This window comes from Lolium rigidum, chromosome 5 (assembly GCF_022539505.1).
Source record: "Lolium rigidum isolate FL_2022 chromosome 5, APGP_CSIRO_Lrig_0.1, whole genome shotgun sequence".
Lineage (NCBI taxonomy): Eukaryota > Viridiplantae > Streptophyta > Magnoliopsida > Poales > Poaceae > Lolium > Lolium rigidum.
Window position 1 is genome coordinate 50,093,445 of NC_061512.1, and position 65,998 is coordinate 50,159,442.

Genomic DNA, 65,998 nt, shown 5'->3' on the forward strand with positions numbered 1-65,998 from the left:
CCTCCTCCGCGTGAAGGGATGCTTCGCCCGCATCACATGGAAGCCGGGGCGGCGGCCCCGGGCATGGTGGCGGCGACCTCCTCCCTGGAGGTGGACGGCCTCGTTTGGGATCTGGGGTGGGGGATCTTGGGATCCCACACAGATCTCCGGCGGTGAAGATCCAGTCGACGACGAGTTTAGGGTGACGGGGCAGCCAGTGAAAACCGTGCTCCGCTCTCGCTAGTGAAGGTGGATGCGGTGGTGTGCGTCGAGTGGTGGTGGAAGTGCAGGCATGCGGGCAGTCTAGGTGGTCGTGGCGTGCAACGGTGGCCAGATTCGCTGGCTTGTGCTGCGATCGGTGAAGCCTTCATTTAAAAAAGTTTTGATTTCAAAGTATTAAAAATTTCCAGAAAAAAATAGCCAGACGTTAGAAAATGTTGAATTCTATCATTGCGTAAACTTTCAAAACGAAATATAGTGTATTTGACCCTCAAAAAAAATGACAAAATTCTCACAAAATAACAAACTCGGGATATCAGTGTATTGCTCAATATTGTTCACGAGTGACAAAATCTAGATTTGTTATTTTTGTGAGTCTAAAATATAGTATATTTCATTCTGAAAATTTACACATGGGTAAATTATCATATTGCCTATACCTTGGTATTCTTCGATTCTTGTGAAATGTTTTAACTTAAATTTTGCAAGGTTCAAATAAATAGCCTCCATATAGCCTGAGCTAAAAAAAATTAATTCTCAAACAAACATAACAATTTGTTTGAAGGCTAAAGTTGGGAGTTTGCCGGACTTGATGATAGTTAGTTTGTCTAAATGTGTCCACTTTGAACTTATTGCCAATGAAGTTAAACTCAAGAATTAGCCTTTCTGCAACTCATTATAGCAAGACCTGGTGGAATATGCAAAAATTCCTAGGATGTGGTGGTTTGCGCAACACAGTGTACATGATGTGGTGGAATGTGCAATTTCCTCAAACCCTTGCAATGGAACCTCCACCATATAAACACAATCCATGGTTCCATTGCCCACCACATAGTCATATTCATAGTTATGAAAGTAGTGGTTTTGATTTTTATGCAATAGTGATAACCATAATACTTTGCAAGTAATTTGATAGAAATACTCAAATGACATGAGCAAGTGATGAACTTGCTCGAACACCGCAAAGTTTTGCAGTTGGAAGGTGTGGACTGACCCTTGTCCTCTGTCTCTGAAAAATAGCATCATTGTCCGATAAGGGCAATGGTTAAAGAAGCAATTATGCATGATTCCAATTTTAGGGTTTGTTCCCCCCTTCCGATGTCGTTGTTATTTTATGTAAGGGGTTAATACTAAGAACAACTTGGAGATACCTGATTTAGGGTATATACAACCTTGAAATATTGTCAAGGTGTTTTCAAAGTCCAATTGCATTAATGGACTTATTTTCATTATTGAAAATAATATGTGTGATTTAAATTATTATTTAAATCATCAAAATAAGATTTATTCTTAATTGTCTTCAAAAATTCTGTTTGGTATTTTATTTAAATAGAGTATTTTATACTGATCCATTTTCATATTTTTAATTATTTTTTTAGAGCTTCTAAGCATTTCTTATTTAATTTCAAAGTTTCTGCATTTTTATGAATTGTGAAATGCCTAAAATACCCTTGGGCCCCACCTGTCAGGTGGCCCAACGGGTTGAGTCAAACCCGAGCCACCCCAACCGGCTCGGTCGGACTCAGACGCGCTCCTCCTCTCCCCTCTCGCGAAACCCTAACCTCTCCCGCGACGCGGTGGTCGCCCTGCGCCGTCGCCGCTTGTTTCGGCCACCTCCGGCCATCTCCGGCGGTGAGATGGGGCGCATCTGCACCGCCCCGTGACGGCGCACCAGATCATCGGCGTCGATCTGGTCCTTGCCGCCCCCTTCGCCGATCCCCATCGTTTTCGTCCGCTCGATGGTGCGGTGCTCATCGGCGCCTCTGGTGTGATGGCACCGCCGTGGCCTTCGCCGCCGTGGTGCGGGGTGCTGTGGCGCTAGACGGAGCCTGGCCTGGCCTGGCCAGGTGCCGTCGTGCTTTCGGCGCGCGCCGCCGTGGCCGCCATGGTTGCGCCAGTTGTCTGCTCGCTCCAGGTACACGCGCCACCTCTCTCTTACCCCCTGTGCTTGTTCTTCTTCCTCTTCTACGAGCTCTGGCCATGGCTTCCCTCCCCTGGAGGGGTCTGCCGTGCTGTTGCTGCTACTCTGCTGCTGCTCTGCTGGCCATGGCTGCTGTGCTTGCTTGCTATGTGCATATTGCTGGCTCTCTGCTCTCTGGCCTTGGCCATGGTCGTCATGGCCATGCCAGAGCTTGTGTTACTGCTGTGTGCAGCTCTTGCTATGCTATCGATTACTTGCTTAATTTCCCCTCTGTAGCTCTGTTCTTGTTACTTAGCTCGCCATATACTCAAGTGTGTTCATATCTTCTTGCTCATGAGCATCTTGTAATGCTCATGGCTTTCTAAATTACTACTGGTCATGTTACAGTTAAATCAATTTGCTTGCTTAGTGGCTCTGGTTGTTGTGATGGCTTAATTATATGTGTGTGCCATCCATGCCTAGTTTGATCCAGTGATACATCATGTATTTGATGTGCTTCTGGATACAGTTACAATTCATCCATGTGTTTATCTGTGAAGCAATTGTTGGTTAACTGTGGCCATTTAATTATATGTCCATGCTCTGTTGCTCAGTGATGCCCTAACATACACTGGCATGCTATAGCAAGCTTTGATGATCATGTGATCATCAGCAGCTGGTCATTGGATTGCTTTACCTGTTGCCTGTTCCTTGCTGTTACTTATCTCTGTATATGTGTGTGGCACAGATCAGTGCTGGTGCTTGCTCAAGCATCAGCTGATGCTTGCAGTGATCCTCTGGATCATGTGCATGGTTCCGGTGACTTGGTTACTTGTATAATTCATTTATCTCGTATTACCTTGCTTTGTTTGATGGATAAATGATGTGAACTGTGATACAGTGATGATCATATCAATTGATTGGCTTGGGCTAGAAGGATGCCAACAGTGGTTGGGAACCCTAGCTCCACTTTGAACCCAATCTGGGTGATGATATTTGTGCTTGGCTTGGTGGTTTGGCTGTTTTAGGGGTTGAGGTGACCATGGCAGTAATCGTATGCTGCCCTAGGGTAGCTCCCCTCTTGTTGGCTTGCTGTGGCTCACCAAATGCTTTCTGGGTAATCCATTTATTGGATTGCTAGTAGCCCTTGATGTTGAAATCAAATAGACAAGGATTTGTCTATGTCTGATGGCCTGACTAGCTGTAGGTGCTAAGTGTGTAGCTAGGCTAGCTTGTGCTTTCATCTCTTGCTGGATTTCTTCAGTTATGCATTATTTTTCATAGCTGTTGTTCCCATTAGATGATTTACTAGTGGCCTTACTACCCTTGCTTGCACCATATGGCTTAGTAGCTAGATGATGACACAATTTGGGTATCACACCCTTTTGCTTGTGTGTGATTGGTGCATATGCTTATATATGAACAAAACCATCTGGTTTGTTCATGATGATTTGTATACCTCACTCCAGCTCCTAGAATTTGATGTTGGTGTAGAGGTTTTGCTTCTGGTGATTTGTTTGGCTTGCCCTGCTCCTCCCTGTGGCTTGATGCTTCCTGGTTATTTGCTGTGGTGGTGAAGATGTGTTGAACAGCAGTGGCTGTTCAAGCTGTACTTGTGTTCTTGTGACTTACTCTATGAAGCTGCTGTCGATGGAATGATCTAGGGTTTACTGTGGCAAGTTTTATATGCTTCTGGCTTTGCTCTGTTGGTCGACATCACTACCTGGTATCTATGGTGACTCCCCCTGGCCTGATGTGTTGTTACACATGCAGCAAGCCTTGTGTGCTGCCTGTGTGTGTGTGGCTTGGGACTTGAGCTGGTGGAATGGATCAGCTCGGCAGTTTGGTCATATCCACACTATGTAATATTTGCTAACCTGCCAAGTGGCTTTGCCACTTGGCTTAATGATCTGGTTGTTGTGTGTGTGTGCAGGGATCAAGAAGATGCTCAAGATGAACTCAAGATCATCTTGATCAAAGAATTCATGAAGATCACAATGTAGTTTAGGTCATTTAAATAACTTGTAATTTTCCTTTTTCTGTTTCTATTTATTCAATTCTTGTAATGTGTTGTAATTCCATAATTCAATTCTGAATATTGTAAAGACAATGTATTATGTGTGTAATTATCAATAAAGCTCAAGTTTTCCTTATTGAGCTTAATGTAATTATTGTATTACTTATATTCTTGCTTAATGATAATTGTTTGTTAAATTATCTCAAATTTGAATTATGTGATGATCATTTGATGTTTGAATTTGAATTTCAAATTCAAATTTGGTTTGAATTCATTCAAACAACTTAACTTGTAATTCAATCATGCAACTTATGATTTCAATGCAATTCCACTTCTCTCTTCTCAAAACCCTAATTTAGACAAGTAGGAACAAGTTCATCGCACTCTCGAAACCCTAACCCTGTAGGATGTCGAGAGAGAAACCTGTCCCCCTTCGATGCAGTTTTGTTTTAAAAGCGCGAAATTTCCCCGGAATTTACAATGCAATGCACATCCCTTTCTAAAATCTACCCCTAGACCGTCTCTAAACCTGGGACATTACAACCTGGTACAGCGTCCAGTCTCCATCCTTCGCCCGCGGCGGCACGCCTATAACTACCCTACCAGCCCGCAGCTCGCATTTGCGGCTACACGACCACCAGAACACAAGGGGTACGATCGCGAGGGGTGGTAGGAGGGCCGACGCCAGGGCGAGCTGCAGCATAGGAAAAGAGTCAAGCTACAGCGATCGAGATCCTGTCAGAGTTGCACAATGCTGATTTTTCTTTGCCCTATTCCTTTTCGTAAAACGAAGGCACTGATAAGCTGTGATAATATTATCTGTAATGAGTATCCTAGTAACAAAGGTGAATTTCTCCTTAGATACTATTTTTGTTAGAATGACCTTCAGTATGCTCGCCATCACATTTGATGCAATCTTATACTCCCCTTCGTTCTAAGAAAATCTGGTCAACTTTTTCTAGAGACGAATATATATATAACTAAAATATATCAATACATGCTCGTATCTAGGTAAAGTTCAGTAGTTTTTTTAAAGGACCCCTGATGTAGTATATAAGAGTATCTTCACTCGTCCCCTCAAAGAGCCAAAAAAAACCAAAATGGGAATGCCGGAGAGAGAAAACCTCCCTAGTCGCGCCCTGATACGTCTCCAACGTATCGATAATTTCTTGTGTTCCATGCCACATTATTGATGTTATCTACATGTTTTATGCACACTTTATGTCATATTCGTGCATTTTCTGGAACTAACCTATTAACAAGATGCCGAAGTGCCGGTTCTCGTTTTCTCGCTGTTTTTGGTTTCGAAATCCTAGTAACGAAATATTCTCGGAATCGGACGAAATCAACGCCAAAGTTCCTATTTTCATCGGAAGCATCCAGAACACCCGGGAAGGACCGGAGGGGGCCACGGGGCCACCAAACCCTAGGCCGGCGCGGCCGGAGAGGGGCCGCGCCGCCCTATGGTGTGGCCCCCCGTCGGCCCTCTCGCGCCGCCTCTTCGCCTATATAAAGCCCCCGGATCGGAAAACCCGAGACCAATTGACGAAACCCACGAAACCTGCGCGAGCCGCCGCCATCGCGAAGCCAAGATCCGGGGGACAGGATCTCCGTTCCGGCACCTCGCCGGAGCGGGGAAGTGCCCCGGAAGGCTTCTCCATCGACACCGCTGCCATCTCCACCGCCATCTTCATCACCGCTCGCTGCTCCCATGAGGAGGGAGTAGTTCTCCATCGAGGCTCGGGGCCGTACCGGTAGCTATGTGGTTCATCTCTCTCCTATGTAGTTCAATACAATAATCTCATGAGCTGCCTTACATGATTGAGATTCATATGATGATGCTTGTAATCTAGATGTCATTATGCTAGTCAAGTGGGTTTTACTTATGTGATCTCCGGAGACTCCTCGTCCCACGTGTGTAAAGGTGACAGTGTGTGCACCGTGTGGGTCTCTTAGGCTAGATTTCACAGAATACTTACTCATTGAATGGTATAGTGAGGTGCTTATTTATATCTCTTTAAGATTGCAAGCATGTTGTATCACAATTTATCCATGTGCTACTCTAGTGATTTGTTATTAAAGTAGTTTATTCCTCCTGCATGTGTGCAAAGGTGACAGTGCGTGCACCGTGTTAGTACTTGGTTTATGCTATGATCATGATCTCTTGTAGATTATGGAGTTAACTATTGCTATGATAATATTGATGTAATCTATTCCTTCTACATATGCATGAAGGTGACAGTGTGCATGCTATGCTAGTACTTGGTTTAGTAGCGTTGATCTATCTTACACTAAAGGTTACTTAAACATGAGCATTATTGTGGAGCTTGTTAACTCCGGCATTGAGGGTTCGTGTAATCCTACGCAATGTGTTCATCATCCAACAAAAGTGTAGAGTATGCATTTATCTCGTTCGTTATGTGATCAATGTTGAGAGTGTCCACTAGTGAAAGTCTATTCCCTAGGCCTTGTTCCTAAATACTGCTGAGTTACTACTGCTTGTTTACTACCGCTACGTTACTACTGCTGAGTTACTACCGCTTGTTTACTCGTTTTATCGCGTTACTACCGCCGCAATACCACCACCATCAACTACACGCCAAGCACTTTTCTCGGCACCGTTGCTACTGCTCATACTTATTTATACCACCTGTATTTCACTATCTCTTCGCCGAACTAGTGCACCTATTAGGTGTGTTGGGGACACAAGAGACTTCTTGCTTTGTGGTTGCAGTGGTTGCATGAGAGGGATATCTTTGACCTCTTCCTCCCCGAGTTCGATAAACCTTGGGTATCCACTTAAGGGAAACTTGCTCGCTGTTCTACAAACCTCTCGCTCTTGGAGGCCCAACACCGTCTACAGTGAAAGGAGGGGAACGTAGACATCAAGCACTTTTCTGGCGCCGTTGCCGGGGAGGAAAGGTAAAAGGCACTCATACACCGGTCTCAGGTAAAGTATTTTTCTGGCGCCGTTGTGTGTGTGCTCAAAGCTATTTCCTTTAGATCCTGCAATTGCATCTTGTTGTTTCTTGTTTACACTAGTTTGGCATAATGTACAAGAGTGAGCTTCTTATTCTATTTCCTGATTTAAAACATGGATTGTTTGATGCGAAAATTAAAAGACCTATGAAATCTTCTTTGCATGCTGGTAGTAATATTAGTATGAACGCTTTGAACACCATAGTTGACAATAATATAGAAAGTTCTAAGCTTGGGGAAGCTGGTTTTCATGATATTTTTAGTCCCCCAAGCATTGAGGAGAAAATTTTCTTTGATGATACTTTGCCTCCTATTTATGATGATTATAATGATAGTGGTCTTTTGGTGCCACCTACTATGGAGAGTGAATTTGATTATGATTACAATATGCCTCCTACACTTGATGAGAATAATAATGATAGCTACTTTGTTGAATTTGCTCCCACTACAACTAATAAAATTGATTATGCTTATGTGGAGAGTAATAATTTTATGCATGAGACTCATGATAAGAATGCTTTATGTGATAGTTATATTGTTGAGTTTGCTCATGATGCTACTGAAAGTTATTATGAGAGAGGAAAATATGGTTGTAGAAATTTTCATGTTACTAAAATGCCTCTCTATGTGCTGAAATTTTTGAAGCTACACTTGTTTTATCTTCCTATGCTTGTTACTTTGCTCTTCATGAACTTGTTTATTTACAAGATTCCTATGCATAGGAAGCATGTTAGACTTAAATGTGTTTTGAATTTTCCTCTTGATGCTCTCTTTTGCTTCAAATACTATTTCTTGCGAGTGCATCATTAAAACTCGCTGAGCCCATCTTAATGGCTAAAAAGAAAGAACTTCTTGGGAGATAACCCATGTGTTATTTTGCTACAGTACTTTGTTTTATATTTGTGTCTTGGAAGTTGTTTACTACTGTAGCAACCTCTCCTTATCTTAGTTTTGAGTTTTGTTGTGCCAAGTTAAGCCGTTGATAGAAAAGTAAGTACTAGATTTGGATTACTGCGCAGTTCCAGATTTCTTTGCTGTCACGAATCTGAGCCCACTGCCCTGCAGGAAGCTCAGAGCATGATCCTCAGATATGTACGCAACTTTCATTCAATTTGAGCATTTTCGTTTGAGCAGGTCTGGTGGCCTAATAAAATCCATCTTTACGGACTGTTCTGTTTTGACAGATTCTGCCTTTTATTTCGCATTGCCTCTTTTGCTATGTTGGATGAATTTTTTTGATCCATTAATGTCCAAGTAGCTTTATGCAATGTCCAGAAGTGTTAAGAATGATTGTGTCACCTCTGAACATGTGAATTTTTATTGTCCACTAACCCTCTAACGAGTTGTTTCGAGTTTGGTGTGGAGGAAGTTTTCAAGGGTCAAGAGAGGAGGATGATATACTATGATCAAGAAGAGTGAAAGCTCTAAGCTTGGGGATGCACCCGGTGGTTCATCCCTGCATATATCAAGAAGACTCAAGCGTATAAGCTTGGGGATGCCCAAGGCATCCCCTTCTTCATCGACAACATTATCAGGTTCCTCCCCTGAAACTATATTTTTATTCCATCACATCTTATGTGCTTTTTCTTGGAGCGTCTGTTTGTTTGCTTTTGTTTTTGTTTGTGTTTGAATAAATTGGATTACATCATGCTTGTGTGGGAGAGAGACATGCTCCGCTGGTTCATATGAACACATGTGTTCTTAGCTCATAATATTCATGGCGAAGTTTCCTCTTCGTTAAATTGTTATATGGTTGGAATTGGAAAATGATACATGTAGTAATTGCTATAATGTCTTGGGTAATGTGATACTTGGCAATTGTTGTGCTCATGTTTAAGCTCTTGCATCATATGCTTTGCACCCATTAATGAAGAAATACATAGAGCATGCTAAAATTTGGTTTGCATAATTGGTTTCTCTAAGGTCTAGATAATTTCTAGTATTGAGTTTGAACAACAAGGAAGACGGTGTAGAGTTTTATAATGTTTTCAATATGTCTTTTATGTGAGTTTTGCTGCACCGGTTCATCCTTGTGTTTGTTTCAAATAGCCTTGCTAGCCTAAACCTTGTATCGAGAGGGAATACTTCTCATGCATCCAAAATACTTGAGCCAACCACTATGCCATTTGTGTCCACCATACCTACCTACTACATGGTATTTTCCAGCCATTCCAAAGTAAATTGCTTGAGTGCTACCTTTAAAATTCCATCATTCACCTTTGCAATATATAGCTCATGGGACAAATAGCTTAAAAACTATTGTGGTATTGAATATGTAATTATGCACTTTATCTCTTATTAAGTTGCTTGTTGTGCGATAACCATGTTTATCGGGGAACGCCATCAACTCATTGTTGAATTTCATGTGAGTTGCTATGCATGTTCGTCTTGTCTGAAGTAAGGGCGATCTATGCTGAGTTGAATGGTTTGAGCATGCATATTGTGAGAGAAGAACATTGGGCCGCTAACTAAAGCCATGTTCCATGGTGGAAGTTTCAGTTTTGGACAAACATCCTCAAATCTCTAATGAGAAAAGAATTAATTGTTGTTGAATGCTTAAAGCATTAAAAGAGGAGTCCATTATCTCGTTGTCTATGTTGTCCCGGTATGGATGTCTAAGTTGAGAATAATCAAAAGCGAGAAATCCAAATGCGAGCTTTCTCCTTAGACCTTTGTACAAGGCGGCATAGAGGTACCCCTTTGTGATACTTGGTTAAAGCATATGTATTGCGGTGATAATCCGGGTAGTCCAAGCTAATTAGGACAAGGTGCGGGCACTATTAGTACACTATGCATGAGGCTTGCAACTTATAAGATATAATTTACATGATGCATATGCTTTATTACTACCGTTGACAAAATTGTTTCATGTTTTCAAAATCAAAGCTCTAGCACAAATATAGCAATCGATGCTTTTCCTCTATGAGGACCATTCTTTTACTTTCAATGTTGAGTCAGTTCACCTATTTCTCTCCACCTCAAGAAGCAAACACTTGTGTGAACTGTGCATTGATTCCTACATATTCGCTTATTGCACTTATTATATTACTCTATGTTGACAATATCCATGAGATATACATGTTACAAGTTGAAAGCAACCGCTGAAACTTAATCTTCTTTTGTGTTGCTTCAATACCTTTACTTTGAATTATTGCTTTATGAGTTAACTCTTATGCAAGACTTATTGATGCTTGTCTTGAAGTGCTATTCATGAAAAGTCTTTGCTATATGATTCAGTTGTTTACTCATGTCATTACCATTGTTTTGATCGCTGCATTCTCTACATATGCTTGTACAAATAGTATGATCAAGTTTATGATGGCATGTCACTCCGTAAATTATCTTTGTTATCGTTTTACCTCGCTCGGGACGAGCAGAACTAAGCTTGGGGATGCCGATACGTCTCCAACGTATCGATAATTTCTTGTGTTCCATGCCACATTATTGATGTTATCTACATGTTTTATGCACACTTTATGTCATATTCGTGCATTTTCCGGAACTAACCTATTAACAAGATGCCGAAGTGCCGCTCTCGTTTTCTGCTGTTTTTGGTTTCGGAAATCCTAGTAACGAAATATTCTCGGAATCGGACGAAATCAACGCCAAAGTTCCTATTTTCATCGGAAGCATCCGGAACACCGGGAAGGACCGGAGGGGGGCCACAGGGCCACCAAACCCTAGGCCGGCGCGGCCGAGGGGGGCCGCGCCGCCCTATGGTGTGGCCCCCCGTCGGCCCTCCCGCGCCGCCTCTTCGCCTATATAAAGCCCCCGGATCGAAAACCCGAGACCAATTGACGAAACCCACGTAAACCCGCCGAGCCGCCGCCATCGCGAAGCCAAGATCCGGGGACAGGATCTCTGTTCCGGCACCCGCCGGAGCGGGGAAGTGCCCCGGAAGGCTTCTCCATCGACACCGCTGCCATCTCCACCGCCATCTTCATCACCGCTGCTGCTCCCATGAGGAGGGAGTAGTTCTCCATCGAGGCTCGGGGCTGTACCGGTAGCTATGTGGTTCATCTCTCTCCTATGTAGTTCAATACAATAATCTCATGAGCTGCCTTACATGATTGAGATTCATATGATGATGCTTGTAATCTAGATGTCATTATGCTAGTCAAGTGGGTTTTACTTATGTGATCTCCGGAGACTCCTCGTCCCACGTGTGTAAAGGTGACAAGTGTGTGCACCGTGTGGGTCTCTTAGGCTAGATTTCACGTAATACTTACTCATTGAATGGTATAGTGAGGTGCTTATTTATATCTCTTTAAGATTGCAGCATGTTGTATCACAATTTATCCATGTGCTACTCTAGTGATTTGTTATTAAAGTAGTTTATTCCTCCCTGCATGTGTGCAAAGGTGACAGTGCGTGCACCGTGTTAGTACTTGGTTTATGCTATGATCATGATCTCTTGTAGATTATGGAGTTAACTATTGCTATGATAATATTGATGTAATCTATTCCTCCTACATATGCATGAAGGTGACAGTGTACATGCTATGCTAGTACTTGGTTTAGTAGCGTTGATCTATCTTACACTAAAGGTTACTTAAACATGAGCATTATTGTGGAGCTTGTTAACTCCGGCATTGAGGGTTCGTGTAATCCTACGCAATGTGTTCATCATCCAACAAAAGTGTAGAGTATGCATTTATCTGTTCCGTTATGTGATCAATGTTGAGAGTGTCCACTAGTGAAAGTCTATTCCCTAGGCCTTGTTCCTAAATACCGCTGAGTTACTACCGCTTGTTTACTACTCGCTGCGTTACTACCGCTCGAGTTACTACCGCTTGTTTCTTGTTTTACTCGCGTTACTACTGCCGCAATACCACCACCATCAACTACACGCCAAGCACTTTTCTCGGCACCGTTGCTACCGCTCATACTTATTTATACCACCCGTATTTCACTATCTCTTCGCCGAACTAGTGCACCTATTAGGTGTGTTGGGGACACAAGAGACTTCTTGCTTTGTGGTTGCGGGGTTGCATGAGAGGGATATCTTTGACCTCTTCCTCCCTGAGTTCGATAAACCTTGGGTATCCACTTAAGGGAAACTTGCTGCTGTTCTACAAACCTCTGCTCTTGGAGGCCCAACACTGTCTACAGGAAAGGAGGGGGAACGTAGACATCACGCCCCCTATAAACATATTTTGCGCCGGCTCAAACTTTTCTTTATCTGGCGCCCCCAGGGCAACTCATCCTATAGGAGGCAACCGGGGGCGCCCAATGAAAACATGCCACTAAAAAACAAAATGAAGGTTATGACTAGGTCCATACTCCTCCTATAATGAAATAATTGCCGATGTCCCCTCATATGAGCAAACGCCGGATCTAATACGGGGGCTTCGAGCGGAGATACTCTAAAAGTGTGTTAAATGATTTGACCAAGCAGACCGACGAAGCGAGAACTTTTCCTCCCATCTCTCTCAGCCGCCGCCTCAACCCTAGCCGCCTCTAGTTCATCCTCCTCCATAGATTGGTTCCCCCTCCTCCGGCCGGCTTCGCCGGCATCGAGAGGAGTGGGGAACCCGATCTATGCGTGGAGTTTCGAATAAAAGTATTGTTTTTATTAGATTATGTTAGGATTTTGGTAGCCACCTTCTTGTTGGTTTCCCCTCAATGAAGATGACATCGTCTGCAATAAGTGATCTTCGGCCTTTCGTTCGGCGACGAGATCTTCTTCCCGGCGTCAATGGTGGTGTTGAACAATCACAATTTTCTAGGTATGGGTCTTCGGATCTTGCTTCGCCAGATCGATTTTGGATCTTTTGTCGTTGTTGCCGCGAGGAGGATTATCCTTGCAGTTTTTGTCCCGGCTGCTACTTCCTCGACAATGGTGATTCGTACTCTCGGCTCTCCATCGACGACGACAAATCTAGTCGGTTATTATTCCCTGATATACTGGTGTTGGTACTCTTGCCGATGTTGTATGACTGCTTTAATGGTTGTGTGCGTGCACACAGTCTAGGCATTGCGGCTAAAATTTTTATGGGAGAACTTTCGTCAGTATCTACAGGTCTATGGTTCGTTATCTATCTTTGGATGCCTTCAGAAGAGTACAAGATTATGTTCTGGAAGAAGAAAGAAATTGAAGACCTCGAAGATTTGTTACTATCTTTTAGACTTTATTTTGTAATCGTTGGAGTCAGTTCATGTATCTCTACCATGTACTATTTGTTACTATGAATATATGTGATATTGATTGTCAAAAAAAAAAGTGTGTTAAATGATCGGTGAAACTGCCCAAGTTCCAGAGGACTCGCCACGTTGGAAGACCAGCAGTTTAAATCAATCAACAATCATGCCTGCAGGCCGCCTTATTTTTTTCTTTATGAGAATTCTCCACCCGTTTATTCTTTAATGATCATCATAATTTTGACGAACACTTGGGGGTGGAGATTTTGCATGCCGTTTTACATCTTCGTAAAGGCTTCAGATCGTTTTAGAGCATCTCCAGTCGCGTCCCCCAAATGAGGTTTGGGGGACCGCGGACAAGAAATGGAGCAAAAAATTGTCCAGTCGCGTCCCCCAAAGCTAATTAGCGCCCCATTTTGTGTCCGGCGTCCCGGTAGAGACTCTATGCATAGAGTCTCTACCGGGACGCCGGACACAAAACAATGTCCACATGCATGCATGCGCCCCTAGTCCCCACATCGCTAGTCTCTTTCCCCACACTTTCTCTCACCTACTTTTCCCACATGGGGTGGTCCCCTCTATTAAAATGCATGCATCCGGACGCTGTTTGAGGGACGCGGCTGGGAAGGGCCTCTTTTTTGTGCAGATTTTTGGTCTCTTTTTGTCCGGCGCGGTCCCAGACGTGCCCCAAATCATTTATGCCGGACGCTTTTTGAGGGACGCGACTGGAGATGCTCTTACCCCTTTAGGCCTTGTTTGGTACTAGAGTTTTAGTAGGGATTAGTGGGGATAATCCGCTTCAAATTTTAAATCCCCACTTATCGTCAATACATGTTTGGTGCTAGAGTATGAGTGAGTTTAATACCCACTTTTTTCTAAATTTTAGTGTAATTTTTTTAATCCCAATACTCTATCCCTACCTAGTGGATTGGGGATGTGGTTTTGTGGGAATTGGGTGAGAGCAGAGATTCACCCAATAATTATTCCCACTAAAATACTACCAAACAAACAAAGCCTTATGGGTCGTAATGGAATAGGCGCCCCTGGTCTGCTCCGAGCTTCACGAGCTACAGCCGCCGTCTGATGGAGGAACGTGTCATCATCCCTGCCGCACGAACGCTCCGTCTCCGAAGCCTTCTTCCTTCACTTCTTCTCCTGGCTGTCCCCCAGTTCAACACTCCCGTGGCCGGCGACTCCATTTCCTCACACGCGCGCCAAGCCGCGATGAACCTGGTACAGCGTCCAGTCTACGTCCTTCCGCCGCGGCGGCCCAATCCCCTAGCTCGCATTTGCGGCTACACGACCACCAGACCACAAGGGGTACGATCGCGGGAGCGGGGCAGGAGGGCCGGCGCCGGAGCGAGCTGCGGCGTAGGAAGGCAGGGAAGCTGCAGCGATCGAGATACGCAGTTCCACCGCATTTCTCCGGTGGGAGCTCCTCGCGAGGTGGGTTTCCGGCCGCAGTTCTGTGTCGGTAGTTTCGGTTCCTGCTCCACGTTGCCCGCCGGTGGTGAATCTCTCGGGTTTCAGCGAGTAATTCCGTCGGACGGCGCCTCTGGTTTCTGAATTCGGGTGGTTTGGTGCTTGTGCTCTTCAGTTGATCGTCTGTGATTGCTTCGATTCCGTCCTAATAACGTGTTTCCTGCAATCTCGTTGCAGCGATCAGGCCCTAGCGGTTCCTGAGCAGTCCAACCGCGCCCACACTGCCCCGATCTCTTCTCGCGCGGGTCGGCGAGACAGGAATTCGAGCCTCGAGGTAAAAATCCCATGCCATTTCGCAAGTTTCTGATGTAATTGCCGCGAGTTCTGCTCTTTCCCTGCACTATCTGATCAAATGCCGCCTATGTGTTTGTGCAAATGCTCCAACGGAGCAATAATTTGTCAGCTGAGTCTGTGTTTGCTCAATCTAGCGCCTCACTGTGTGCTTAGCCGTCCCGCGACCTTGCATTGATGCATATATGTTAAACCCTGTTAAGGTGCGAGGATTTTACAGGTTGCTGCAGCTTTGCCCTTACTAGCGCATGTAATTGTTGCTGATGTAATTGCCCTGAGCTCTTCCATTCAATGTACTGTCTGGTAAAATGCCGCCTCTATGTACTATGTGCAAATGCTCCAAGGGGCAAGAGCTTGTGAGCTGAGTTTGTGCTTGCTGAAAATAGTGTATCAGCCTTTTCTTAATTGTCCCGTGAATTTGCAACGATTCGGTCCTGTTAAATCCAGTGAAGGTGTGAGAATTCTCAAGTTGTTGCTGCTTGCCATTCCTAGCCCATGGCGCTGTCTTCCCTCAACTTTTCGGTTATGTTCGATTGTTTCACACTTCTTAAAATAACCTAGCTATGATGCTGCTTAATCTGTTATGGGAGACTTCAGTTTCAGCAGTAGATTTTGATTCGAAACAGTCTTGTTTTCTGGGTTGCCGAGGAATGGCAGAGGCAAGTTTATTGCTTCCTTATGCTTCTGTGGTGGAGTAGTTCTTTAGTTTGTTTCAGTTACATGCGATATGTGAACCTATTACTGTAGTGCAGATGGTATAATGTTTTCTAATGCATTTTTATGTCGCTCCAAATAATGTGTTCACATAATGATGGGAAATGATTTTCGAGTAAGCACATCCAGGCTAAATTTTTCTTCAGTTTGCTTGTTGCTTTTACCCGGAAAGCTAAGTAAATAGAATGCATCAATGGAGTAGCATTACAGAATTTAGTGACTTATTGTTCAGCTCATCTTTATTTGTTCTGACCTGGTGCAACTTTGTAATGGTGTAGACATGGCACCGCAAGGAAGAACTCGGAAGCATGTGTGCAAAAAGTGCAATCAGAGCTTCTCTTCAGGGAGAGCTCTTGGGGGCCACATGTCACGCCACTCGCACGTAGTTGAGCAGCCAGAGAAGACGCCAAGCCCTCCTGCCAATGTTGTCGACGTGCATGTCTTACTGCTGAGTCCAAGTGATGTGGAGACTTTGCCGCCCTCCTCGGGAACTGAATGTCCATCGTGCTCAAAGGTGTTTTCTTCCTGCAATTCTCTGAGGGAGCGCATGAGGGAGCACAGTCAGAAGAAGTTGCTGAGCAAGCCTGTTGAAGAAGCAGCTGGACTGATGGAAGCTCTGGCCATTGTTGATGGTGGCTACAATGTCATGTTATCTCCTTCGGTGAAGCGCAAGCGGTCAAAGAGAGGGCCACCAGTGCTCAATTTTGGTGAGATGGATGCTGCTGCCACTCTCATGCTTCTTTCAGAGAGTTCCAAGAAGAATCCAGCTTATGAAGCTTGCTGTGCAGAAGATATGGACAGTTTGCTCCCCAATGTGTCAAAGGATATGAACCTGAATGCTTTCGATCATCTACTGATTCGATCTGCTGAGTTCAAGAAACCAAAAGGTCACAAGTGTTCAGCTTATGATGATTGCTATGGGCAATGTGAGAAGGGTGATAACTTGAAGCCCAATGTTCCCAAGGACAGCAGTCCGATCCCCAATGTTCCCAAGAATTCAGCTTACAAGGATTGCTATGGACGATATGACAATGAAAACATTTTTTTCCACAATGTTTCTAAGATGGAGAGCAACGTGATCCACAATGTTTCTGACAAGGACAACACTTTGTTCCCCAATGTTCTCAAGGACAACACTTTGATCCTCAATATTCCCGAGAATTTAGCTTATGATGATTGCTATGGACAGTATGAGAAGGACAACATTTTGTTCCCCAGTGATCCCAAGAAGGACAGCAATGTGAACTGCACTGTTCGTGAGAAGGAAAACACTTTGATCCCCAGTGTTCCCAAGGAGGTAGAGTTGATTGTGCTTGATCATGTGCTGGCTGGAGATTCTGAGCTGAGGAAGCCAAGAACCGATTCAGTTGAGATGAAGTGTGGTGATCTTTCAGCTGCAATGAAGGTCAAGAGATACCAGTGCAATACCTGTAGGAAGTCATTTGGGTCAGGGCAGGCGTTGGGGGGCCACATGAGGTGTCACCATCCTAATTGCAATCATCGCCGTCAAGGGTTTGCTGATCGTCCTGAGTCTGTTGTGATGGATGAGCAGAAACAGAAGACCGAATTGGACTCCAAGTTGCTTGATGTCAGACTTCCAGCTCTCACTGACAGACACTATATTTTCTCGGGCTTGCAATTTGAACCTGAGCCGTGGCCTGTGGCAAGCAGGGTTCACTGAGCCGATGCCGGTGCTCACTGTTGTCTGAATTGCCACAGTTACTTCAGTTATGTATATAGTCTACTAGTCTAGTAGTAACAACTCCAGTTGGTATGCTTGTAGAGATAGTCACGGGCATTGTAACGATACTTCTCTTTCTGGCAAATTTTCATGGACAGAGAAGGCCACGGCTTTCACATGGGACTGCTTGGTTCTGAACAGTAAAAGCAACTTTGCTCAGCTAAATGGTGCGACTGAGGTTGTGTCATTCTAGCACTAACTAATGACTTGAGTTGCCTACCAAATTTAGTTTCTCTTTACAATTTTGTGTTTCTGTAAATGTTCATATCTTGAAATGAGTTCATCACTGCTCTTTTTCGAAAATGGTTCGTCACTGCTCTATTTGTCACCATTGTGGCTTTGTCATTTTATGCACCATTTAATTGATTTCTGTGATCAACTTGTTTAAATCGGGCATTCTCCTATGCTACCATGGTTGAAAATCTGAAATGTTGCTGCATTTCTTTATCTCCCTGTTTTCGGTGGTTCCTTGCTGAAACTTTGCCATGTGTGCAGCTCATCTAAACTTCGGTGATGCTGTTACCTCTAATTTTCTTCAGGTCATGGACAACAAAATGCATGCCTGCAGTTTCAGTCCGAGGGTGATGATGGACTGACTGTTAAATGTTGGCAAACAGGCAGATGTTCTGCTTCAGGTTTGTCATTTGGCACCAATCTGTTTCCTCGTTTGCAATCATGATGGTTTTATCAGGAAATGGTGTAGGTAATCAAGTTATGAAATAGGTTTCTCGGTATTTGTGTAGGAATTTCCCCATGGGGCGCCTAGCTCATTTGCAGAAGTTGAATATCTCAGTCTCCATTTGTACTCGGGGGTGCCTAGCGCGCCCGCATGCTAGAATGGACACTTTCCTTACGAGAGTAGACAAACTGCGTACATTTTCTGTATGGAAGATAGCAAAGTACAATTACAAGAGGCTCCCTACCTGCAAAGCTGGGAGTTTAAACATCCGATCACATAGGGTTCTAATTAGACACTAATCTATCAAATCCCTATTGTTCAACCTCAATTGATTGACTTCCTGGAGAATAAGATGGCCATGTCTCATGACATCACATTGCTTCTGAATTATTACGAAACACCAAAGTGTTTCACTGTTTCCATTAACTCCAGCAGATTAGCATCACCACGTAATCAAATTCCTTCCACTTTTTTCGCCAGGTTTCGTCTCTCGCTACTCCACCACTGGGGTGTGCAAAAATGACACCGTGGGAAATCGTTCAAACCGGCTAGTGACAGCTGGTTCATTTTCCTTCACAAACCTAAATCTCTTTTCAGTGTAGTACAAAATTTTGAACTAAGATGAAACCGGATAAATCGTGAAACCGTTTTTTTCCACCCTTTTATCCACCAGCTAGCTAGCTGATCAGCATTAGAGGGATTGAAATGTCGATGTTCAGATCAGAGAAACATCTGAACCAAACTTGCCTGGAGTAAACACATTGCATCAAGATGTGCTCAGCATTGTCCTTTTTGAAGACACAAATAGCATTCTGCACTTTGTGATTTCAGCCTCTACGAACTCTAAAATCTGAAGTCGAAAGCGTGTGTTGCAGAGCTAGCCAGGTAAAAGTTCACGATTGCGGATTCCAGAGGAAATCTAACCGATTTCGCCGAATATTGGCCAGACGAAGAAACATGCCAGATAAACACATCTTGGTCTTCCTGAATACGTTGGACACTCAACACCGGATCCCAGAGGCAGAGCACGTGCTACACAATACCCAGAGTAGACGGACCTCTCTAAATATGCAACCTTGCACATTGCTGTTAGTGAAATGCATACAATCATGAAATCAAATCTCTGGTTGATGTACTGGACCGATGATGTTCAGAAACATGCTCTCTTCGTTGAAGCTTCAACGGCTACAGGTTAAGCTCTTCAAGCAGAGGCACATGCGCTACTACACCCCAGTGTAGAGTCGCAGACACACCTCTCTAAACACATCTTGGTCTCAACACTGCATCCAAATCGTGGCGTACTGCACCACAGTGTAGACATACCTCTCTAAATGTGCAATCTCGCACATTGCTGTTAGTGAAATGCTTACAATCATTTAATGTAGTGGACAGATGATGTTCAGATGGACGCTCTCTTCGTTGAAGCATCATCTGCTACAGTTTAAGCTCTTCAAGCAGAGCCACATCTGCTAGAGCTGGCTGCACATGTTATGCTAGAAATGTAGAATAAATAGAATTCACAAGCCAAATTTCGTGACAGATTACCAATAGTTAATCAGTAGAATTAGAAGCTAGGATTGATCCACTAATTAAAGATCCAGGCCATTGGTCAATCAGACAGAATTTTTACCGGTTCCTCAACTGCACATAGAATTCAGATGCAATACCCAACAGCCATCAATCAAGATTAAAAGGGAAAACGACCAGATTGCCCACGGAAGCAGTGGAGCCGCCTACAAAATGCACAATGCTGGAACCTGTTCTTAATACATAACTGTTTAGGATGAAGACACAATGCTTCGAGTAAGCATTTGGTGCACATGGCCACCAGTGCTCTCAGTTTTTTAAAAAATAAAAAATTTATATATCCGTGTTTCAAAAAATCATCACATTTATTCTATGAATACATATATATGTTCCGAATACTCGTGAGAAGTTTTGGTCGAAATTGCATTGTATTTTGAGTTACAGGAAAAAAAACAAATTTATGGCTACGTATTGAGATGTATATTTGTCAGAAATTTGTCTTTTTTATATAGCTCAAAATATAACATATTTTTCTCCGAAATTTCTACTGTACCTTCGGAATGTTTATATGTATGTAGATATTTAATTTCAATTTTTTTGGAATACAAATAATATGACTTTATAAGCACCAGGAAGCACTGCGCTACATGCATGCTAAAAGACACTTTTCGCAATGCTTCCTGCTGTCCAAGTTAAAGCTGTTCTCATATCTCCAAGACATGTCAGCCCGGTTGGGGAAAAAATCTCTAAATGTGCAATCTTGCACATTGCTACTGGTGACTTGTTATTGATTGTGAAATAAAATCTCTAGATGTCGAAAAATAAATACTTCCTACCGTGAAAAAACTAGTAGCGAGACGCTGAGGCAGCGACAATTTACGCAGGTATCATCGATTCATGGTCGCAACTAGTACTACTGGAAAGGTAGATTTTTCTAAGGTCGATGAGCTGCTTAGATTTATTTTGAGCACTCCATTAAAACTAGTCATGACTCATGACGGTCTGCCCTACAGAAACAACTTATAAAACTCAGCAATTAAATCCAAACTCCAAATCAAACCAATTGGAGATTTTCTTAGGTCCACGAACCACTTGGATTTATTTTGAGCATTCCCTTAAACCTACTAGCCACGACGGTGTACCCTACACCAATAATTATCAGAACTCTCGTCGCATGAACCTGATGGAGACATACGTACCCCCTCCAATAATAATAAGCTTGGTTAACAAAAATAACGCGGGAAATGTCCTCATCTGGGTTAGCATCGCCCCGACCCCGGCCGCCCGGGCTACCTTTGCCCGGAGACCTTTCTCGTCATTTCACTAAGAGCATGTCTAACAGCGCCCTTATAACCCGTCCATCCCGTAAAATTCCGGCGAGATACGGGGCAGGCGCGGTTTGCGCCGTCTAGCAGGCCCCGTATTCGGGCCGCCCCGTTTCGGCGGAATACGGAGCTCAGGAAATCGGACCCGCCGCCCCCTACTTATACTGGGCGCAGGTGCGAGTGAGGGGTTAACCCCTCACTCGCAACCCTAGCTCCGCCGTGCGCCGCCGCCTCCTCCATTCTTCTCCGGCGAGAAATTACTCGCTCCCCCGCGCCGCATTCCACCCGATCTTCGCCATGGATTCCCGCCGCCGCAGTACCGCGTCGCCGGCGAGCGGATCGAAGCGATCCCGCTCGCCGGACAACGTGGAGGATGCCCGGCGGCTTCAATGCAAAGGTCCGCCGCCGGGAGCCGCCGCGCGGCCTACAAGTACGACGGCGGCGCGTTCGTGCCGGATTCGCTCCGTGACTTCACGCGGGGCGGCCACTGGTACCACGAGGACCCGCCGCTCAAACCGATGAGCGGCCCCAAGTTCGAGGCGTGGCGCGCCGAGTGGGAGCGCCAACGCCGGGTGGCCGAGGCATGGAGGGCGACCATCGGGAGCACCAGCGGCGGAGGTGCTCCGCTCGCCGGCGAGGAGCGAGGAGGAAGACGAGGACCGGGATCCCGCCTTCTTGAAGGCGATTGAAGAGTCCCTCAAGGACGCCGACGAGAGGAAGAGGACGGAGGAGGAAGATAGGGCGGCGGCCATCGCCGCCGTGAAGGAGGCGGAGGCGCGGGAGGCGGAGGCGGAGGCCATCGGGTTCATCACGGACCTCTCCGACTAGAAGTCGCGATCCATGATCGCGCATTTTGTACGTAGGTATGTCGATTCCTATGTATGATCGACAAACTATGAATGAACTAGTTTCCGGGGTTTTAAATTTACAAATATACGGGATCAAATACGGGATCTGCTAGACGGAACGGTGTATGATCACGCATCTTTTTATACGTGGCGAAAAACGGCGATATACGTGCAGAAATATAAGCGAGCTCTGCTAGTATACGCTCTAACTCTATTCAATTCCCATCCCGCACCCTCCGGTTCACACACGATCCAAAGTCCAAACCAAACCTCCCATCACTGTCAGCGCCCGGGTTATGCATCTGTCCCGAACCCGGCCGCGGGTAGGGTTTCCTAGCTGTACCCGGAGAATGCCTTCCTTCCTCTCTCCCCTCCTCAGCTTATATAAAGTCCACTGCGCTGGCTCGATTCCTATACCCGCCGCCACACACAATCCAGGCTTACCAGCACCGTCCTCCCCCAACATCTTCTCCAGCCGAACCTTCAAGCCCCGATCACTCTATGGGATCCCTGACCGGTTCGATGGAAAATTGCGTCCAGGCTTACCCTGCCCTGAATACTGTCCCTTCCGCCGCCGACCATGTGAAGATGATAGAGCACCTCGACCAAATAAGGGCGGGGCCGGTGGTAGAACCGGACATCACTAAGCTGCACCCATCGGATCTCCGCGGGTGCTTCCCCTTATCGAGCAAGTACCTGCCAGGGACGAGGGCGAAGGAATGGGAGACACTGCATGGGCCGTGGAAGGTCAAAACAGGCTCGTTCTCCGTCGTGCTGGGCGGGTACGACAGGTTGTTCCTGGGGGCGAAGAGGACCATGGAGTTCTACCAAAATGGTACTGCTACGGATTGGGTCATGGATCAATACTTCGGGATGTTAGACTTGATGGCTGGCCTTTTGCTGCAGGTAAGCATATGTGCCATGTCAATTTCGGTTATCTGATTATTCAACTGTTTTATTTGCTGTTTTGTGGAGGAATTTAGGAACTCTTTAGTATCGGTTATATAACCTAGCTTTGATTGTAGGACGATGTGACGCTTTGCCATGTATACCAGCAGAAACGCAAAGGTAAAGACCTCTTGTCTTCCTAATCTGAATGAATTATACAAAGTTTCAGTATATATTAGAGTAACGCACTGGCCAGTTTACCCTTCGGATGCTGCTGCCTCCGCAGGGCCGCTCACTGAAAGAAAGTATTCAGCTCGCATGGAAAACCTCGGGGGTAATTTTGTGATTGAAGGGTATGACGTGGGTATGTTTTGAGTTCCTTTCATAATACTACTAACACTGTATTATTTTTCTGAAACAATGGTTTGAAAATTAAGTTTCTCTTAAATTATGTTGGTGTCTATCTCTCTGTCCTTCTCTAGCTGAACTTTCTTCATTGAGTTGAATATTGAAATACGTGTCATTTTCTCCCTCGTCATTAGATGCATTGCTAGACTGTCTTCCGCCATCCTTTCATGAGAACAGGACAAACCAGAATCACCAAGCGGCAAACAATCAGCAGGCTGCTGTACTACCGAAGCCAAAGCGCAAATCAGATGTTTGGAATGATTTCACCGAGATATACGTGAAAGATCTTGATGGCAATCTCAAACAAGAGTACGCGATGTGCAACTCCTGCCACATGCTGCTAATAGCTCCTTCAAGTAACGGCACAAACACCCTATGGAAACACACTGGATCTTGCCGATGCAAACGCCAAACCCAGTAGCAACCAACACTGGATTGTGTGTTGTGCAATGCTATACTAGGCTAGAGTAGATGTGCAGGGAGGGGAACTCTCCCTGTTTTAAATATGAAAACAGGACGAGGTTTTCCCCCAGAAAACACAAGACGTACGCATCTCGACGCGTCCGAGTCCCGCAGTAGACGCGGACGCATCTAGATACGGAATATTTGATTTGGGGGTTTTTACTCGTTCGAAAAAAATTGTACTCGTATTTTCTTTTTATGAATTTGTTTGTTGAATGAAATCACTTAATCAGAGTTTGGAACCAGAGCAGCTTGCGCTGCTGATAGATTCAAGATACTTTGATTCTCATCGTCGATCTATAGTCCAAACATGGCAGAAAAGGCGTTCTCAGTGAGTCAACATGTGGTTGGTAGAACTTCCCATGAGAACCTACACATATGTGTCCACTACACAGGCATGATGACGCATAATAAGCACAAGAAATAGGCTCAGATTGCAAAGGGAGAAGGACAGCACTTCTACTCCGGTGCTCCCCCCCCCCCCCGGAAAAATAATGGGCATGTCAAACACAACAACGATGGAGATCTCCTATACATGTCCGTCAAACACAACAACGGTGGAGATCTTTCTATACATGTCCGTAAGTGGGGGCACGATCGTAATTTCGGTGTAGGTCCACCGTCCGACATTCATGTACATGTCTATATGGCCCGCGTTGTGTTGTACCTCGTTATTGTACAACGTGGGGCGGTACTTAGATGGATGAAATCGTTAACTCGTCACATGACCTCTTTTTTTCTTCTTACATGAGGTACACATACCGTATCAATACATACGGGTATACATGAGCTGGATATGAGTTTTGGCGGACCAAAAACATGAAAAAAAAAAGCCAACTATGACCCTTCAACTTTGTCTAGGGGGGAGCACCAGAGCAGGGCTCAGAAGACAGAAAATGCTCCTTACAAGCAGAGGATAAAATCAGAATCATTATTTCGTTTTGACTTTGGTAAAGTATGTATACGAACTGTTAAATATATCTCTTCTATTTGTAAGTATTTGATTCCTATCAAAGCTAGCCAATTAGTGCTTCGTGGGTTCACAAGGTTGTTGTCAAATTGGACATGCCTCATTTAGTATTTCCTGGGGCGTTTAAAGAATATGGACGATTTGGACTCATGCGCACTCGGTCATACAACTTAGCTTTTTTTTTTAAGGAAAGGCAAAATATTTGATTGAACAAAAGCCTACTCTCCCGCAATGAAGTGACCCAAGTATTTAGCGCCTGCGACGACCCAAGTCCTAGCTTCCGATTTGATTCGCCCGAAGATGATGGTGGGTATGGTGCTCATGTGCTTGAAGGTTCTAGCATTTCGTTCATTTGAAATCTCCCATGAAACCAACATGAGAAGGGTGGCCATGGCTTTCCTCCTCCCGCCATGAGCAAAAGAGATTGAGGTCCACCAAAGCTCGACGTTGTTCAAACCGTCCCACAAAGAGGGGTCAAAGTCTTGGACGTGGAGCCAATTTTGGACCATGTTCCAAATGAAAATGGAGAAGCGACACTTGAAGAGAAGGTGTGAGACCGTCTTATCATGACACCAACAAAGGGGGCAAACTCTTCCATTAATTGGGCCAATCCTCAAAGCGGTCCGTCATCCACACGCGGTTTTGGATGATAGGTCATGCGAAGAGCTTGTATTTGGGAGGGGCCCAAACCTTCGAAACAATGGAGTCCATGCAACAACGAATAGTCCTGGAGAATTGTGCATTGTAGGATGAAGAACAAGAGTAGATCCAGTTGTCGGTAAGCTTCCAAATGATGGAGTCTGGAACATCGCTGAGGAAGGTTAGCCGTGATGTAAAAGACCAAAGTTTGACGAACTCATTGGTATGATGGACCGAGAGGCCCGCCGAAGTATCAAGGTGAAGGACCCAAGATGTAACATCCCAACTTTTGTAAGTCTGTCCAACTTTTGTAACCCTGTTGTATTAGAGTTTAGATTTGCAAATATCAGGGGGGAACAAAAACTTTTTAAGTTTTGCCAGGGTTGACATGTTTTTGATTCAAATGCTTGTCTTACTTTGTTTGTTGAGTGATGTTTGCTACTGCTAAGTGAAGAACCTCAACCCACATCTTCTAGTCTAAAGAAAAAAACAACTAAGCTAGCTATATGGTCACTTGTGTATTACCTTAACCTCCCCTCTTTCAAAAATATTTGAACCTTTTGACAAAAATCACAAAACCTTTTTTCTTTTGTCCTATGACTCAAAATCTTAATTCAAAAGATCTTGCCAAAACCCTTTTCTTTTAACATTGGCTATGGTCACCTCAAAATCATAGTATCACAAAAAGGGTTTCTAACAATTATTTTGTTTTGACACGAAGTATTTGACAAATGGCTTACCCTTACTTTGTGTGACTTTAAAATTTAATAAAAGTCTTTAATTTATATGTAGTTTTGGTTTCCTAAAGGGAAATGGGATGATCAATATTCTATTTCAACTATGGATCATTATACCCTTCTAAAACCCTCTCTCATTTAAAATACTTCAAGTAAGCCTATTTATCTATTTTAAATCAAATAAAGGCCATAGACACCAAACTAAATTTTAAGGCTATTTGATATGTGATCAAATATCTGAGGCATTGTCATTATCCACCAATACATCTCAAATATATGTGGCATTGTCAAATACCTATGGATCATTATACATCTCAATGATTCCTATTTTGACCTCACTAGTCCACCTATACATGATCTGATTAGATGATCATTTGTCCAACGAATGAATAATCTCCAAATGCATCTTTATCTCTCCAGAGTCATCCAAATCGACCCAAGAATCATTTTTGGCCAACCATCACTAGCATCACCCTTTGGCCTTGGTAGACATACATGCCACTGTCTCCTTTATCTTTTGTGTGGAATAAACGAAGAGGCCAAGCATTCCCTTGCATCACCCACCCTAGAACTAAATAAAATAGTTCCCTCTTAAATTTAGAACCCTAATAATTCTTTCTCTCTATCTCTCACTAAAACCTTCTCTTTGGTTTTAGCTAAATAATATCAAAACTCAACTACCTGAAACCTTGAGAATGAGATCCATCTATTATCTCATCCCTTTTCTCGCAAAAAACATATCCCTATAAAATTGCTCCCACTTATAAGGTTTTCTCTATCTACTTAGTGTTGGAATGGTGAATATATCATTTCATGCGCATCTAAAAAAATTCCTTTAAAAATGGAAAACTATGTGATGATCATACGAGAGAAAATATCATAGCTAGCCAAAATATTTTGATTAAATTCAAGATCTTCCAAAATAACATCACTACTCCCTATCATCTAGTCTTAAGAATTCATTTTTATGTTGAATTAAAACCTTTCCAAAGTGGTTCTAGGACATGAAAACCTTGCTCCACACCTAGACCATCATCATGCACCAGCTAGCACCCTTCTATCTTTCTATTTTTTTTCTAAAATTTCCCTTGGATTTCACTAGTAGAATACCTAGTATTAGAGATGGCCCCTAGAGCCGGTTTAACCAAAGCATAATAAAAGCCGGTTCAGGACACACATCCTCAGACGGCCAAAATTCCGGTTCCATCTAAACTAAATTTGGAGCCGACGTTACATTTAAGCCGTTACTAAACCTAGGGCCGGGCCGAAATAACATCCGCCTCCATACATGCCTTAAACTGCCAAGAGCAAAAGCCATCTCCAGTAGTTCAGCTTGTAGAGACGGCTAACGATTATCGCCCGCCTTAGGACAACTATAGGTTGTTAGTAGTTCTGGTCCGCTCCATATGACAGTGTATTGGAGCCTGTCACATTTATTAACCGGCTGAGGCGTTTTCCCGATGTTCGTTCTTATATTAAGGTAGTAGTCTGATCAGTGTCGATAGATCGAGCTTTGCCGGACTGAAAGGTCACATTTTAATTTTTTACATTCTATTTCAGCTGCAAACATACATAACATATATATTTCACCCAAAATGTAACATACAAGTTGGGATGCACACAATTCCCTTATTTATTTATTTTTTCTGGTCTACAACAAACTATAACACAACTACTACTTCCCGCATCTAAAATATCCAGACATAGCACTTATAATCGCGAGTAGGATAACAATAGAACCTAAGGAAAATGGTAGAATTTTCTCCATCAGAAGAGCGTATCTTTGTATCTTATTCATCTTCAACCTAGTTGCTTGCACATTGATGTTGTGTCCATTGGCGATATCGACCAACTGCAACTCCATATGTATGTTCTCTTCTATACCTCTCTTCAGTTTCTCATCAACCATATCCATTGCTTTCTCCATCTCCCGGATTGTTGAATTAGCTAACTCTAGCTTCTTTTCAACCTTCTTTCTTTCTTCATCAGATTTCCTCTTCCCGTCCCTTCTCAAGTTTAATTTTGCTAGAATAACTAGCTTCCCTTCGAGACAGTGCTGATATTGGGCACATCCTTCTAGAATACCACGTTCACAGACTGATTCTTCCTAGGTAATTTTCAAAAGAAATTCAATCGGAATTGAAGGTTATAATACCTCATCCGACGAGGAGTAGCTCATGACAACGTCAAGGAGCCCGCCATCTTCATTCGTAATAACCATGGTGTCATGACGGCGGTGCTGATTTGAGGGCGGCACGCGGCGATTTCAGCGGAGGCAATGTGATGCGGCGTGCAACCTCGCGGTGGGGGATCTTATACAGGAAGCGAGAGTCAGTCAGCGACGGGGTCAGGCGGCGGCTGTTCGGGAGGATGGTTACTTTAGATCTGAGCTGATGTGGTGTCCGTCCCCTATGGCTTTGCCCATAAATAAAGAGCATTCAGACCCTCACCATATTTTCATTCTTCGTATTTAATTTAATTTGCATCTTTTTACTTATGTAAATGTGATGTAGATGCATATAAATTTGCTATTCTTTTACATCTCAATATTGGTGTGTCTTATTTCATAGATGGACAGTGGGTGGATGTACCACGAGAACCGTATGACCAATGTGTACCTTTAAGGTGTGACCGAGTTTTTGAAAGCAGCTGAAGATAATGTGGTTCATACAAAGGACCCGTGGGTACCTTGCATGTGTAATGACTGCGAAAACAACAAGAGTTTTACAAACATTACACAAATCCAAACTCAATTGATCAATGGGGGATTCATGGCCGGGTATAAATGTTGGATCCAACATGGGTAACAAGAAAGTGCAGATGATGATGATTATGAAGAGCAGATCAGTGGAGGGATGCAAACACGAACGATGTTCAGACTACCACCATACTTCCCTCAACTCATGGCGATAGTCAAACAAATGATGACGTGAGCATCCCAACACATGAACCAGATGATGTGACTCAGATGCTGCGGGATTTTGGAGATAACTATAAGGATCATAATATTTACAACAAATATCTTTGTATGATAGAAGACTCAGAAAAACCAATGTACCGAGGGTGTAAAGCGCACAACACAAAGTTGGGTACTGTTCTTGAACTGTTGCAGATGAAGGAAAAGTTTGGATGGTCAGATAAGAGTGTAACAGTTTTGTTGACATTCTTACATGACTTTCTTCCGGACGGAAATCACATGCCAGTGAGTACGTACAAAGCTAAGTGGATTGTGTGTCCATTCGGAATGGAAGTTCAGAGAATACATGCATGCAAAAAAAATGATTGTATATTGTGCCGTGGTGATGCGTTCATCAATTTGCGTGAATGCCCGGAGTGCAAATTTCCTAGGTTCAAGGTTTGGAAGGATGAGGATATGGCCGTTGATAGTGATGATGAAATGGATACTGATCAGGCGAGCCAGGTGCAGAAAAAACCCGGATAGAAGAACATCCCAATGAAAGTTTGTTGGTACCTGGCTATTATTTCTCGTTTGAAACTCTTATATGCAAACCCCGATACATCAAAACTAATGCGTTGGCACGCAGCGGAGCATTGTATTTTTGGACAACATGCTAAGACACCATGCTTTGATAGGATGAATTCTTCGGAAATGATCCTAGGAATGTAAAGTTTGCACTCATCAGGGATGGAATGAATCCCTTCGGCAACATGAGTACCACCCACAACACCTAGCCCATGCATGAATCTCAGCATTTACAACCTTCCTCCAAGGTTGTGCATGAAGCGGAAGTATATCATGCTAAATATACTCATCGAGGGCCCGAGATAACCTGGTAATGACATTTTGATGTGTACCTTGCCCCTTTGGTAGAAGATTTGAAACTTCTTTGGATTGAAGGGGTTAAATTATTTGATGCGCATTTGAAGAAAGTTTACCCTCAGATGAATGTTGGTATTAACCATCAATGATTATCCTTCTTATGGGAACACCTCTAGGCCCTAAAAGGGAACAATGTGTGTGTTCATTGCCTAGACAACACATCATATCGTTATTTGGGCGAGTGTAAGAAAACAATGTACATGCGGCATCAGAGGTTTTTGCCAAGGAATCACCGATATCGTAAGTTGAAGGAAAAGTTTGACAACACCATTGAGAAAGATTTGGCACGTCCAAATTTAAATGGCACCTAGATCTATGCTTAGCTTAAGGACTTCAAAGTTGTGCATGGAAAATGACAGTTTAAACGCGTGGGTAGAGGACAAGGCCATGGCAAGAAGAAAGACAAAAACAAAGAAACCGATGAAGTAAACACTCCCAAGAAAAAACCGTTTGGAAGAGTAGATCGATACTTTGGGACTTACCTTACTAGCAGTATCTCGAGGTTCGGCATTCCATCGATGTAATGCATGTTGAGAAGAATGTGTGCGAAATCATAAAGGGGACATTGTTGAACTTGAAGGACAAAACAAAAGATAATGCAAATTCATGGCTTGAAGCTATGAAAATAAGAGGGATAAAACCACCTAGGGAAGGTGAAGCTCGAGGAAGACTCCACCCAATTTGAGTTATGTCTGCGACAAAAAGGAGGCAAAAGGGATGTGTAAGTCTCTCTATTTGATGCATTTTCTGACGGGTTATTCCACAAACATGCAACAAATTATTTCAAATAAAGAAAACAAACTGACGGGCTTGAAGTCTCACGACTGCCATGTTTTGATGACACAGACGCTCTCTATCGCAATCATGAATATCTTGATACCACATGTTCGACAGACTCTAAGAAAGTTGTGTGAATTTTTAACATAATTTCTAGGAAGGTGATTGATCCTAATATGCTTGATGAGCTACAAACAAGTGTGGTGGAGACTCTATGAAATTTAGAGATGATACACGCTCCATAATTCTTTGATATAATGGTTCATCTCATTGTTCACCTTGTGCACGAGAAAAGGATGCGCGGTCCCGTATTTCTGCGAAGCATGTACCCATTTGGACGCTTCATGGGAATTCTTAAGAACTATGTGACTAATCGAGCACGTCCACATGGAAGCATCATTGATGGCTATATTACCGAAGAGGTGGTTGAGTTCCGCGTTGATTACATGCATGACATGTCCTGACCCAATAAGCATACCTAGGTCTGTCCACGAGGGGAAACTTTTTTTGTTTCGGAAGAGCTGGAAAGATCAAGATCACTCCAACTGCCACTGAATATTGTCAGGCACATTTCACTGTGTTGAAGCACATGAAGGAACTCACTCCATACATGGAAGAACATATTCATATTTTAAAAGAAACACATCCAAATCGACATTCCATCAATAAGCTCCACAGTTTGTTGTTTAACACATGGTTCACTAAGCGCGACTACGTGATGTTGAAACGAAATATATCCATCTTGATGTTCTAGCGAGAGGCCCAACATGTGAGGTCAGACAATTTCAAGTGTACAAAATCAATGGGTACACATTTGCTATGAGGGAAAAAACTAGCACAACAATAACACAAAATATTGGTGTTTGCTTAGAGGCATTTGAAGCAAATGACGAAAAACAACTCTACTACGGATACATATAAGAGATTTGGGAGCTAGAATATGTGGATTTTAGATATCCATTGTTCCGTTGTCGTTGGGTTAGTAAATATCAAGTGAATCCAGATGACAGTGGACACACTACCGTTAACCTCGATCGTGTTGCTTACAAGGACGATCCATTCTTACTAGCTAAACTTGTTCATCAAGTGTATTACATCATCGACCCAAAGAATAAGAAAAGATACGTTGTTATGCCGTCAAAACAAAGTATCATCGGTGTGGACGGTTAATGGGTCCAAATATGATGCATATTTAAGCATACAAAACAATCATATTGTTACTCATCCCATGCCCCATGCATCTAGCTACAACTATGCCTATTATGCATGATTAGAAGTTCTTATTTATTTTCATATGATATTGGCTCAATTAGTAGTTTTAGTAGGATTTTATTACTTTTCTTTATCTTTGACATGTGCATAGGTGTTATGGATAATTATGAAAAAGGAAGGCAAAAGGGACCAGACTTAGCCATATGAGATGTGAGAAAAGTGATATTTTCCACCATCTTATATTTAAAATATAAGGCCATGGTGTTGTATCCCTCGTCTATACGAGTCCAATAAGCCGAAGAACATTTCAATCGGAGTCCGGAGTCCGTATGAAGAAATGGCGAAAAATACGAAAAGTGCCACATTTTAATCATTTGTTTTTGCAAAACCATGGCAAAGCAATGAACATCAATAATAAAGTGCCTCATACTCCCTTGGATTGGATTTAATCAACATGAGTGGTGGCAACGCCATCGACTATGTACATACTAGTGTGGGTCAATTAAATATAGTCGAAGGCAATACAAAGTAGCACATATAATAAAAATAGATGAATCCATAATACCAAATAAAATGCACAACTAATATTCTTGCACACACGAGAATGTACTATATATAGGACTATCCCTTCCACTAAAATGCACCACATTTTAATCACTAGGTTATGCAAATCAGTGGAAAAGCAATGAAAATCAATAATTAACATAATCCTTCATATGAACAAAGAACATAACGTACTTCACTTCTAAGAGTTAGATCTAAAGTACCCTGAAAAATGCACAACCAATGGTATTATGAATTCCACTAGGGTGTTTTAGACCAACCCTTGAAACAAAAGGTCCAGAGTTGAATGATTGACACACTAAAATTGGGGGCCTATAGGAAGAGAGCACAAACGAATCAATGAGATGATCCAACATTTACCAAGAAGCATGCAGCACGAATGAGCTTGTACACAACACTAGGCAAATACTGACCATAGAAAGAAAGTAAACAACAAGCCTCGTCAGGAACGGAGCCAGGAATGTTACTTGGAGGGGGGTAAAAGAACAAAACTTTTCTTGGAGGGGGCCAGATAGGAAAATATTCAAAAATTTAGGGAGCAATTCACATTTATTTTGTGGACCTTTCAGCAAATTTTCCAGCATAGGGGGGACATGGCCCCAGCTGGCAGCCCCCTAGCTCCGTCCCTGAGCCTCATACAACCTTCACACAATACACTCAAAAGATGATCGCTTAGCAACATGTATCATGCACAACTAATTGCATGCCTGCATAACACTTACTAAATGGAGTCCCTATGATTAAATTGTGGAACATATTAACCATTGGCAGTGGTAAAATAACAATGTACATGGTGTGCTAGTGCCTAGTAATAGCAATTAGTGTGAGAAAACCAGTCATAGTTGAGATGCATTACAAGCAACCAATTGGGATTTTCCACTCACGCATCAAGAAGTCTAGTCATCGATCTAACAACGAACCTAACCATGAATAATACCATGGCCACAAATCTGCAGTGTGCAATATGACTAATCTGACCACAATCCTACTAGTCCATAGATCAAACATACTAATACATGGATTGAAACCCTAAGACAATGGTTACCGTTACATGTATACAATGCATGTCATACAGGTCTACGTTCGCAAAAGCTTGGTAATAGTGGGAGTTGGGCTTCCTACCATTGATGAGTTCAACGAAGATCTTCCTCAAATAGGAGAATATTAAGCTCTTACTCATGGACAATCGCGGTCGAGGTCGAGGCAATAGTCAGGTCGCCATCCGAATCTTCCATCGAGCACTCCGTCATTGCATTGTGGTGTTGCAATGGATCTGCCGATGAACTATCGATGAGATGGGAGAGGAGAGTGAGTCGAGGGGCAATGAGCAGATTTATGACATGTGCGGTTAAAGGGACACAGTGTCACCCGCTCCTTCCCCACGTGTGCAACCGAGTCATTGATTTGCGCTCTTGAGAGCCTCACTCCATAAAAACTGCCGATTCAACACTCCCAGTGGGTCTGGCTCTGAGTTGCTTTAAGCAGCGCACTAGCCTAGCCCGAAGGCGTATGTGGGCATCCAATCATCCCGATTTTGGGCCCATTGGCCACATCCCACCGGCAGCCGCCCTCCATAGGCCCAAAGAACCAGGCAATAGCCTCGACACCGTCGATGATGGGAGCGTCGACTTCCATTGGAGCCGCGGCTGCCCATCCACGATCATTTTGGGGCTTCTTCGATTCATGCACGCGTGCCGTCTAGGACGACAACAACACTCTCGTCGTGAGGACAGGAAAGGATAAGAGGACCCACCGAACGTCGTCCGTTCCTCAGAGGTTTGCCCGTTAGCCCTCCTCCGGCAGTAGGTAGTTGGAGGAGATGAGAGTCGGTGCGACGATGAATACGGTTTTCCTGGGCTGCCCCCATGAGCAATGCGGGGGCATAATGTTTGACCTCTTGACGATCAACCATATTGGAAATGTGAGCAATCAAAGGCCGTTCATTCCTCCTATAATTTACGACATCTAGCGAATACTTCCTACGTCTACAAATAAGTGTATTTTTAGATTTATTCATAAGTCAAATTTTTAGATGTTTGATCAAACCCATAGTAAATTGTAGCAATATTTATGATATGGAATTAATATATTATGAAAATCCATTTCAAGATACATCTAATGATACTAATTTTGTGTCATACGTATTGCTCAATTTTTTCTATAACTTGGTCAACCTTCGGAATGGTTAACCTATGAAAAAAAATCTAGAAGTGCACCTACGGATGGACTATCTGGATTTTCAATACATTTTTTTCCCTGGATGAGAGTACCTATATATCGCCCTCCAGTAAAATACATGTTTTTGCTGAGGAAAGCAAAATACATTGGCAAGCAAATAGTTGCATGCACTGATCAACCCGCCAAGCTCGAGTCCTAGACTGTCATCTGTGACTGTAAAAGATTGAGTAAAAAATTACACCGGTTACTTTGGCTGATAACTTTGTTAATTATATTCCCTCAAAAAGTTTGATAATTTTATAGCCGGGTTGCCCAACCCCGACATGCAGCGGACGATCGGTCCGGGACTTTGGCTGATAACTTGCCGGGTTGCCCGACCCCGATCGATCGTGGCATGACTCTACAGGCGGGTTACGGCAGTGGATGATCGGGCCGGGCTGGCCGTGCCCGGATAAATTGCTCCTCCCGCTACTTGTAAATCCTTGCTATATAAAGTAATACAATGCATCGAACTAATGCAGTACTTAAACTAACAAAGAGCAACACACAGTCGATCGATCAATCTCCAGTTCTCCATCATTCCATCGAAGCACACACACCACGCCCTCCCAGCAAGAAGGGTTCTTTTGTGGTACCCTCAAATGAATAATAGCCATTAATTTCCGTCCATCCAATGGTCCAAATAATTTCATACCACAGTCTAAAACTTGAGAGGTATGTTACATACCTCTAGGAATTTTCGCACCTCAGTAAAAAAAATGTTGACGGGCCCGGCCCAATAGACAGGCCCAGCCCAGTAGACTGGTCCAGCCCCATGATGGGCCGACCACAGCGGATGGTGATTCCTCTTTCTTCCCCGACGTTGCTGCCAGAGATTGCTCCGCCGCCGCTACTCTCTACATTCCCCAACTCCGGCATCACCGCCCCAGATGGAGAGGAACATGACGTTGCGCAGCGACTCCTCGGCCGCCCTCCTCCGCCTCTCCTTCTCGGCCGCCTTCCTCACCATCGCCGTGGAGGATCTCGCCCTCCCCGTCCCCACCCCTGACTCCACCGTCTGCGCCGCGGTCGGCGTTCTGGTTGTCCCCGCCATGGTCGAGGGCGACTGCTGCTGCGCCCTTTCTTTGACGAACCTGGCAGTGGCGGCGCCCTCCCGCACAGCCTGCGCCGCCCGGCGCGCCCACCCATCTGATGTACTACCTACCCCCGTCCGCCGCCCCCTTCACCAATATGTATCGGCGGCGGCGTTGGTACCCAGTTTCTCCAAAATCCTGTGATTGGCACGTCGTCTCAACCATCCATGATACGCTCCATGGCAAAGGCTCTGGCATCTGGAATGGATACTTTCTTCCCAAGCAGAATTGAAGCTCAATGTGCAGAATATTGGCACACACCACTCATCAGCAGTAAGTCCAGTTTTGCCTTTGTGATTTTGCAAATCATCCTCAGTAGCCACACCAAATATTTTAATTTTTATTGCTAATGCAGGGGTTGGGTTCAGTTCTTAGATTATGCTCGGAAGATGATCTTGCTCCATGCCATGGTGTATGTGGTTTCACCAGGCGTTTGGTTGAAGTAGGCACATATGTTAAAGTAATCAAGTGGACTGATTTGAACCCCTCATACTGGTATGACTTTATTTGATTTTCAGTCTCTGGTCTTATTACATATTTACATAGGGTTACTGATTACTAATATAAAGTGCGAGATGATATTTTAAATGTGGTTTTGCACACTTACAATTGTGGCAGTGGGCATTCTAAGACCTTGCATTTATATCATATTTGGATTTGTTAATTGCAGTAAGATTGCCTGATAAGTACAAAAACATTCATCTCCATAAGTTCAGGTCCTAGAGACCTAGATAAGAGTAGAAGATAATGAATTAATCATTTCCATTATCTTGCCTAACATTATGTTCCATGAATTTCATTTTTTTATAGCCACAATACTAAGCTCAAATGATTGATCCGACTGTTTGAATGTTTATACTTATTCATGAGGGCAATCACAATATAATTTTAGAATTTAGTACTGTATGCCTATAACCTATAACTTATTGGAAATATTTGGCTATTTATTTCAGTTTCATCAACCAAAGTCATTGATATTTTTTTCTCTGCTAGGAGTCATGATTTAAGATTTTAGATTAAATTCGCATCCATGTAAATTTTATTTATATTCCGCAGGGCATTACAAATTACATGAAGCGGAATACAGAACTGTTGTAGATGATATACTGAAGAAAGCTCTTGTCACCTTCTGCCACCGAAGCCAGCTGAATCGCACGAGTGTTGCAGGTGATCAGGAGCACAAGATAGCGCTGTGTGTGCAATGTACACAATGTGGCTGCCAATTCAAATGAGAGCCTGAGAAGGGTAGCAAACAGTCCCAGCTACCATTTCTTCTTGCCAAGTTCGAAGGACCATAATGAATCTAGGGAATCAGATTCTCTGATTGAGAGACAGCAACTATCATATCCACCCAGGATGGAGCCTCGAGGAGTCCTTGGCCAAAATATGTTTGACGTTTGTGTTCCGAAAAATGTTGAAGGATGGGACATCAAGCCAACAGTGTCTCCGAATCGATGTCCAACATTGTAGAACGTTGTTCAACGTCCGTTCAATCCCATCAAGTACCTTCGTCGTTCAAGACTATAGTTTGTTTGGAGCAAATGAGAATTTTGTGTACATAATGGAGGCCAACTCAAATATTGCCCTCAGTAAAAATAACAAAGTCTCACAGGATGATAAAATCTAGATTGTAGTGTACTGTTCGCCAATGCTGAAATCAAGATTTGTTCTTTTTGCTGAGCCAAAAATATGACAGTCTCCCAATTCTGAGTTGCGGATCCAAAACAAATTGTTGCTGGCAGGATGAAGTGTTGCCCTTTTTATCTACACACTCGATCTTCGTTCTGCCCAATTACAGTGAGTGCAAAACACAAGCTCTCGGCCGGTCAGAAAAGTCGTAACACAACAAGTAGCTCTGTACATACACAAATAGCTTTGTACAAACAGCTCTGTACATACCGAAGACAACAAGTGAATAACTTTTACAGCATGTGCCTTTATACCATCCGAATCAACAGCAGCAAAAGAAAATCCTTGCGATATCCGATCCTTGCTCTAGATGATTTCTCACTGTAAAGCCGCCTGAACCGAGTCTGTGTGCATGGCAAATATTTTACCTCCTTTCTAATGCTGAACCCTTTGACCTTATCATACTCATTATAGAACTCATATCTTTCGTCCTCACTTCTCAAGATCTTGCTAACCACAAGGAGATACTCTTCATGCTCCTCCTCGCCAGCGCCTTGACCTTCTATGTCTGAAAACCGCAATCATACAAATAATATGCATGTTACTATTCAAGTAAATCATGTCTTACAATAAACACATTTATAATAAACTTAATCAACATCACAAATGTACCACTTTAATGCTAGTTTCAAACATTTCTTTTAAGGAAAAAGCATTTGGAAATTGCGCAGAAATAGAAAAGGCAGCCTCATTCAAGCATAGCTGTCTTGATTTTATCGACAAGCCGAACGCTTTACGGAACATAGAAGAGGCAGCCTCATTCAACCAACACACGTTGTTTTGTAAATTTAGTGGTTGTAGTCAGACCAATATACATTAGGTTTGCACCTAAAAGTCTGAGTTACAATATTCAGCTCATCCAATCTGAATCACCATTGGTTTGAGGGCTACATCTTTTAACCGTCACATGTTCTTCCTAGCATTGCATCACTTGGCTTTGGGTTCAATTTATGGATTATGGTTGAAGAGTATTTTGATTTATGATTGATGCTTTCTTTGATATATGGGACTGTAATTATCAATATCATACTGCTGTTATGGCGTACACATTCTTTTTGATTATACATCATCTTTGTTGACCACAATGGATTAATTTCGAATTTTAAGAATATAATCCTTATGCAAAATTGTCAATGGGGATCCAAGCAACGTATCTATTCTCCTCCAAGGGCAGGTTCTCTGTACCTCTCTCAGATTAGTTTTGACCAGTTTGTTTGAAGCATCAACTTTTATCCTACAAGCATGTTTAGCCACTGCTTCTCCATTAGCAGATTGGGCTTTGTTCATTATGAACTATCGACAAAATGATTAATCAGAAGCAGACCACGGTATTTACATAATAAACAATCAAACCAGCAGTACTTTCTATTAGAGCCAACTGTCAGGATATTGTACCTGACTGTACGTGTTCCATCATATATTAACACAAGAGTTACATGTATTATGACTAGATGCAGACAAATATGTTTGAGTTCAGAAACCAACTTCTGATTACTATTGCGCCGCATCCTTTCTTTTTATCACGTCATTTAGATGACTGGAGTTCACACGACTTAGTTTTGCACAAGGTTGTACTCCGTACTAAAATTCAGTAATAAAATGAGGTATGTTCCTTTTACAGGGTCTGTACTAGCAGAACCTACCTGGCGGCGAGATTGGCAGTGGCGTCTCTCGATGCTGCAGCGGCGTCGACCTGGTGGCGGCGTCGCTCGGCGGTGATGCAGGACCAGGCCGATCTGGTGCCGGCGGTACCCCGCGATGCAGGACGGGACGGGGCCGACCTGGTGGCGCCGTTGCTCGCCGGCGCAGGACCGTGCCGATCCTGTGGCAGCGGCGGTCGCCCTCAATGCAGGAGAATGTTGTCGATGGTGGCGGCGACGTTTGAGATGAAGACCGTCGCGTGCTCGGCTTGGAGATGATGGCGGCGGCGTTTGAAACGACGACCGTCGCCTGCTCGGCTTCAGATGGTGGCGGCGGCGTTTGAGACGACGCGCGTCGCGTTATTGGGCCGGGCTGAATACTACTACTCCGTATTAATTTTTTTCTTTCCATAATCTAAGTTTTATGGGCTGCCGGGCCTAATCTAAATCGCTTAATTCTGACCGTTGTTTAAGTCATACCTCTACTCTTTCCAGGAGTGGTAAAAGGTACCGTAAAAGAAACTAAGCTTTAGCTAGCTCCAATGGAATGCCAACCCGGTTTGATGCAATTCCAGCTTGAAGGTTACCCCGCCGGCCAGGAGATTGACCCGTCCACGGCCACCGACGCAGAGTTCATAGTCTGCCTCGGCGCGAAGCAGCAACGCTACGAATCGCAGAATGCGGCGCTGGGGATCCAGACGTCGGAGGTGAACACCCACCTGGCGTCGCTGCACCCGTCGGAGCTTCCCCCATGCTTCGTCGCGGCCGGGACGCAGTGGGCCATGCCGAGGAAGCAGGAGGAACGGCAGACACCGCACGGGGCCTGGAAGCAGAAGAAAGAAGGCGGGTACTGTTGACTGCCAAAACCCACCGGCGGGCAGCGGCCTTGTCAACACTGTAGAGCCGGGAAGAGCCTAGAGCTGCGGCTGGCTGAGACCCCTCCGAGCGACGGCCCGCAATGCTCTTCTGGTCACACGCGGCGTTGCAAAGTGCAAGGGCGTGCCACCCGACCTATACCTGGTCGGGAAGGTGATGAGGATGCCTCGCTTAGTTTCCTGCAGGGCATACATGTAAACGTTAAATACGAGCCTCGATCGGCTCTCGGGTAATCTCGTGAATCGGCTCAAAGAGCCGATCCACCCATGATCCGTACGGGGTGCACGAATACTTGGTGGTCCCGCTTGATCAAGATGAAGCTAATGAGATCTACGACGATTTAGGGTTTTCACCGCATAATCGGATCATCCTACTCCAGAGTTGGGCCTTGCGGCCACGCACGGTGCTCGTAAGCCGATCCTAAACAAGGCCAAAAAACCAACATGAAGTTGATCCTAGGAACATCCCGTTTAGGACTTGCGAACGCCACCCTACGTGCCACTCGGATCCTCCCCCTTTGTAAGGCCTAACTATTGCGGATATTAAACTAATCCTTGTAGAACAAGGAGCAATCGTAACGGATCAGATCTACTAAATAATGATCAAGCGGGTGCCGCCCCCACACCCGAGATAGGCGTGAGGGCGGCTAGATATGCAAGGGTTGCACTACGTAAGCATGCTTAAACGAAGAACAATGCTAACCTTAACACATCTAATGATAACTACGTTGCTCGCCATCAAAAACGCTTCAGTACGAGCAACGCATGAACAACGTGGGGCTTGTGCTGCCTAGATCGCAAGATGCGATCTAGGCAGCATGTCGCTTACTCCGATAGAAACCCTCGAGACGAAGGAGTTGGCGATGCGCCGAGATTGGTTTGTTTTGGGGTTGAACGTGAGTTGTTGTTTATTCCATAAACCCTAGGTACATATTTATAGTCCAGCTGGACTCTCTAATGCGGTCGTGCACCAAACCGTGCACGAATAAGATTCTATCTCTAAACTAAGATACGATCTAATATGTTACAGATACACGGGCAATTAAGCCCAACTTGGTATAAAAGGCCGATCCACATACTTCTTCTATATATATTTCTTCACACCCATCTTCGATCGCGGCCCACCTCTGACTTGGTCAAATTCTGGTGATAACAGGTACACCGCCGTACGTGGAGTCGGCACACCGGGCAGTATTTGTTTCATCGGGGTGAAGAGGACCCTGGAGTTCCAGCTGCACAACGGCGCCAAGACGGGCTGGATCATGGTCCAGTACTACAAACTCGTGCAAGGAATGGATAATTTGGCCATCGATGTAAGTGGATTTTATTAAACCATGCATGCATCCTTTTTTTTTGTACTAGCAAGAGAAGATTCCTCATCATGCATCCCTGTCTTGTAAATTAGGACATATATACATATGTAACGCGTACTTTTGGTTCTCGGGTGCTACACATCCCATACACCCTAAACATTGTAGTAATTTAAAAAAGCTAAAAAAAAAGAATCTTCCTGAAAACCAAGGATGATCAAGTTTGTACTCGTAAAAAAATGTTTGGAAAAGAAATGATTCTCATGGTCTTCAGGGCAAAAAACAAAACAAAATTATGACAAATATACAATGATTAGTACCTAGTTATGGGACGTATCGAGTTTTTTTTTACCCACGGTATAATGAGAGTAATTTTCTAGAGAAATATTTTTATACAAGTACAATATCTGATCATCTTTGATTTTAAAAAAAAGTTCAAGTATGGAGGTGTGTAGCACCCGAGAGCTCCTATGCATTTCAAATACATATACCCGTATAAACTTAACAAGTAATTTAACAACCAAAATTTCAATCAAGCGGAGAATGATGCAATTACTGTGTAGTCCCACTAGGAATAACAATACGTATATATGCATCTGTAGAGCTTGGAGGCTTATTGAATAAGTATGATAATAACGACCTGGAAATGGTAAAAGTACAGGAATTGCATGCCATTGTATTTTGGCTCTTACTAGAGTTAGAGACACATTAATTTGTAGATATATTGAGTTGTTGAGTCATACTAGAATTGGGATTCCTTCATAAGTTTTTTGGTTGAACCAGAATACAAAAACATGTTTATACTAGTAGAATAGATACACATTTCATTTGTAATTTTTTGGTTGAACCATGATAAAAAAAAACATGTTTATACTAGAAATCATAGAAACAAATACTAAATGAAACCAGTCATAGGAACAAATTAAATGCAAGTTCGACCTTTTGACTAGTTAGAAGTAATGAGTTTGGGCTTTGTAACCACTAGAAACTCAGCATTTCGAACCACTAGAATATATTAGATGTGGTAAGAAGTGGTGAGTTTTATAAGTTGCATACAAAATGTGCGATTAAAGCTTCGTATGGTTCTCGATTATACGAACAAACCAGTCAAGCTCCGTAGAGAAAATATGTACAATCCTCCGAATCGTAAGTGGAAGGCATTGAATCAATGAACCTCCAACCATGATGTGCATCCGTGCAGTTGTGTGTATGCATAGAAAAGTTATACTATTTCAACTGCGTAACTCAGTTAAGAAACTCAACATAATATTTATGTGCATACTTAAATGGTCACTACTTTTTGTTCGGGTAGGGCCGCGGTTGAATTGGTCGTTGTTGCTTACTCCTGCTTGTTCCTTAATTTGCATGTTTGTCTGCAGGAAGAACTGATTTTCTGCAAGGTTTTCCAACTGAAAGATGAGGGTAAGGTCACTTCCTCTTTCTTGTGAATCTGAACAAAAATTCTAGCCTTGTAACAAATGGAGTTTCTTGACCCAAATCTAAGTATCTAACTGTTCGTTCCGATGGTACCTGCGTATGTACACAGGCCAGCTCCGTTACCAGACGCCTCTCCATCCGGCCACAAGTTCATCCACTCAAACAATCATAGGGCAGGTGCAAGAATACTCGGACTCATTTTTCCAAGCTGTCGATAACATGTTGATTACTTTCAACCCTGGAGACCATCCCATATGTAAGTTGGAGATCTCTGAACTCTGAAGATATAGTGCTTCATAGAAATCATTTTCTCAGTGGTGGAGACATTATTAAATATTTTTAGCTAGGATCCAACTACATATATAACGAAAACTGCGTTTCCCTCTTTTCAGATTGTGATCTGCAGTTATCCGCTATCCGTGGGGATCAGTTGAACGCCACTCCGCTCGGCGAGTGCAGCAACGAGGAGGCACTGCCACCACCAGGCGCAGGACGGCAACCGACGCGAAGCAGGTCAGCAGTTTGGAATCACTTCACCAAGATGAACAAGAAAAATAATCCTCGAGACGTGTATGCCGCTTGCCCGCGGTGCGACGGGATGCTGAAAGCTCATAGCAAGGACGATGGCACAACCCACCTGTGGAGGCACTACAGGATGCACCAGCGTGCAGCAGCCACACATTAGCATATAGGCAAATAAACTTTCTAGTTGGCCGTGTGTTGCCTTGGATTGTTGGTTGACGTCGTTGCTTGTTGCTGCCTGCCTTTGACCTTGGGTTCTACGTTCTATTTCTTTTCATTTTAATAACTAGGACAATACCCGTGCTTCGCTACGGAGCAAACATGAGATACTGGGTCATCGCCAACCCAATGCCATCGTTAGTTCCTCCTGGCCTATTATGTCATTTTCGTGCGAAGATTTCATTCGAGTGATAAACAACTTGTGACTTATGTTTTGTGGCACACTAATACCTCAATCTCCCTCTCTCTTGCCTGCATGGATGTTGTCGTTCCTAATTCGCGCCTAGATGTTGTCGTTCCTAATTCGCACCTATAACGAACACAAAAACAAAATCAAGCTTTACATGATAGTCAGAAAAATGGTGGTTTGTCAAAACCGGTAGTATAGTGTATTGAGGATATCATTTTTTCCTGTTTCACAATTGTCAGCAGCTTAACTTAGCATCTTCAGTTCTGACATTAAAGTGATTTGTCTAGTTGCATGCACCTCCACTAATGTTCAGTATTATCAAGTTATAAATCTTCAGCCTGACTTGCCAATCTTGATTATATAAAGTAAAAGAACTTTTTTGCAAGATTTGGGTGGACACTTCTTATTAAGTTAGGAGTGCACCTCTTCAGCTAGTACAAGTGCTACTTAAGTTTATCTGTTTGCATCAGATTCAATTTGAGAACTTCCTCTATAATTTGCTAGCAACATGTTCCAAAAATATCTAGTGGGTTATGTTGTGAAACTGCAAAAGAGCTTGTGAAATCCCCACATATACCGAGCACGGATGTTTGTGGATTCCCGGGTGGCACGTGGTGGACTGCCAGGCGGCACGTCTCAATTAAGATTATATTTCACATGTACAGACAAGCTTAGTTTCATTTAACCAAAGAAACATGAAAATGAAAAATCATTATAAAATCTTGTATGCATATCAACAAATAGGTTGTGTGCACGATACAAACCATTTTCTATATTTTGTAAAATTATCTGCTTGGACAGTAGACATCACATATTTTTTTCTGCCACAAAACCAAACCAATATTCGGAGCAGAGATAGATCTAGAAAGCCAGTCGCGAGATTAAAAAAAATAAAAGGAGACTTGCCGGCCCAGTACCTAGGCTGCCAGCGGATGACAGCACCCACAATCCCTATCTTATTAATTCTCCCAGGCTCGCCCACTCGGTTCATCCCCATCCTCAGAGACGCAGCGCATCACGAAGCCCCAATCCGTCGCCACACAACCTCCGCGTCTCGTTCCGCCTTCGAACTCTTCCCCTCTCACGCGGCGCATCGTCGTCCTCTTGCCTTCCAGCGCAGCCCAAAGCAACTGCTCCCGCCGGGATCTCCGGACCGGAACCCATCCAATCTTCTTCCACCTGTAGCCCTCCTCCTTTCTCAAATTAGTCTGATCCTTAGCTTCCTCATGCCACCAGCGTGCGATTCCTCGTTTAATCCGCTCCCGCATGTCACCAGTGTGACAATTCTTCTTTTATGGCGTCCCCATATTTGCTGCTCATTGTTCTTCCAATTCGGCTCAGATTAACCCAAAAAAATTAGGCATATAAACTGGTTGGAGTCAATATGAGCTACCGAGGTGGGACTATTCCAAGGCTCATCAATCCGTCCTTTCTATTTCCCGATGTATACACACTGGCCAAAATAAAAAGAATCTTCATCTGCGGCCTGGCCAATCTAGCGGCCCATAACGAGAGGGCTAGCGGAGATGCTGAAAAGAAAGGTTTGATCGGTTGAGGAAGAACCTCTTTCTTCTCTCGTTCAGTTCTCTCCCCGTTCGTCCCAGACCCGCCTCTCTTCCGGCTGGCGTCGGCCGTCTAGACCACATCCGCCTCTGAGGCTTGGCCCTGCTTGGTCTCGTCAGCGGGCAGCCAGGCACCGCGCCTGCTCACGTGCGTCGGTTCCTAGGAAGGCATGATTGGAAGCAAAACGACGGGAAAAAAATATGAGTGAACCGGTACGAACGGGTACAATGGCATTGTGCGCTATATGTGGTTTGGTGGGAGGGTAAAATGGTCCAGAAAAAGTTGGACGAAAATTTTGGCAGAAACCTTAGCTCCTTTATTATTAGGTATAGATTCGACGCTCTGCGCATCCTTCGTATGTCTGGATTGGCTCTCGATATTTAGTTGTTACAAAAACCGGCATACCGCATGTATTTGCTATCATCTTGATGTTAGTATATTTCCTTTCATCGAAAGATTCATAGTGGTGTGCATGCTCATTAATTACTGGTTCTTTTTGTTGCTCAATATACGTAAGGGGAGGCTTGTGGTAGCTGGTTGTGCTTTCTTGGGGTTCACATTCTTTTCGAAAAGTCCACCGATCTATTGATAATTATTTGTAGCAGTCCAAAAAACCTAGAAAGTAAATTAAGATTACAAATAGGTCCATCGACCACCTAGCGACGACTACTCACACCAGCGCAAGCCGAAGGCGCACCGCCGTCCTCACCCTCCATCACCGGAATTAGGCAAAGCTTGTCGTAGTAGCTTGTTGTAGTAGACAAACAGGTAGTCGTCGAGCTAAGGCCCCAACGGACCAGCGCACCAGAGCGGCAACCATCACCAAAGATGAAACTCGTAGGTCGAAAGAGGAAGACCTCAAACTACACCAACGAACACGAAAATCGACTGGATCCCACGAGATCCATTTGTAGTCATGAACGACTTTCAGGCATATCAGGAACGATCGATTGTGAACAAAACCATTTGCAATGGGGGAACAACTTAGAGACATATAAGGGGACAACCCCAAAGTTTGTGCGGAGCAAAACTATTGTAATGTGGAACAACTTAGAGTGATATAAGAAACCACCACAAAGTTTGTGGTGGAAAAATCCATTTATAGCGGGGAACAACTTAGATAAATATAAGGAACAACACCAAAGGTCGTGCGGAACAAAAGCATTTGTAATGGGGAACACCTTAAAGAGATTTAAGGAACAACCCAAAGTTCGTGGGGAACAAATCATATAAGGAACAACCCCAAAGGTCGTGCAGAACAAAAGCATTTGTAACGGGGAACAACTTATGGACATATAAGGAACAACTCCAAAGGTTATGGTGAACAAAATCCAGGGGAAACACTTATAGACATATAAGGAACAACCCAAAGGTTGTGCGGAACAAAAACATTTGTAATGGGAAACAACTTAGAGATATAAGGAACATCCCCAAAGGTTGTGGGGAACAATCCATCTATAACAGGGGGAGAACTTAGAGAAATATAAGGAACAACTCCAAAGGTCATGCAAAAAAAGCATCTATGATGGGAAAGAACTTAGAGAGATATAAGAAATAACCTCAAAGGTTGTCAGGAACAAATCCATTTATAACAGGGGAACAACTTCTAGACATATAAGGAACAACCCCAAAGGTTGCGGGGAACAAATCCATTTATAATGGGGAAAATCAGAGAGAAATAAGGAACAACCCCAATGGTTGTGGGGAACAAAACTATTTGTAAACCACCTAGAGACATATAAGGATCAACCACAAAGTTTATGTGGAACCAAACCATTTGTAATGGGTCAACTTAGAGGCATACATGAAACAACCCCAAAGGTTGTGTGGAACAAAACCATTTGTAATGAGGAACACTGAGCATGCGAGAAAGAACTTAATTGGTTGAGTGGAACAAACCTATTTGTTGTGAGGAGAAAGCAGGCGCCATATGAGGAACAACCACAAAGGTTGAAGGGAAGAAATCCATGTGCAGTGAGAAACAACTTTAAAGGCATGTGAGGAACAACCCATTAGCTTGAGGGGAACAAAACCATTTGTAATGTGGAACAACTTGGAGCATATGAGGAACAACCCCATGTATTTTGAGGAACAAAAACATTTATAATAACAACTTGAGTCATATAATGGAACAATCCCGTATGGTGTGGGGAACAAATCATTTTACAAGGAGGAACAACACTATAAGTTTAGGAGAATAAAACAATTAGTAATGCGGAAGAACCTGAAGACATATGCGAAGCAAGACCGTAGGTTGTAGAGACAAAACCATTTATAGTGCGGAACAACTTGAAGAGATATGAGAAGAAGCCCATGGGTTGTATAAAGAAACATAAGAAACAAAAATAAAGGAAAAAATGGAATAATAAAAGGAAATATGAAAAAATATCTTTACTTTTTTTTGCGAAAATTCCACTGATCTATTAATAATCATCAATAGCAGTACAAACAGACTCAAAAGTAATAAAAATTACAAGTAGGTCTTTCGACCACCTAGCGACGACTACAAACACTGACGCGAGCCGAAGGCGCGGCGCTGTCCTCGCTCCTCCATCTCCGGAGCCGGGCAAAGCTTGTCGTAGTAGAGCTTGTTATAGTAGACAAACGCGAAGTCTTCGTGCTAAGGTCCCAAAGGACCAGTGCACCAGAGCAACAATCATCGCCAAAGATGACAACTGTAGATCGGAAGAGACTAACCTGAAACCACACCAACGAACACGAAAACCAATCGGATCCCGCGAGATCCGTCGGGCACATGACTCCACGCGCCCTCCGTCGATGCTAGACGCACCACCAGAGCGAGGAAGACCTTATTCTGACATCAAGATGGAACCGCCACCTCACCATCCTGAAGAAGACACTGAAAATAACCTAACAAAGAACGAAAACCCTCCCGCCGGCGAGAGACCGTGGTCCGCCACACCTCCAAGACCCTAAGGCCACCGGAGGCGGAGCAGACGAGTAGCCTCGCCAGCGAGGGGATGGAACCCTAGATGGGTTTTTTCAGCCGCCTCTCGATCGCTTCTCCTGGGAGTCCCGCACGTACCGTGATCCAACCAAAAGTAGCTAGCTAAAAAAACATATCTTTACTTAAGAAGTACAAAAAAATTATTAAAAGCAACAATAACAACTTGCAAGTGAGAAAGGAAAAACACAAAAAGAAGAAAGAAGAAATAAAATTAAAAAATAAAAAGCTATAAAGAGTAAAGAATACAGATTTGTTACTTAAAATGTAAGAAAAATAGAAAAATAGAAATATAACAACTTATGCGAAAAAGTGAAAGGGAAAAAGGTCAACCAAGGAAACCACGGATAGAGAAAAAGGGAACGAGATTCAAAAATGCACATGCCGGCCGACCGGAAATACACGTATGACATATGACATATAGTAGGTATGTATGCATAGCAGCGCGTACAAGTAGAAAGTGCAACTCAAAGAATTTTTATAAGTAATTAAAATTTAGAAAATCTGAGTTGACTGAGACATAGCAAAATCGAAATATAAAAAACAGGAAGGAACAACGACCAGCCATCGCAGCGATAATGGGCCAAGCCCATCGACCAAGTCCTTTAGAGAAACGATGCGTCGTTTCCTTACATCAGGTACCCATCTCACCCTAAAAAAATGGGTACCCATCTCGCCGCTTCTCCCTCCGCCGCCGCCTTTGTCCAACCAATTATCGCTGGTTACTTCACACACCCTGCTGCAGCTTGCGGTGTTCATCCGAAGGCTTCAAGCTTCTCTTCCCGCACCCTGTTTCCTTTGTAAGTGTGGTTGACTTCTTTGACGGTATCGCAAGACTTGGAATTTGATTTTGTAGCTTCAGCCTTCAAGTATGGCCTTTTGTTGTTCCTGTTGAGAGTAATTCTGATATTTTGGTCTCAGCAACACCAATACTACTCCTTTCCCTTGATGGTCAGGTGATATTTTACTAGTGGCTGGGTTAATTTGGCGAGGGCGATGTATCGTCAGTTTGTGAACCTGATAATGCACGATCAGCGCAGCACACTGTATTCGATGCGCCGCCTACGCATCTTTCCCCATCTTTTCGACAAATCACAGCCGGCAGACGCACACGAGAAAAAGAAGGGATGTTTATCAACTATCTCAAGGTGCAATCGTCTGCTCAGGCCAGGCATCAACTTCGCGCTGCCGCCCAACCTAGCTGGCATAACGCCCATGCATTTCTTCTCTCTGCTGAGAGGGCAGGGAGAGGGATGTGTCATGTTCATCGGCCCTTTCGGCCTAACCACGGTCTACGACGTCGCATTGAAGTCTGTCATCGCCATGCCCCAAGCAAACTTCTCCAAGCCAAGCGACTCCATCGCCCTGCCCATGACCCGTCGCGACGGACACTACCAGCTCTATATCATGGCCAGAGAAGAGAGCGGTGGCTCGTTCGAAGTCTTCAACTACTGCAGGGCGGGGGCTCCAACAGTTGGGGTCAGACGGTGGTGGTCCTGGGGTCCTCTGCCGCCCCCACCGCAGGTTAAATCTTACAGGTGTCCTTCTGCAGCGGCCGTGGTTGACGAGACGACAATATGCATGTCGTCCGATGATGGTGGCGCCTACGCCTTCGACACGGTGAAGTGCGAGTGGAGGCGGGCTGGCGGCTGGGCGCTGCCCTTCCATGGCGTGGCGGAGTATATACCCGAGCTCGGCCTCTGGTTTGGCCTCGAGGACGAGGACACCGGCGGCAACCGTCTGTGTGCTTTTGACCTCACCTCGCCTTGGCCGCCGGTGGTGCAGCACGCCTGGGATTATCTTGACGATGCTCTGCTAGACGACTTGCTGCCTCAGAATCAGCACCTAGTGAACCTGGGCTCAGGCAGGTTCTGCATCGCTACCACCTTCCACAACCGCAAGGATGTCAAGCACACGACCATCACATACGGCTTTTCTTCGGACGAGGAGCAGGTGGATATTGAGTACGGTGAGGTTACTCTGCTAACAGGCGTTGAAGTTGTGCGTCGCGGCAGCGGTGAGCTTGAGATGGTCAAGCACAAGTCCCAGCTCTATGACGTTCAAGGCATGACCGTCCATTCCGTGCTCTGACTGAAATTATCATGGTTATGCTATGCATGGTGCTAAATATAAAGTTACTCCTTTCTACTACTCCGGATAATCGGATATGAAGATTGAATAATATGTTTCTCCCCGACGTGCATCTTCTTAGATTATTGTGCTGATTACTCCATTAATTCTGTAGATCCGTTTGTACACAACCAGAGGAACATAAAGGAACCATATAAATCTACTGAGTTGTTTACTCCCGTTTATTTATCCATTAATATTGCCGTCCAAATTACTCCATTAATTCAGGTTAATTTATCCATTAATATTGCCGTCCAAATTACTCCATTAATTAATGGGGCAGCGCTAGGCATCGGAACCCGATGGATCGCTTCCCATCGGACCAGGCTGTGGCCACACGATCAAATAGATGACGGCCATACGATGTTGAAGCTGTCCAGATTATATATGAACCAGTGCCGCGCGTGATTGCCTCCGTTAATCGAGTGCTAGATTGCATGCTTCCACAGAACGTGGGCCAGATTGCATGTTCTATGGAACAGATCACGGGATATCAGCTAATTGTGAATTAAAATTTGTTTCCTACTAAATACTTCCAAAAATGTTTCCAGATTTTTAGGCGACTAATTCATCTGATTAACTGTGTTTCCGACCAGCTCAATCTGTTTCCTTATTTGGTTTGTTACGGAACAATTTTTGTTTCAATTATTATTTGATATTTCACAGTAAAAATAACTTTTCTTAAACAGCAATGGGAGCGTGCTTCTAGTAATTCGTTTTGAACAAAAGGAATTTGGATGCATTTTTCTTGATGGCAGAAGCTTTGACCTTGATAGATGGAAGCATCATTTTTCTTTATTCTCCATTCGTGTGCAATGGCATCATGGCGACATGTTTTTGGACCAAGAAAGCACACATCTAGACAAATGGAAGCATCTTTTTTGTGGCGCTAGAGACATATTGTTCGCATCATGGGACATTCTTTCTGTGACAAATACAAATATTTATTTATACATGGTAATATTTTGATCTACCAATACGACTTTAGATGCCACCAAGCAAATTTTAGTCTCATGAAAATATTTGCTTCACAAGAGAAATCTGTGGAAGCACACCATGAAGCATGAAGCAATGAACAAATTAGTTTGATTTAAACAAAAAATTACAACTCTTGTGTTGACAAAATTAAACACTATTACAACAAGTTTTTCACTTCTCCTTAACCAGCATTATTGACCGTTGTATGGGTTAATCATGGACGATCTCCCATGCGCTCCAAGCTCCTCAATAAGTCATTTGTGTCCCAGCAGCGGCGTGTCGGCAGTATAGCAACATCACTAACTATACAATTAGAATCAGGTTAGGCAAAATTATGTGTATATAATAGAAGCATCAGTTAATAACACGAAGCACACATAAGGAATGTTGAAGCACCAGTAAAAAACTGTGCGTCAAGCCAACACACATGGTTGAAGCACATACTCGTACCCGTTGAAGCAAAATTATTGTACTATAAGAGCATCACACAATGGCACTAGTTGAAGAAAATATCAAGTAGGAAAACTTGGCTGGAGTAAAGCAACGATTTGATGCCATCAGAGCATATATAACTTGCACTAGCACTAGAGAAAATTTAGTTTTTCCAAATTGGTATAACAAGGAAGCATGAAATGAGGGCTATCTCGACAGAACAATTCTTTAGTGGAAGCATAGAAAACTTGAAATCGGAAATTAAGCAGTTCTTTACTATCAGAAAATGGGCGCATCATGTGTGATGTACAAACCACTCAACAAAATTAAAGGGGGTTTTGTGAGCTTACACACTAAAACGAGGTAGAAAAATATATGATATCAGAATAAATGGTAATCTAATGGTCGCAAAAACGTGCTTCAAGTATCAATGGTTTGGAATTTACAAATCTAAACTATAAAATTGACAAGAAATTAGATGGATAAAACCTACGCCAATGGAGGAATAGAGGCGCTACCACACATGTTGCCATCACTGCATAGAATGGTCCGTGCAAGCTGGGACTTAGGCTGCAGCAACCTGCCTGGAGTGCCCATCCCTCGCTGGTGAACGGCGCCGTCTACACCTGCGTCATTAACGACACTGCGAGATGCATGGTACTGGTGCTGATGGAGAGCAGCAGCACGCCCTGCTGGAGGAGGCGCATCAAAGAACGGCGGGGAAGCATGTTTGCCGTGGAAGCAGCCTCCGGCCTCGATTCTTCAGCCAGACTGTAGCCTGGTCAACCCGGCTAAGCCTTCGCTGCCGACCTAGGGCGCCGGACGGCGGCGTCCATGGATACCCGAGATGGGGAGCAGCGGGATGGGGAGCAGGGCGAGATGGGGAGCAGCGGGATGGGGAGAAGGGCGAGGACGACGAGGAACAAGGCGAGGACGACGGGATGGGGAGCAGCGGGATGGGGGTCTGGGCGAGGACGACGGCCGACTGGGCGGCGTTAGCGCTGAACTGGGCCTGGGCGTGGTAAGGGAAGCAATAACTGCCGCTAATTTACTCTCCAAAAACGTTACTCCCTCCGTTCCTTTCTATAGTGCCTATAGATTTTTGGCATTTGTTTCACAATATAAGGCTGTAGCTTGGCTTTTTTTCAATTACCCCCTCCACCGGTCAACTCCCACACGACATGCATGAAAAAAAAGTCCATACAAAACAGGAAACAATTAATTGAGATTCCTAATGCATGGCCCCAAGGATTGCTTAGATTTAGGAAGCAATGTTTTTCTTTCCTTAATTAAACTTGGCTGCACATATATGGAGAGTCAACCAGAGATATTTGTGGGATTTGTTATGGTAAGTTAGAAAGTTATCGATTTCCCTAATTTTAGTCTGATCTCAAATCGTTCAGCTAGGGGGTCTTGTGTAAAAAATACTCATGCGCTAATTTCCGTGCCAAAAATCTATAGGCACTATAAAAAGGAACGGAGGGAGTATTATTTTTCGGAAGGCTAGGAGTAAAAAAGGAAGGGGAGCCGCACGATCGGAAGCTAAATCGACGTCTCCGGAGAGGTCCGACGAAAGAGTTGCCATCGGACTCCGTTATATAGTATTTACCTTAATTCAGCCATGGCTCAGAGTCTGATATAATATGCCGCTTGCAATGAGTATCAAAGGGTGACCTTGATCCTTCTAGGTTGCAGTGATTGATTCATTGATGGTGGAGTTTTGTAGGACGATGATCTGTTTCCCCATGAGTCGCGCTGATTGATGCGCCGCTCAGCTCTAACCTCTCACAACCTCGCCACGCCACTTGCTGGCCTTCACCACCATGGCGCTTTCGGGGGTGCTCGTTGTGCTTGCTCTAGCCACTGGTGCTGCTCATCTGACAGTCTCACGATGCTACCTAGTCTCACCCTCAATATTGCTTAACTGCCTCCTCCTCTTGATAGGGTGCAAGTGCGTGACTCCGCTTGTATCGGACCCCATCGTCGAGGAGCGCCACCACTCGCCGCCAACGAGTAATGAGGACTACCATAAGCGCTAGGCAATGAGGACGGCGCGGATGAGTGCGGGGCGACTGACCAGATTCATACGGATACATATTCCTACTAAATACGATGCATAACGATCCTAATGAGCTATATGAGTTTCATTAAGGCTAAACTCTCACTTAATAATTATTTAATGACCACCATGCCCTCTAATATGAACGGGTATGGAGCGATTTGGACCATCGGTGTGTTCAAGTTTGAGGGAGAGGGTGCACTGAAGCAAAAGTGCCTGATGTAACCCAATGTTACACTACCTTCTGAACTTCAATATTTTCTGTCCTAATATTAAGTTACCTTTTTTTCGATAAGGGGAGAGACCCCAGCCTCTGCTTCAATTGATGCATACGGCCTTTTTATTAAACTCATTTAAAAGGCCTGAGTTACAATCTTAAACCAATTCATGGATCACATAAAGTTTCCGCATGGATCAGCCATCTAAAAATAAAGAGTAGAACAAGCCGCCACAAGATCTTCATGTGAGCCGCCTTTCAGTACGCCAACCGCACCGGTTGTATATATCCCGTGCTACCGTCGCCAAGCGGTTGCACCCAATATCCATGTCCAGGCGCGCATCATCCGGCTGGAGATAAGACCACATATGGATCCAATGGGTAACTAGTGGAATAACCTGCAAAAATGATGGGAATTTTTTTTTGTTAAAGATAAAATCGTTGCGGACATTCCATATTGCCCAAAGTAAAGCGCACACACCAACTCTAATGTGGCCTTTGTTTTTCTTAGTTACACCATTTAACCAATTTCCAAACAGATTAGTCACATTAGCAGGAGGTGGAATATTGAAGGTCGTGTAAACAATACGCCAAAGGATCTTTGCAAACGGACAAGTAAAAAATAAATGCTGAATTGTCTCATCTTGATCACAAAAACAACATTTAGAACACCCCTGCCAATTACGCTTCTTGAGATTATCTTTTGTGAGAATGACCCTCTTGAGAAAGAACCACATAAAAATTTTGATTTTCAGTGGAACCTTGATTTTCCAAATATACTTCTTGAAATCACCAACAGGGCCATCAAGCAAATCAAGGTACATAGATTTTACCGAAAACTGACCTGACGCTGTAAGATTCCAATGAAAAACATCATCATTTTCTGAGATTTGAACTCCCATCAGACGAACAACAAGATGGACCCATCTATCCCACCTATTACCCGAGAGCGCTCGCCTAAAACCAATATTTATGGGGGTCGAATTACAAACATGAGCTACCGTAACATTAGTCTGATTGACTATGCGATACAAAGACGGATATTGCTCGCAAAGAGGTCTATCCCCGAGCCAAACGTCTTCCCAAAATCTAGTTTTCTGACCATTCCCTACCTCCATCGACCCTCTCATAAAGAAATCATCTTTCACACCCATTAACCCTTTCCAGAACGGTGAGTCTGATGGTTTCGCAGCTACTTGAGATAAGGTTTTGTCTTTTAGATACTTATTTTGTAGCAATTCTTGCCAAACACCTTGCTCATTTATAAGTTTAAAAAGCCATTTGCTAAGGAGGCTCTTGTTCTTTAACTCGAGCACCTCCACGCCCAATCCCCCTGGTCCTTTGGCCTACATATAATCTCCCATTTTGTTAATCGATATTTTCTCTTGTGTCCATCACTTTGCAAAAAAAACGGGATCGAAAGAAGTCTAATCTTTTCCTAACCCCAACCGGAATCTCAAGAAAAGACAACATGAACATCGGTAGACTCGTGAGGACAGAATATTAAGTTACATGATGTACTCATCTGGTCCGGTTTAATCAACGCAGACATAATACATACATAAGTTGTTCTCTATTCACACTCCGCGTCAATTTTACCCGACCGGAGGGAATAGTTCTCAGTCAGACTATCAACTTTCACCGTGTGTATTGTACATTTGTGCTTGAATTCGGGGTCACCAAAATAAATGTAATGCTTATGGTATGACCACAAAATATACACACGTATGTCCCATGCAAAAGGAATGGGGTATTTTCTGAAAAATGATTCATGTACAAACAGTAGAGACAAGATGCAGATGATGTTCAAAGAAGAAGGGTCCAGGGCTAGACTTTTTTATTAACTGCCCTAACTTGTCCCCCATATATATATACCAGCTAGTTCCTCGTAGCTCATGATTTAATTTCGTTCAAATCTACGCTCACATTGTGTTTGATTTGGACTAACGCAACGTGGCAATGTGGCATACGATCCAACACAAATATTACAGCATCTTGTAAAGAAAACTCGTACTGCAAGATCTCATGGAGAAATGGAAGTCTCTCGCGCACGAGATATCCCGTGTACGGGCCCATGTTTTCTCTCATTTTTCTTTATCTCACCCGCACTATTACATTGTGTTCTAGAATTTAAAATATATCTAGATTTCGAAATAGAAATTTAATTTCTAAACCGTTTCAATATTTGAGTTTCTAATGAAGGGAGCTTCAAAATGAGACCAATATTGAAAATATTTTGATAATTTTTGAAAACTGACTTGTGAAAAATGATAAAACTTAGTAAAACTTGATGATATTTCCTCTGAAACAATTCGTTTCACTCTGTTTCAAACTTGGTTTATCAGATTTAGAAAATATTTGGTAGTTGTCTAAGAGTCCAATTTGGATACACAATTTTATGTATCAATTTTATTGGGTTTCATTCTGTAACATGGTGATTTAATGTGTTCCATAATTTAAATTTTGAATTTTGTCAAAATAAAATCATTTTAGGCTTGTTCAAAAGATATCATCGAAAGGAATACATGTATTTAAATAGATTGTTACGCGAATATATGTTCCGGTAAATATGGTTCTTTCAAATTTTGCACTAGAAATTAAATCTTTGTATAAATAAATAAATAAGAGAGAGGGTATTAGTGTGGGGTAGACACTTGCACTAGTAGGAAAAGCCTCATCAGTGGCGCACGAAAAAGTGATTCTGTGGCGCATGAGCGGTGCGCCACAGAAACTTTGCCACAAAAATAAGGTTTCTATGGCGCACATGCCCATGCGCCACAGAATTAAGGTTTCTGTGGCGCACACGGGTCAGCTGCGCCACAGAAATAGGTGCGCCACTGAATTCTATTTCGGTGCGCCACAGAACAATGTACAAGTATACTCGATTTTGTGCTCCCTGGTGTATTATACAGATTTTATACAAGTTTTGTACACAATATACTAGTATAATATAGACAGATAGACAGATATAATATGGACACATATAACATAGCAACATTATACATCATCATCACAGTACTTAGAGCCCGATCGAGATACATATATAGTGGCAAGTGTCAAATGTTTTGCATACAACTCTTAATTCATACAAAATTCACAATTTCGAGATACAAAGTAGTCTTCATCCGGTTCCTCCTTTGCTCCCTCCTCTCTACCCACCAGGCTCGCTTGCATCGGGGTCTTCATCCGGTTCCTACTATGATTAAAATGGAAGAAAGTGAGACCAACAAGTCCGATGCACAAGAGAAATGGAATAAATGCCTCATACATTGTTGGTCAACACAAATATTAACATTCAGGGATTGCGTAAGTGAGACCAAGTCTGATGCACAAGAGATTGATATTTGTGCTATCTTACCAGGCTCACTTACGCCACCCCAGAGTGTATCGGTGACCAAACATTTTAATCATCGGCATTTTGAAAATACCAAAGCAAATGGAATGACAAAATGGAATAAGTGCCTCATACATTGTTGGTCAACACAAATATTAGCATTCCGGGATGGCGTAAGTGAGACCAAGTCCGATGCACAAGAGATTGATATTTGTGCTATCTTACCAGGCTCACTTACGTCACCCCAGAGTGTACGGTGACCAAACATTTTAATCATCGGCATTTTGAAAATACCAAAGCAAATGGAATGACAAAATGGAATAAGTGCCTCATACATTGTTGGTCAACACAAATACTATGGTCGAAACCATAGTTGCAGTATACGCCGCAGTATACTTTGCAGAAGGGCCCCCTTTCCCCGGCCGCCGTTCCGTGAACGGGTCCTTGACGAGACAACAACGCTGATCTGCCTCTCCGGCGCAGAACCACGCCAGTCCCAGCCGCCTCCCTTGTGGCCGCGTCTCCTGCGCTCTTCTCCATGGCCGGACCACGATTGGACTCACCGGGGGAATAATGATAATCGCGATCACCACTATCGCCAGACTCCACAGGTTCACAGCAGCAGCAGATGCCACTTTTCTTCCCTTGCCGTCCATTGAACGAGTCCTTGATGCAAAGACTGTGCCGGCCTGCCCAGCATTATGCCGACCCGTGTTGCCGCGCTTCAGGCCGTGTGTCTCGCGCCCTGCACTGTTCGCCTTTTTGCCCGGTGTCATCGGTTTCCTTATTCCAACGATCAGTCTATTGGTTCACCGGGCAAAAAGGCGAACAGTGCAGGGCGCGAGACACACGGCCTGAAGCGCGGCAAAACGGGTCGGCATAATGCTGGGCAGGCCGGCACAGTCTTTGCATCAAGGACTCGTTCAATGGACGGCAAGGGAAGAAAAGTGGCATCTGCTGCAAACTGCTATGCACCTGTGGAGTCTGGCGATAGTGGTGATCGCGATTATCATTATTCCCCCGGTGAGTCCAATCGTGGTCCGGCCATGGAGAAGAGCGCAGGAGACGCGACCACAAGGGAGGCGGCTGGGACTGGCGTGGTTCTGCGCCGGAGAGGCAGATCAGCGTTGTTGTCTCGTCAAGGACCCGTTCACGGAACGGCGGCCGGGGAAAGGGGGCCCTTCTGCAAAGTATACTGCGGCGTATAGGTGACCAAACATTCTAATCATCGGCACTAAAATGGAAAAAAGAGCCAAGTGGTATCTCAACTAGATATCATATGCCTCATACTTTGTTGGTCGAAAGAAATATTAACATTCAGGGATGGGGACAGCGAGGCCAGGTAGGATGCACAAGAGATTGATATTTGTGCCATCGCACCAGGCTCACTGGCCCCACCCCAGAGTGTACAAGTGACCAAAATTTAATCATCGGCACTAAAATGGAAGAAAGGCCGATGCAATTAAGAAGTAGCTAGTATGAACTAAATGGAATGCCTCATACTTTGTTGGTCGAAACAAATATTAACATCCAGGGATGGAGTAAGTGAGGCCAGGTAGGATGCACAAGATATTGATATTTGTGCCATCACACCAGGCTCACTTGCTCCACCCCCGAGTGTACGAGTGATCGACCAACCATCTAATCATCGGCAAGTACAAAAACACCACCAAACCAGCAACCATGGTGACATAAGTCAAGATGCTCAAACACACATAGCATGCATGGAGCAGATGCTCCAAAGGGATTATTCATCACTTGGTATATAGACCAAGTGATGCTGGCAAAAGAGAGGCCAATCAAGAACCAGTAAATCCAGTAAATGATAGATATGCCTAAACAAGTGATGCGTGCAATTAACACACGTCCGTTGGGAACCCCAAGAGAAGGTGTGATGCAGACAGTAGCAAGTTTTCCCTCAGAAAAAAACCAAGGTTTATCGAACCAGGAGGAGCCAAGAAGCACGTTGAAGGTTGATTTTCGGCGAAGTGTAGTGCGGCGCAACACCAGGGATTCCGGCGCCAACGTGGAACCTGCACAACACAACCAAAGTACTTTGCCCCAACGTAACAGTGAGATTGTCAATCTCACCGGCTTGCTGTGAACAAAGGATTAACCGTATTGTGTGGAAGATGATTGTTTGTGAAGAACAGTAAAGAACAAGTATTGCGATGAGATTGTATTTCAGATGTAAAGAATAGACCGGGGTCCACAGTTCACTAGCGGTGTCTCTCCCATAAGATAAATAGCATGTTGGGTGAACAAATTACAGTTGGGCAATTGACAAATAAAGAAGGCATAACAATGCACATACATATATCATGATGAGTGATACGTCTCCGACGTATCGATAATTTCTTATGTTCTATGCCATATTATTGATGATACCTACATGTTTTATGCACACTTTATGTTATATTCGTGCATTTTCTGGAACTAACCTATTAACAAGATGCCGAAGTGCCAGTTCCTGTTTTCTGCTGTTTTTGGTTTCAGAAATCCTAGTAACGAAATATTCTCGGAATTGGACGAAACGAAGACCCAGGGGCCTATTTTTCCACGGAGCTTCCAGAAGACCGAAGAACATACGAAGTGGGGCCACGAGGTGGCGACACCACAAGGTGGCGCGGCCTAGGGGGCCCGCGCCGCCCTATGGTGTGGCCCCTCGTCGGGCCCCGACTCGCCCTTCCGCCTACTTAAAGCCTCCGCCGCGAAACCCCGAGGCGAAAAACCACGATACGGAAAACCTTACTAAGACGCCGCCGCCGCCGATCCCATCTCGGGGATTCTGGAGATATCCTCCGGCACCCCTGCCGGAGAGGGGATTCATCTCCCGGAGGACTCTACACCGCCATGGTCGCCTCCGAAGTGATGAGTGAGTAGTTCACCCCTGGACTATGGGTCCATAGCAGTAGCTAGATGGTTGTCTTCTCCTCATTGTGCTTCATTGTTGGATCTTGTGAGCTGCCATCAAGATCATCTATCTGTAATACTCTATGTTGTGTTTGTCGGGATCCGATGGATAGAGAATACCATGTCATGTTAATTATCAAGTTATTACATATGTGTTGTTTATGATCTTGCATGCTCTCCGTTACTAGTAGAGGCTCGGCCAAGTTTTTGCTTTTAACTCCAAGAGGGAGTATTTATGCTCGATAGTGGGTTCATGCCCGCATTGATACCTGGGACAGGTGACGTAAAGTTCTAAGGTTGTGTTGTGTTGTTGCCACTAGGGATAAAACATTGGCGCTATGTCCGAGGATGTAGTTGTTGATTACATTACGCACCATACTTAATGCAATTGTCTCGTTGTTTTGCAACTTAATACCGGAGGGGTTCGGACGATGACCCGAAGGTGGACTTTTTAGGCATAGATGCAGTTGGATGGCGGTCTATGTACTTTGTCGTAATGCCCAATTAAATCTCACTATACTTATCATGTCATGTATGTGCATTGTTATGCCCTCTCTATTTGTCAATTGCCCGACCGTAATTTGTTCACCCAACATGCTTTTATCTTATGGGAGAGACACCTCTAGTGAACTCGTGGACCCCGGTCCATTCTTTAATACCGAAATACAAATCTGCTGCAATACTTGTTTTACTATTTTCTCTCGCAAACAATCATCTTCCACACAATACGGTTAATCCTTTGTTACAGCAAGCCGGTGAGATTGACAACCTCACCGTTTCGTTGGGGAAAAGTACTTTGGTTGTGTTGTGCAGGTTCCACGTTGGCGCCGGAATCTCTGGTGTTGCGCCGCACTACATCCCGCCGCCATCAACCTTCAACGTGCTTCTTGGCTCCTCCTGGTTCGATAAACCTTGGTTTCTTTCTAAGGGAAAACTTGCTGCTGTGCGCATCATACCTTCCTCTTGGGGTTGCCCAACGAACGTGTGAAATACACGCCATCAAGCTCTTTTTCTCGGCGCCGTTGCCGGGGAGATCAAGACACGCCGCAAGGGGAGTCTCCACTTCTCAATCTCTTTACTTTGTTTTTGTCTTGCTTTATTTTATTTACTACTTTGTTTGCTGCACTTATATCAAAACACAAAAAAAATTAGTTGCTAGTTTTACTTTATTTATTGTCTTGTTTGCTATATCAAAAACACAAAAAAATTAGTTTACTTGCATTTACTTTATCTAGTTTGCTTTATTTACTATTGCTAAAATGGCCAACCCTGAAAATACTAAGTTGTGTGACTTCACAAGCACAAATAATAATGATTTCTTATGCACACCTATTGCTCCACCTGCTACTACAGCAGAATTCTTTGAAATTAAACCTGCTTTACTTAATCTTGTTATGCGAGAGCAATTTTCTGGTGTTAGTTCCGATGATGCTGCTGCCCATCTCAATAATTTTGTTGAACTATGTGAAATGCAAAAGTATAAAGATGTAGATGGTGACATTATAAAATTAAAATTGTTTCCTTTCTCATTAAGAGGAAGAGCTAAAGATTGGTTGCTATCTCTCGCCTAAGAATAGTATTGATTCCTGGACTAAATGCAAGGATGCTTTTATTGGTAGATATTATCCCCTGCTAAAATTATATCTTTGAGGAGTAGCATAATGAATTTTAAACAATTGGATAATGAACATGTTGCTCAAGCTTGGGAAAGAATTAAATCTCTAGTTAAAAATTGCCCAACCCATGGACTCGACTACTTGGATGATCATCCAAACCTTCTATGCGAGACTAAATTTTTCTTCGCGGAATTTATTGGATTCAGCTGCTGGAGGTACCTTTATGTCCATCACTCTTGGTGAAGCAACAAAGCTCCTTGATAATATGATGATTAATTACTCTGAATGGCACACGGAAAGAGCTCCACAAGGTAAGAAGGTAAATTCCGTTGAAGAATCCTCTTCCTTGAATGATAAGGTTGATGCTATTATGTCTATGCTTGCGAATGATAGGACTAATGTTGATCCTAATAATGTTCCATTAGCTTCATTGGTTGCCCAAGAAGAACATGTTGATGTAAACTTCATTAAAAATAATAATTTCAACAACAATGCTTATCGGAACAATTCTAGTAATAACTATAGGCCATATCCTTATAATAATGGTAACGGTTATGCTAATTCTTATGGGAATTCTTACAACAATAATAGGAATACACCCCCTGGACTTGAAGCCATGCTTAAAGAATTTATTAGTACACAAACTGCCTTTAACAAATCTGTTGAGGAAAAGCTCAATAAAATTGATATTCTTGTTTCTAGAGTTGATAGTCTTGCCTCCGATGTTGATCTTTTGAAATCGAAAGTTATGCCTAATAGGGATATTGAAAATAAAATTGTTACTACAGCAAATGCCATCCAAGTTAGAATTAATGAGAATGTAAGATTAATGGCTGAACTGCGTGCTAGGTGGGATAGAGCAGAAAATAAAAAACTAGCTAAAAAGGAAAATGTAGTTAAAGTTTGGACTATTACCACCACTAGCAATGCTAATTCTTCACATGTTGCTGCACCTCCTACTATCAATAATAAAATAATTGGTTTTGGCAATGCTTCTACTCCTAGTGCAAAGCGCGCAAAATTACCTGAAACTGCTAAAACTGCTGAAACTGCTTGTGATAAAACTGCTGAAATTTTTTCCAACCTTGGGGATGATAATCCCATTGCTTTAGATTGTAATGATTTAGATTTTGATGATTCCCACATCTCTGAAGTTATAAAGTTCTTACAAAAACTTGCTAAAAGTCCTAATGCTAGTGCTATAAATTTGGCTTTCACAAAACATATTACAAATGCTCTCATAAAAGCTAGAGAAGAGAAACTAAAACTTGAAACTTCTATTCCTAAAAAGCTAGAGGATGGTTGGGAGCCCATCATTAAAATGAGAGTCAAAGATTTTGATTGTAATGCTTGATGTGATCTTGGTGCAAGTATTTCTGTTATGCCTAAAAAAGTCTATGATATGCTTGACTTGCCACCATTGAAAAACTGTTATTTGGATGTTAATCTCGCTGATAATGCTAAAAAGAAACCTTTGGGGAAAGTTGATAATGTTCATATTATGGTTAACAATAACCTTGTCCCCGTTGATTTTGTTGTCTTGGATATTGAATGCAATGCATCTTGCCCCATTATATTGGGAAGACCTTTTCTTCGAACCGTTGGTGCTACTATTGATATGAAGGAAGGTAATATTAAATATCAATTTCCTCTCAAGAAAGGTATGGAACACTTCCCTAGAAAGAGAATGAAGGTACCTTATGATTCTATTATTAGAACAAATTATGATGTTGATGCTTCATCTCTTGATGTTACTTGAGTTACACTTTCTGCGCCTAGCTGAAAGGCGTTAAAGAAAAGCGCTTATGGGAGACAACCCATGTTTTACTACAGTATTTTTGTTTTATATTTGTGTCTTGGAAGTTGTTTACTACTGTAGCAACCTCTCCTTATCTTAGTTTTATGTTTTGTTGTGCCAAGTAAAGTCTTTGATAGAAAAGTAAGTACTAGATTTGGATTACTGCGCAGTTCCAGCATTTCTTTGCTCGTCACGAATCTGGGTCTATCTCCCTGTAGGTAGCTCAGAAAATTAAGCCAATTTACGAGCATGATCCTCAGATATGTACGCAACTTTCATTCAATTTGAGCATTTTCGTTTGAGCAAGTCTGGTGGCCTAATAAAATCCATCTTTACGGACTGTTCTGTTTTGACAGATTCTGTCTTTTATTTCGCATTGCCTCTTTTGCTATGTTGGATGAATTTCTTTGATCCATTAATGTCCAGTAGCTTTATGCAATGTCCAGAAGTGTTAAGAATGATTGTGTCACCTCTGAACATGTGAATTTTTATTATGCACTAACCCTCTAATGAGTTGTTTCGAGTTTGGTGTGGAGGAAGTTTTCAAGGATCAAGAGAGGAGTATGATGCAATATGATCAAGGAGAGTGAAAGCTCTAAGCTTGGGGATGCCCCGGTGGTTCACCCCTGCATATTTTAAGAAGACTCAAGCGTCTAAGCTTGGGGATGCCCAAGGCATCCCCTTCTTCATCGACAACATTATCGAGTTCCTCCCCGAAACTATATTTTTATTCCGTCACATCTTATGTACTTTGCTTGGAGCGTCGGTTTGTTTTTGTTTTTGTTTTGTTTGAATAAAATGGATCCTAGCATTCACTTTGTGGGAGAGAGACACGCTCCGCTGTAGCAGATGGACAAATATGTCCTTAGGCTCTACTCATAGTATTCATGGCGAAGTTTCTTCTTCGTTAAATTGTTATATGGTTGGAATTGGAAAATACTACATGTAGTAACTCTAAAATGTCTTGGATAATTTGATACTTGGCAATTGTTGTGCTCATGTTTAAGCTCTTGCATCATATACTTTGCACCCATTAATGAAGAAATACTTAGAGCTTGCTAATTTGGTTTACATATTTGGTTTCTCTAAAGTCTAGATAACATCTAGTATTGAGTTTTGAACAACAAGGAAGACGGTATGGAGTCTTATAATGTTTACCATATGTCTTTTATGTGAGTTTTGCTGTACCGTTCATCCTTGTGTTTGTTTCAAATAACCTTGCTAGCCTAAACCTTTTATCGAGAGGGAATACTTCTCATGCATCCCAAATACTTGAGCCAACCACTATGCCATTTGTGTCCACCATATCTACCTACTACATGGTATTTCTCCGCCATTCCAAAGTAAATTGCTTGAGTGCTACCTTTAAAATTCCATCATTCACCTTTGCAATATATAGCTCATGGGACAAATAGCTTAAAAACTATTGTGGTATTGAATATGTACTTATGCATTTTATCTCTTATTAAGTTGCTTGTTGTGCGATAACCATGTTTCTGGGGACGCCATCAACTATTCTTTGTTGAATATCATGTGAGTTGCTATGCATGTCCGTATTGTCTGAAGTAAGAGAGATCTACCACCTTTATGGTTGGAGCATGTATATTGTTAGAGAAGAACTTTGGGCCGCTAACTAAAGCCATGAATCATGGTGGAAGTTTCAGTTTTGGACACACATCCTCAATCTCATATGAGAATAATAATTGTTGTCACATGCTTATGCATTAAAGAGGAGTCCATTATCTGTTGTCCATGTTGTCCCGGTATGGATGTCTAAGTTGAGAATAATCAAAAGCGAGAAATCCAAAATGCGAGCTTTCTCCTTAGACCTTTGTACAGGCGGCATGGAGGTACCCCATTGTGACACTTGGTCAAAACATGTGCATTGCAAAGATCCGGTAGTCCAAGTTAATTAGGACAAGGTGCGGGCACTATTAGTATACTATGCATGAGACTTGCAACTTGTAAGATATAATGTACATAACTCATATGCTTTATTACTACCGTTGACAAAATTGTTTCATGTTTTCAAAATAAAAGCTCTAGCACAAATATAGCAATCGATGCTTTCCTCTTTGAAGGACCATTCTTTTTACTTTTATGTTGAGTCAGTTCACCTATCTCTCTCCACCTCAAGAAGCAAACACTTGTGTGAACTCGTGCATTGATTCTTACATATTTGCATATTGTACTTGTTATATTACTCTATGTTGACAATTATCCATGAGATATACATGTTACAAGTTGAAAGCAACCGCTGAAACTTAATCTTCCTTTGTGTTTCTTCAATACCTTTACTTTGATTTATTGCTTTATGAGTTAACTCTTATGCAAGACTTATTAATACTTGTCTTGAAGTACTATTCATGAAAAGTCTTTGCTTTATGATTCACTTGTTTACTCATGTCATTACCATTGTTTTGATCGCTGCATCCACTACATATGTTTACAAATAGTATG

At 43.3% G+C, this 65,998-nt stretch overlaps 1 non-coding gene and 1 pseudogene across 1 annotated transcript; one reads left to right on the plus strand and one right to left on the minus strand.

The window, feature by feature from the left end:
• Positions 1–35,447: 35,447 nt before the first annotated feature.
• Positions 35,448–37,270, plus strand: LOC124655946 (annotated as a pseudogene).
• A 19,354-nt stretch (positions 37,271–56,624) lies between these two features.
• Positions 56,625–56,734, minus strand: LOC124658570. Its single transcript, XR_006989287.1, has one exon. It is a non-coding gene; the product is annotated as a small nucleolar RNA SNORA5 (small nucleolar RNA).
• Between the last annotated feature and the right edge of the window lie 9,264 nt (positions 56,735–65,998).